Below are 72,089 nucleotides of genomic sequence, written 5' to 3'. Positions count from 1 at the left end.
CCTGAGACCTATTCTATTGTCTTTGTTGACCTGTTGAACTGTTGACCAAAAGGGCCTGTCAAGTTTTATGACTACTGATTAGGAAATCGACCGTTTTTAAATATTGAAGTTCAGTAAATTAAAAAATGATATGGCTTTTGATTACAAATTCAAAGGATTTTGGAGTATAGACACAAACCGGAGTTTTGAAATTCATATTGAGAGACATAGTGAGAAAAGCTTACAGGAACTTGGGTTTTATTACGAGGGTTAGTAAAGAATTTAAAGATCCCTAGTCGCTGGTCGTACTCGATAACTCCTATGTACGCTCCCATCTTGAGTTTCCAGTGTGATGTGGAATCCCCAAGATCATAAGTATGTAAAAAGAATTGAAAGCATTCAAAAAAAGTTTGGACTTTAGATATAACCACAATTAATAGGCGTGTCGCATGAAGCAAACATTGACATCTATCATATGTTGAAATTATCTTTTAGGCGAATAATATACGGTGGCATTTTCTTGCACACTATCGTAAATAACACACTAGACTGTCGAAAACTGTTGGAAAAATTATCCTTTAATGGTGGTAATGACTAGATGGGCTGCTTTATTCTATGCGTCTAAATATAGTACAAATTTAGAAAGCAACTTACCAATATCTCTTTTGCAAAGAAATTATAACAGTTACTTTTTGCACATAGATGATATGCTTTGTAACTTTAGAAATGCTTACTCTTGTGAATTGAAATAAATTGACTTAATTTTAGTGTACCTGTATAAATTGTGAGGTTAGGGTACATTGTTATAAAAGAGGGTTGATATTCGATGATTTTTGGGACAGATGATGCAGTGACAATTGATGGAGGTATCGGTCAATATTCGTAGCTTTTCCGTAAACAGAACGAGAGAATGTTATTAGTGTATTAGGGTATCTAGTGTGCATAAAGTAATATTTTACATCGAAGCTAACCAGAATATCGTTTAGGCCAAATGTGGTTTTTAAATTGTTTAATGAAATGAAAGGAGAGACAAGGAATTTTAGAGTCATGAGGGGTGACAGACTTTTGCGCGAATTCTGATAGAGTAGAAGTCTAAATAACAGATTTAAAATTGAGTTTCATTGATGGCGTAGGATCTCTTTAAGTTGACGATAGGATCCGTCTGAAAGAAAGAATTTTTTCCTGATATTCATGACTGCATTGCCTTTATCTACCTTTATTTATCTTTTATATTTTAGAGATTTTAGAGTAATGCGTTCAGGCTTTGGAATATTAGCTTTAGGAGGTTTGAATTTTTTCACGTTTGTTTAGTTGAAATATTATTAACAATAAACAAAAAATTGATGGCAATTCCATTTCGCACTCACGCTTGTTTCTTGACATCATTATTATGATTTTTGAAAATGCGATATATAAGTAAATAAATTTTAATTTTAAAGTGCGTTAATCCTGCGAAAAATGCGAAAATCGGGTTGGCAATTAAATTAATTATAGCCAAATGAAGTTTTTTAACTATATTTAATACAGCAATGTTTAAAAATGAAAATCTTTAATAACCTTATTGTACACAGATGTCAGGAGTAAAAAAACATTACACTACTATATAGACTATAAATTCTATTGTCCGACTAAGTTTGGTTGATTTCTAGCGATGGCTGAAATTTTCACTAATAATTTTAAATGATTTAATAAATACACAAATACGGTATAATTATTATTATTACTATTTTTAGCAAATCGCTTTTAGCTACGAATAATATGACCCTAAATTTTGCTCTCTATAACAACCATCCTTTTCCTATGCCATAGTTTATCATTTTATCTTCAAAGAACATACATGTATTCCTATAGCTATATTTAAATATTGTCCTTTTTCTATAATATGCCGTAACAAATTAATTCGCTCACCTTGCAATTTAAATAATAATCGACTTATACATACAATGTAGTTCGAAGACAGTCATTATAATAATGCCCTTCGTAAGTACCATTCGAGCAATGAGAACCTAAACGAGTGCAACCCCAATGATAGTTATTAAAGATATCGCCCAAGCATAATCGACTTTAAAAACAGATGCCTTATTCTATAAGGTTGTAAATAAAAGATGCCACGTAGAACTGGACGTCTATCGCTATCTTCCACATATCTGAATCTGACGCCTCTGAAATAAACTTTGATTAAAATTTTTCATATTTTTTGTTTCTTTAACCATGTTTCAAGTATTTCGTAGAAATTGTATTTTTAATGTATGCTAGATTTTTGTGCAATTCTAAATAAGATTAATTTAAAAATTTGTCTTATCTGAAATTTTGTTGCTATCGTTTTATAATAATTGTGTTTTGTACTTACAGTGTACTGTATCATTTGCAGGATTCTTTGAATGTTAATTAATTTTTTAATAATGGTAAATTTATGTATGCATAAAATTGTGTTTTTTATTCACTTGGAAATGTTTAGTCAGTTTTCATATATGGACTGAACATTTTTTATCTGGGCAACCTCTCCTTGATTTTTAGGATACAAAAGAAAGAAGAAAAAACAGATAAAATGATTGACAGAAAGACGTCAATATTAGAAAAATAATGAATGAATGAATATGCTGTCAGATTTCAATCGTGTCAGAATATAACTATGAGAGTTCACTTCTAATATTAGGTATTTACAGTGTGTTTTCAGTTAGATATTGATCAATATATAAGCCAAGAAATGTGATACTGTCGCTAAAAGAATTCATTTCGTTGACCAATTCAATTTTTAATTTATTCACACTCAGTGATCACAGAACCAACTATTAATTTTTTGAACTAATTTACTGCAATCACTATCTAGAACTATATCAGAGTTATTTTAAATTAAAAATTAAAAAATAAATAAATAAATAAGATAAAGAATATCGGACCCGTGATCGAGCTCCGAAGATTTGGAAGAGTAATGTATTGTTGCCTGTATGTCAAGAAAAATTTCGATCAATCAAATGACCCATCATCAAAACCATGTTTTTTTTTAAATAAATAAAAACTTATTATGATCGTCACAGTCGAAGGCTATGTTGAGATCGCAGAAGATTCCCACAAGGCACTCCCCCATATTGAATAAGTTTATCAGCGTTTTATAAAAAACATATACTAACAGCGCTTTTTTACCATTCCCAAATAGATATTGTTTTTTTTTAATTATTTTTTAAATGATGAAATAGTCCATTTAAAAATGCAATTGTCATGTTGTAGTGAAAAATATATTGTTATACCATATCAGGTACAATACGATTTTCATTTTATAGAAAATATTTTAAGCTGTTAGCTGTTTAGGCTGTCAAGTAAATATTTTGCTTCTTATTATCCTTTTGATTTCAATTTTATTCTGTTTAAAAAATAGGTGGCCAATTCTCCCAGACATAGTAACAAAATATGTATTGCAGTAATGTATCTTTCCAATTTCAGGCAAACACATAAAAACAAATCAATTTTTTTTATTATTAAATTTTTTATGCTATTAAAAATTTTTTAATACACAAATTTAATGAAAAGAAAACAATATAATAGCAACTCTGTAAAACTTAATCCAAAAATTGTGTTTGCAACAAACAAATAGGAAAAACACATAGGAGAAACTTTCTGGAAGTTATAAAAAAAAGTAACCATATATAAACTTACTTATAATCACGAAATCCAAACAAATAAATCATATACACTTTAAGAATTTTGTTAAGAAATGTTACTTTAATTGAAAACCAAAATAATTAAATCTAAAATGGAAAATATTTCACAACTTATATTACTTGACCGGTAGATTTTTTAAGAGGCTATTTTTCTAAACGTGGTTTTTCAAATGTTTAAATAATATTTCTGAAAGGACTTGTGAAGGTACATGCCTATTTTTCTGTTATCTTCGATAAGAAAGTTGAACGACACCGACAGGACAAAAACCAGTCTACTACAAATTGATCTAATGAGTTCAATGCTAATGGACATACGGTAAATTATTCACTTACTTTAATGGCTTTACATAAACATTGGCAGTAAAAAAGAAAACAAGCCCCGTCGAACGAGTTGACATGGTTGAAAGAGGCTTTTCTGAAATTTCCATCTATATACGCTAAACAAATAGCATTGAATTTTGCGACAAAACTTTTGTAATTTTAAAAAGTTTCGTTTTTCATTTAACTTAATATCCCTCATCATTTGACCACCGCCTGAGGTCCACTATAGCGAAAAATTGTTTTAAATAAAACTGTATAATGGTTGTGGGTAAACTTATAATAATACACATACACACACACTATATATATATATATATATATATATATATATATATATATATATATATATATATATATATATATATATATATATATATATATATATATATATATGGCCTGGAATCCTGCAGACGTTTCGCCAAGATCCCAGTTGGCATCTTCAATGCTCGCGCTCCGAAAACACTTCGAACACTGTGCATATTTACAGATTGGTGTGAATTACTAATATCATTAAAATTGACCGATTGCACTAAATTTCTTCTAAAATTTTTCCCATTTTGTCCTTTGCTGTAGGGATAACACGAACCCAATGTATCTCTGTATAGAGAAGCGAATCTGGGACACATTGTAAAAATCATTATAATAGTAACAAGATTGCTTTCAAAAATCCTTCGGTGGGCGGGGCAACTTTTTTTTATTTCAAAAAGAAGCCAATTCAGAGTTTTTGCCCTTGAGGCACGCATTGTTTTTCTATCGTGCTAATGCGGACCACTATGGAACTTTCGCAAAATCGATGTAATTTTATTGTGCATACACCCTGTATAAAGTGTCTCTAATGTTTCGCCGAACTTCTAAGTTACAATAAGCTTTGATAAATGTTAAAAGTTGTACAAATAATAGCGATTTCAAATGATATTTTTTTAAATATCTCGCGGACCCTGTATGATAGACGAAACTTGAAACTAACTATCTCGACATAATTTACGATGCTGTTTAAATAGAATTATCCCATGTTTTATAGTTTTTCATTTACGGATAATAATTTACACACGAAAATGGCAATTTTTAGGATCTTTTAGATTTTTTGCCAATAAACGACACACTATTTATAAGTTCAAACTATGTACAAAATAGTGATAGGCCCCCCCCTCCCGCTTATCACGGTATATAAATTTTTCTATTAGAGTAAACGGCTTTCGAGAAAATACTTGTTTTGTGAAGCCATGGAGTATGTCGTAACAGTAAATGATGTCATCGCGTCTAGATTGAGGGCAAGCAATTGTGATTTTCATTTCGATTTTTTCAAATATCTCGAACAGTGTATGTGATAGACGAAAACCGTAAATTCAAAAATTGTAGCTATTGATGCCGCCTATAATACCGTTTAAACCAATTACCCATATATTCTACAAATTTTGATTTACGGCAAATAATTTACTCTTTAGAAGAAAAATCTTAAGGGTCTTTTATATTTTTGTCTATAATTGAAACACCCTGTAAACAATCGAAAAAATGCTTAATATAAAAGTTATAGTAGATAGATAGATAGATTCATTTATTGACTACGTTTCGTAAGGGACGTACAATTGTAGCAAGTCAGAAGTGATATTCAAGTGCAATAAAATCAAATTAATAAATAACATAAAAACACACATCTAATACAAACAAAATTAGACAGTACTATACAGTTTTATAGCGCATCGATACCAGTGACAGTGTGAATGTATGCTCGCAGGGAGTAAAACCAATGACGTTGTAGGAATTCTTTAATAGTATGTTTAAATTTTCTATTGCTCATCTTTTTCACGGTACCTGGCAAAACATTATACAATTTCAGGTTCAATGAGTTGTTCTCAGACTTCCTCAGTCTAAACCTAGGCCGTCTAAGGAGATCCCCCGAACGAGTTGAATAGGCATGGCAATCGGAATTAGCGCTAAAGTTTCCTTTCGTTCTCTGTATCTCTAATAACTGGTAGTAGATATGGATGCAAGGAAGGGGCATCACTTTGAATTTTTTTAAATAAGGTTGACAATGGTCCCTATATCCTATATTAGCAACGACTCGAATGGCCCTTTTCTGCATTCTAAAAATCTCCACAGCAGCTGAGGAATCACCCCACAGTACCGTGCCATAGCATAAGTGTGAATGCAACAAAGAAAAATAGACCATAAGCAGAGTCCTTGTTCCTATCAGGCCTCTCAGTCATCGCCTTACATTCCGTGTCTTTTGGTTCAAGAATTTTGTCGATCGGGTTAATAGTTTTTCAGGAAATAATTTCTTTCGGGAAGTCAAAATAACAACAACAAAAATTCAAAATTTTTTAAAAAATACTTGGTGAAATTTGATTGCACCCAATTTCTACTGTTTAAATGTGGACACGGACCTTTACTTCTCTGCTAAATTTGAGGTAGATATCTGCAAATTGAAGACACAACACATTTCTTATATAGCACGGAATATCGGGAACGTCCTGTACAATAGGTGAAAACCTTAAACGCAAAAGTTTTACCTGTCTATATGGGCTATATCGTAATGTAAAAGAAAGTGACATCTCAATCATAGTCTTTCAGTTATAGCCAATTTTGCGGTCAAGAATAAAATTTTATAGAACGGTATCTTGTGAGTCTTCTGGTTCAAGAATTTTTTCGGTCTCCTGAAAGGTTTTTGGAAAATGATCTTGTTTGCAATTGCAATTGCAACACGCGATTAATAATTTTTTTAAAATACTTCCCAACCCCCCAGCCCCCCATTTTCAATAGGTTCCGTCAAGGGGCAAAGCGGCATATTTGCAAAACATGAAGTTGATTGCTTCAAATTTCGGGCATAGCAATGTCCAAAAAACAGTCGGAAACCGCAAAAAAAATGGATGCCGGCGTTCGAAAGTTATTCAGTAAAAACCAAAAGACAAGAACAAACACACAAAAAACTGGGATCCCCATAGGATCTACCGTTACCGAGATATAAAATTCGCTTTTTCGAAAGTAATATCGATATAATATTAGAAATATCTTGAACAAATTGCTTAGTACTATCAATCAAAATTTATGATAAGATATTTTGCCGATTAGTTTTTCGTCACCCAATGATATTGCCGATGCAAAACAGAGGAAAATTAGGCACTAAACCGAGAATACGAAAAAACGCGATACCATCGAAACAACTTACCGGCGCGGCGTTATTAAAATTTGCTCAGCTGTGCGCACACCAACGAGTAAAATTCGCCACAAACTCATGAATTGGTAATGGCTCGTCAGTTTTCGAAATTCATTTATCTCTCGCGCGTTTTCCCGAAGCTAATAGCCCGGACCACGCCTCATAAAGTTGTTTTAACACCCCGAACGGCAGATTCGCCAAAAGACCTTCGGCAAAATGATAACAATAAGATCCATCGGGCTCATAAAAAGCTAATTTGCGGCCCGCGGCTTTTTAAAAGGACCGAGAAATTATTTCCACACCATCCTTCGGCCACTTCTATACGTGTATATGTTAAACGCTGGGTTGGGCCGTTCTGCGATCACAAAATTTTAATTGGTTACGGTACAAGGGCCCGCTTAGAAGGAATCCCTTGTGAGTGATGGGCTATGTGCCGCGAAATGACCCGTCAGCGGCGTAGATGCCTCAATAATATACTAGCAAGGGCCAAAAATTGTTAAAAATACCTTGCAGAACCAGGCCTACAGAGAAAGTTGAATTTTACTATAATCTGGATTATCTGATTTTGTTGAAAATTGGTGCAAAGGGGTAAATTTGCTTTAAATTAATTAAAATTGTGAAGTCTAGTCGAAGAGATGTACAATCTAATATAGTTACACATCTCAAACGGCGAAGTTTAGCTACTCAATATTAATAAGAGTCTAAAAATTCATTATTGGTAAAATACTAATTTGTTTAGGACAGAGACGTTTGTAATTAAAATAGATGGACCTTCAGTTTTTTCCTAAATCCTTGAACTGAAGATGGATATAGAATATTTATTATAATTATTATAAAGCTGAATGGCACTATAGCTAAAGCAGCGTTCAATTTTACAAGAATTATGCTGGTGCATATTCAGAACGTTTTTCGTCCTTAGAGGAACATTGTGAATGTCATACTAAAACATTAGACAACCTTTCAGCTACCTTGGTAAAGAATATTTCAAGACCATTGCGAGTAAAAATTGAAACAGGTATTTCATTTTGATCAAACTTTGCGCACAGCTGTTTTAATCTGGAATTAACCAGTAACGGTTAAGGATGGATAGTACGATGGAAGACATTATATAACTTTAAAAAGGATAGCGTTTTGAGGGATATACAAGTCTTTTTAGATAAATTAGATTCGTGGCCACTATATCTCAATTGACCATCCATTATCGCTCCTAAGTTTTTTGTTTCATTTGTCAATTGAAGATCTTCATTTTCCATAAGATCACGCAAAAAATTTTAGCTTCCAGGGGGAGCAAATAAGGTAATTTGTATTGCTTTTTAATTTAGCTAAAGATTGTGTTTTTTTTACTATACTGAGAAATACTTTTAAGATCCAAACTAAGATTAGTTTCGAAGTTATCATACTTAACTGAGTTAAATCTGTGTAACAGCTGGGTGTCATAAGCATATGAATGAATGTGAGACAATTTGATTTCCTTAGACATATCAGATGATTACAAGAGATACAACAGAGGTCCAAGAATTGGACCTTGTTTCACTCCCGAAGTAACGTTACCCCAATCTGATATGCCGATATTAGATCTAAGAACTGCAGCCTATTATTTAACTACGTCTGGGAAAAAGATACAGATAGATCCGTGAAACCAAAGTGCTTTAGTTTAGCTCACAATAACTCATGATCCACACAATCGAATGCCTTTAAAAAGTCAAATAAGACCAGTATCGTTAATTTTTTTTATTATTAGGTCGTCCAAAACATAGCTTTCAGCTATTGTGAGCTGACTGGTTTTATGGAATTATGTTATGACTAGTTGTATACGAAAGTAGTTGCTGATGGACAACCTTCTCCGACACCTTGCTTAATACAGGTAATAGGCTGATTGGTATAAGATCATTGACGTCGGATGGAGAAGCAACACTCGGAATCGAGAAAACTACGGCTGCTTTCCATATGGAAAGCAAAACAAATATTTATGATATCAGTAATGTGATTCAGTATGACCGGCAGACACAGTCTCAGAAGCAAAAACAGAATTACTTTCCCGATTTTATTTATAAAATTCAATCAACCCAGTCCGCGCTGGTATTGGAAAAAAGTATTAAATGTTTGTTAATAATTCGTAGATCTTCCAAATTTCGCTTCCAGATCGTAGCAGCATCTTCAGAGGTAACAAATTTTAAATATCCAGCTCTTTCACGTCTGAGCGATGAAAAAGCATAGTTACGTAGTTTTGCTCTTTTTGTATTTTTGTTTCTTATCTGCTTTATTGCATCCGTAAGCAATGGCGCAAAGGATTTGCTCAGTCTAACTGTTTTAACTGGAACATGAATATCAAAAAGGGCTACAATATTGCCGCTTAAAAACTTAATCATTTCCTCAATGTTATTAATATAATACTCTGTCCTAATTAGTACTTTGCAAATCCCTAAGAAATTCGTCCTCTCTAAAGTATTTTATTTAGATTATTTAGATTTACCAGGCTCTTTTATTTATATAGCATCTATTGTCATAAAATACAAAAACAATGTTATAAGACAGGTCCAACACGTCCTACGAAGACAATAAATACACAAGTAACCTTGCGTGTGGAAAAAAGATCGTACATACTGAATACTTTCCCAGGATACTATTAGCTAAACTATAAACTACTTGGACAATTTAAAACTATACCAAATTCTAGCCTTGAAAACATTTAAAATACTGGAAAAAGAAAAGAAAAAACATTAACAATGCTGAATGTTGTCCGTAGTAAATAAATAATAAATTAGATTAGATGTTCTTCAAATCTATTATACTGAAGATTTCATCTCTAGTTAATTCAGTTTTAATAAACGTTATAAATTATTATTTTTGGTGAAACTATTGCAGAGAGATAAAGAAAACATCTCTGTGCTATTGTTTTAGATAACTTAGATTTGTCGGTGGCTTAGTTCATTCTGTTTCTGGTTGAGTAAAGATGTTCATAATTTCTAATAGTACTGCTATTTTTTGAAAATATAGTTGTCTGGAGACTGCACTACGTTTTCAAGAAACAAAAGATGACGCAAACAGAATTTTCATAGCCGTTTTGATTGTTGAAATACCAAATGTCCTTGGAAGCTCGATTATTCTAAAGTTTATTGGAAAAATAAGAATTGCGTTTGTTGCAGTTCACTAACAGTCGGATTTTTTCTATATTCCATTCTTTTCAAGAAATAAACTAAATTAATATTTTTTAAAAATATTTCTTTTTTGTTGGTCATTGACAGGTTATAAAAGACAATTTTAAAAAATCAACTTCGTTTTAACCATTCGAAAAAAACTCTAATTGATGCTTATGGAACTGGATCACAAGTGTTGCTCAAATTGTTCTGCATTAAATCTAAAACATCTCTCATACAGGGTTCTTATTTATCTTATGGCATTTGAAATAATAAATGGCTGTGCTAGTAGCTGTTTCAAGAAAAGACGACAATTTTAAACTGATAACATAATAGATTTTTTTTAATTACAGAAATATTTCAGAGAATTATGTGTTTTAATTTGAACGACAATTTTTCTTATTTTTGTTTATTTTTTTTTATTTTTATACATTTTATTTATTGTTTTAAAGGAACATTTAAAACAATGAACCATATTTTTGCCTGAAAAGAAATTAAATTAGTGTAATCGCAGTTTTGATATTCTTATAACAAATGTTATTAGAGATGTTTAACTTTTTGTTGTTTTATTATTATATAACTTTAAGAATACGTCGCTTAACAATGCAGCAGAGTACTTATGTTTCGTTATTTGCTTGTCTATAGGGTGGTCCAGATTTCTTTGCCAAAGGTTTGGACGAATTCCAAGCTCAAAATACAGTTTCGTTTGTTAAGGTAAACGCTTGTTTTCTGAGACATATAATACCCGGTAGATATCTAAAAAAACAATTATATAACTTTGGATATATTCAAAGAATCAAAGGGCATCTTTAATTAAAATATTTTTGTGTTGGACAAAAAAAATTCTTATCACCTTTCTTGTCTGATGCAATGTTAGTGCTGATTATTAAATTTTACTTAAAATATACATAATTTTTTATTTAAAAAATGTAAATTTGTCAATTTTCTTTATTTTTACGTCGATCATTTGTTTTTATTGACCTATTAAGAAGATAATAAAAAAAACGAATCATACAACATTTATATAAAAAGTACGTCGGTGTAAAAATAAATAAATGAAAACCATATACGCCACTGCCTTTTTTGATATTGCTTAATTGCTTTGAGTTGTTCTCGGATTTTCTCTCCTTTTGAGAGCGAAAGAAGAAAAATCACGAAAATTGATAAAATTCATTTTTATGAACATTTATTTTTTGGACTCTTTGATACACTTTGCGTAGATCACAACTTTCTTCGTTTATTTTGAATGACAAATATCCATCCGAACGTTGGTCCATATTTTTTAAAACATCCTGTATGTATTAAGGTACTTAATAACTTAATACGTCTTAAGAAACCAAGAAGCCAAAAATTTTTCCGATAAAAACCACCGTCTCAAGTAAGATTCACTATTGATGAAAACCGCTTACCAAAATGTTTCTTTATGTCAATAAAGAAAATAGCCTAAACCGTATGACTTTTCCTGGAATAAGCAGGGCAGAAAAATACTTCGTTCCAAAAAAATAAATAATGCAAATACATTTTCCTCATCTTACCACTAATTATTATTAGTTTATATTAAAATCTTCGAATTTAGAATATCTTTGATCGTCGATTGCCTCAAATTGAAAATTGTTTTCCGACCAAAGAAAAAACCCTCGTTAATGCTGCACTATATTAGCCCAAATAAAAATAAACTAAACCAGAATCAATTACCTCTGTAACGCCATGCACAATCCCGCAACTGCAGCGTATAAATCACCAAAGCAATTTCACACGAATCGAGCTGCGTAAAATACACACTAGCATATTAAATATGACAAAGTTGCTACTAATATCGGTTCATCCGTTTGAGCATCGCAAGAAATTGAGAATCTCTGAACTTTTATTATTTAAGGAAAATTAACGATCAAGAAAATTGTTTTGGTTTCCTAAGCACAGAGACCAACTTTTAAAATTTTAATAGAATGTATTTCATTTTGTATATCGATTTATCAAGATAACTTTATGGAAGAAAATAATCTATATCTACTCTTAGAATTAGAATATTACGCATTTTTTGGCTAGAAACTTGTCTAAAAATATAGTATATTTGATAAACGACATTTTAATCACGAGTCACGATGTTCATAAACGTTTTGTATACTTTTACTACAACCATTGCTCCCTTCACTAACTGATTTGTGACGTGACCATTGGAATTAGCAAATCTCAAAATACATTCTAAAATCTATCAAAAACATCCGATTGCTCCCGAACCCGTGGCTAAAGGATACAAGGATGAAAAAGAGTAGGGGGTGGACAAAATAAGTTTAGATATACAGTGTGTCCAATATAAGGATGGGATAGCGGAAACCATAGAAGATGCAGGGACGGTTAAATAAGGATATTTTTAAATAATTTTAGGAGAAACAAACCTGGACAGACAAATTCGACAAAAACATAATGTATTCGATTTTTTATGTTTATCTGGATAGCCATAAATACGCCAAATATGATTTTGGGATTAGTATATTATTAGAACACTTTTTTTAGAGGAATATGACGATTGAACTGAGGTAGCTTTTACTTGATGAAAATCCATTTATCAAAATAAATAAGAACTAAAAGTTCAGATTTTCACGAAATTATATATTATGACATGACAATTGTTTCTACAACATTTTATCAACATTTGATAAAGACACGGTGTTGTCGAAACAATTATCATGTCATAATATATAATTTCGTGAAAATCTGAACTTTTAGTTTTTATTTATTTTGGAATATGACGACATTAAGAGCAAAAAAAAAATATTTTTCTTTAGTTTACAAAAGCAAAAATTATTTCTTTGTAATAGGTCATGATCGTTCTCAACAGACATTCGAAAAAAACAAAAATTTTGACAGTCCAATTATGTCCCTATTGTCGATTGTCTTTATGGACAGTTTCATTTCAGTTAAACTACAGATTAGATACATGGCCTTCTAATTAATTTAGTAATGAAATTTTCCTTTTCACTTTTTTGAATTTGTATCTGATATCACACTGTAAAATTTGTAACCCAAATAAATTCCTAAAATGGCACTATGGCCTTTTCTCCAAAACAAAAGTGGCAGGTTCTTAAAACCCTAATTCGGGATATTATTTTGTACTGACTGCACAACTAAATATTTAAAATATTTGCAAATCAAGCAGCATAAAGTGTAGGTCTATAAATACAAAAATTGCACAAGAGTAAACCCTTATTTAAAAAAATTGAGCAATAATAAATAGTATATAAAATAAAAAGTTAAGTCTTAATATTAAAACAGAGCCTACCAAAAGAAAAGTTTCGAAAAATGTTTATTTTATTTTTCAATAAAATTTTACGTTTCTTACAATATTTACCAACAGTTGAAATTTTTATGAAAATGTTTTTTTTTATCTTAGTGGGCCTCATTTTGACATTAAGGCATTATTTTGAATTTCTAAACAGCTTTTCATAATTAAATTTTGCTCAACTTTTTGAAATAAGGGTATGCCGTGTGCTGTTCATATATTATAAGTATATGCACCAACTTTTGGCAATATTAGTATTTTAGTCGTGCAACCTATTTTCCACACTAAAATTACCACAGTTTATAGGATATCTTTTATAATCTTTTTTTTATGAAGAATCATTATTCAAAATAAAATAATACTAAATTCCACTTAAAAGTTAGACCATAGTAAACCCTATGAACTATAATGTAATACTTTGCTTTATTCTTAATTTGCTTCATCAATCCCGCCACGAAATAATATTAGCAATAAAATTTCGATGACTAACCGGATGAAGGGTACCGGATGGGACTACAAACAAGCGACACAAGTGACTATGGTGTGAAACAAAGTAGTGCAGCGAACAACAAGTAGCGGCATAGATCTTTAAGCTCCTTGTTTTAGCGGATGCACTCTGCCTTATCATAATAATATAACGTTTGACTGTATAAACGCAGGTTCTACGATTTTGGAATTTATACTACGTAATCCGAACGGATGTATTTGTGTATCTTGATATATACGTACTAGCGTTGAACAAGCAAAGTCTCATAATTAAAACCATTTGTAAGGGTAATTAGGCGCTTAAGTATCTCGCTAGTATCTAGTTCATTAAGTGGCTACGGAAGACTTATTATCAATAGCACTATATTTACTTACTTGTTATCCCAAGAAGACCCGAGAAGATCTTTTTTAGACAATATGTGCTGTTGTTCTTCTGCGTTTCATGTTAAAGGTTGCTATTTATATTTTGCAATAACTTTCTTTATTCTACTTTTTATATTCGCTCACGTTTAACGCCCTGTTTCTACATGTGTAAGATATAAGCGGGTAAACTTTTTAGAATAAAAAATATTCTATATCCTACAGAAAAAAATGCCTCGGCCTCGCATATAAAGACCAACCATATACAGCCCGTCCAATATAAGGAAAGAATAACATATCATAATAACATATATCATCTGTTAAATTAGGAAAGATTTTGAAAGACTTTTAGGAGAAACTGAAATTTTCCCGCAAAATGATTCAGCGCATTATTAGAACACAAATATGATGACGTAATGGAAAACATAATTTTTTTTTTTGGAGTTACACAATAGGTGCTTGAATTTTCTTATGGGTGCCCCATTGAATATGTACTTTAATTCATTTGTAAAAAATGCTTTTAAATGATGTGAGATATGAGATACATTTATGGTCAGTCATAGGCAAATAAGCAAACAATAATTCAAATTTATGCAATGTAATTCGATAATTAATACATATTGTTGAATACTTTTTATTATTGATAGTAACATCGTTGAACTCTGGAACCCATTGTTAGGTATATCTGATGTGATGCTCTAAAATGCTTCTAAAACTATTTAAGTAATGCCCTCTTTGAAAATTACGTTGATACACATAGTGAGATGATACACAAGTAGAGATCTGGTAATCGTGTAGGCCAGGAAGCCACTAAATTTATACCTATTCATTTGCCAGGAAGCCTATTTGATAGGTATTCCAAAATTATTCTCGAATTATTATTTTGCTGAAGCCCAATATTGTGGGCCTCCCCTAGCGGTTTTTGAAATGAGCCATATTCAGTAATTTTATTACTATGACACAAAATGTAACTAGAACTTATTCTCAAAAGAAAAAATTATTTTTACTTTTAAATAAATTAAAAGGCGACTTTTCTAAACAAAACTAAAGTTGAAGGCATTTGTCAATTACGACATTTATTTTTACCAAGCCCACTGTGTTTGTAACAACAATTGAACTGCCAATCCTTTTAATTTATTGTCAAAACCTCTGTTTTTCCAAATGTCTGTGGAATACCCACGATAACATGCTTTTTTGACTACCAGCTGACTGTATTAGCTGGGCAAAACTTTCGACCATTCTAATAGGTATGGACTGTCGCACTCATCTTGTAACCGTGATAAAGAACTTCTATGATATAACAACAGTTTGCTAGGGCCATATGTTCTCAAGACAACTTCAACCAGAACGAAGAGTCAGACGCGGCTGTATGTTTTTTTTTAATATTTACGGCGAATTTATCATGAGAAAGTCCCTTTATGGAGGGACTGGAGGTATAACAGTAGCCGGGAAAAAAAGTCTCCAACTTAAAATGTGTCTACCACCTTTATAGGAGGAACAGAAGGAAAAAAATGATAGAGTTTCTGAGACGAGTAGAATACGAGAGCAACAATTTAATTAAAATGAAATTAAAAGAATGATGATGGATAGATAGATAGAATAGCTGGGATATTAACTAGTAAACAGGCATAACTAATACAGTAAATTGGGAGGGAAAAAGTCGAGGGAAGATCGAAGGTAAAATAAGACTCGTATAAACGTCTCTATTTTAATGAAAGTATAGATAAACACAAGACTAATATCAATACAGCGAATTTTACAGTTTTTCGGCCATGTGGTTCGCAGAAGTGAAGATAACCTAATAATCTCCGAAAACGTTACTGAAAACAACGCAAGATGTAGCTCGTCATTCAAGTTCAACAGACAACGGGTCGCTTTTTCTTTAATATCTACATAATAGCATTTTTGAAGGTCTTGACTCTGAGTGTGTGGCAGTAAAGTTTGCAGACGATGGACGATGTCTAGTGTTTAAGAGATAATAAACAATTGTTTGAATGGTTCAACCATAACTCTTTACTTAAATACAACCAAAACCAATTGCATTCGGTTGCATAACCCAAAACAAAGAAACGAACGTTCTCTTAATTTAAGAGTTGCCGAAGGACTGCTAAGAGTGTATAGTAAAAAATTCCTTGGAATTAAAGTAGATGACAATCTAAAATAGTTAGAATAGCATCTATTCTCAGGTGAGAGGTTTGTTTCTCCGCAGCAGAAGGTATCTTCAAAAGCCGAGCAGGTAATTGCTGCCTTTGACCGATATTCTCAATCTCGAACTTAGTGCTAATTTTTGAAACAGGTAGTCACACATTACCGACCATAGCGGTCACCTTAGAGCACCCTTTAGTCTTCTGGAATCTGGACTGTGAATATTTATTTTACTGCCCACTGAAATAAAGAATCAAGAGACACTTAAAAATTTTAAAATCAGTTTCTGAGAAACAGTTGTTTTTCTAATTTTTTTGGTATGTTTGTTTTTTGTAATTTCTCTAAAGTATCAGTAGTGTAAAAGTGCGATCTCTAAGGTATGCCAGACATAGTATCAGTAGATTTAAATTTAGACCCATTTAACTCGACATACTGAGTCCTAGAACTAATGATTAAAGAATTTTGTGAACAATGCCGTTCACACCAAAGGTTCTTATTTTTCGAAAAATCGCTGTACGCGGGATCCATTTGCATTCTATTATCTAACGCCTCAGAACGTGCAGTGAGAGATTAGTGGCGATGGCCTTACCCCTAAAAATCCGTCTTGGATGTCACAAAGAACGAAGCTAAGTTTAAACTCCTCTGTTATAATTCCCTCAATCATTTTGCCCGGAATAGAAAGAAATGTCTGCTTACTGCCAGAACTATGAACAAGTACTACTTTGGCACATTTCCAAATAGTCGGGAACTGCCCTTCTGACTTTCATTAAAGATAGAAACAACGACAGCAGCAGTGATTTCGCAGATTTAAAAATAATCGCATAATGGACAATTTGTCCCAGGGTTTCCATTTATATCCAGTTTGCTTAACTGAATCCTAATTTGCTCTTCAGAAATGGAGTTTAACTGTGCAACATGACAGTTGTGGCAGCTTATAAATACTAGAAGACTTACAGACTGGTAATCGTTTATTAAACACTCTCTCCGCTGCGCTCCGCTAGTGACTCAAATGCTGTTTACTGCACTTGTTGCATAACATACTATAAAACTTTCCTCACATATGGTTTCCGATATCCAAATGTTACTTCGTTGTCCACATAATTAAAATTGAATTGTAAAACTGTCTCTTTCTTGAGTTTTTTTAATTTTCGCTCAATTCTATTTGTTTCTATATTTGTAGATATTCTTATCATAGATATAAAATCGACAATGCAAGTCGTTTCCTTTCGAAAAAGATTTCAATTAGCAATTGGGCGGACAAAGCGCAGGAAAAAAATGCTCGCGTTTCAGAGATTACTATCGCCGATCTTTGCACAATAGATAATTAATATATATTGACGGCGTAATGTTGGGAGTCACCACACCCTTATACTCTGCGCATTCGTTGCTCAACGATATTAGTTTCAGCGAGAAGTCTTACTGCTTTGTTTATAATTATTGCTAACCGTATTGTTTCGACTTCCTCCATTTTGCGGCGTTGCCGTCGTTCTCTCCCATTTCAATAGTTTTATATATTCAAAAGCATAGGTAAATTCGAAATTTAACAAAACATGTTGCTGGTATTTGGTTAGATATTACCCACAAAATAACATATTGTTCTTTTTTTTACAGTTAGCAGTAGGGTGTGGAAAAAAAACTGTTTTGTGTTATCAACTTCGATTTTAATGCGTCTGCTTTTGTGAGAAAAGTCACTTTTCGAAGGTGAAAAGGTGTATTTGGGTATTGTTGTTTGCAGTGAACTTCTAGTTTTGTGTATTTGTGCCTCTATTATTGCTTTGCTTTATAAATTTGCAAAGAACTCTCAAAGGCATCGGATGTGATCCAATTTATTAAATTTATTATTTATAACGTTATATTATATTTAATAATAATAATAATCGGTGGATGTTGCTGGTCAGTCCTAGACTGTAGTTCGCAGGAGAAATAAAATACCGGGCGTAGACAAAAACCAGCGCACCGTGAGTTGTGGTAGCAGCTCAACTCACATGAAAACCTGATCGCTGTTAGAACTAGGCGTTATAGCTATTATATATAGACTAACTCTGTTCGGAGGCGTCCTGATGACCCCCAGTCTGGGCCAAGTCAGGGTGAGCATGGTAGCACACCCTTGCCTATAGCTTCCACCTATAAGCAAGTACACGTACATCACAACCTGACTCCAACCATGAAAAATCCGCATTATCGTACCTACCTGATAATTATACGAGTGGAAACGATTCCCTATGGACACAGGCTGCACCAAGAGATGACAACACGATTCCCGGAGCAGCAGAAAAAATCAATCCAAAACATATTAGATCAGAGAAGGCAACTGTTTATTAAAAACAAGATACCACCTGCCATGATTACAAAAATTCAAAACGAGGTTGCCAGCGAATTGTGCTTGATAACTGAAAGGCCGGGCAATGACCCACCCAACCTGAACAGCGACATAAATGAACCTGCCGGTATTACGATCGAAATATCTGAGGACCCTGAGGCCTATATGAGAACCTTGAACTCTACTCTCGTATGGACCCCGGGACAAGATCTAGTCTACCAAAACTTAGAGGTAATAAATACACAAAGCAGCTTCTGACTTGTATGAACAAAGCGATAGTGGCGCATATGGATGAGTGTGGAAAAATCAGTGAATTTCACTGCCTCAACTACAGCAGCAAAGACCAGAACACTACCTACAAGAAGCCACCTGCCACCAACCTGGGTGGGAAAAGCGATTTAACAATTAAATAATGAAGCTGCGGAATCATCGAGATCTGGAACTGTTACTAGTATGGAAAGGGAAGAAGCCTACAAATATCTAGGCTTTGTTCGGGCTGGGGATATACAGCACACGCAGATAAAATGTCAACTGAGAAAAGTTCCTATAGGAAAGATGACCAGAATATGAAAAGATCACCAAATTTCAACAATCTTGAAATTAAGATTGGTCAATGGTCTAATATTTCCAATATTGACATACGGATGTGAATTTTGGAAGATTGATGTTCTACTATGAAAGAATACTAAAATTTCACGGAGTGATCACAAAACAAATAACTCAATTTTATAAGAGTTAGGAATTAACATGTCGCTAGAAAAGACGTAGACAATATGGGGAGACATGTTATCCAAGGAAACGTGGAAAGCCGAAGACCACGAGGAAGATCCCCGATCACAGATAGAGATATGTGGAGACGAGTAATACACGACGTCACGATTATCACTACGCCTTTTCCGGAGGGTTGAGACTGGAAAGAGAGATCAGTACAGGAAGGTATTTTTGTTTTGGTATTTTGGTCATTATTTGTTAAGTTTATACGGCGGATTTAAACAAATTTCGACGACAGAGAGAGAATAACTATCTAAAGTAAAGTGTCATTTGAATATTATAGGACAATTACTGTTACTGCTTCTATGATTTTAAATTTTAAAAACCTGTTAGCAAAGACATAAGTCAAACGTTACAATAGCATTCCTGTTACTTCAACATAGCAAGTAAAAAATCCTCTACAAAATTATATTTTTTAATGGAAAATGTGTCTGCAGATCATCCTAAAAAGTTAGGCATGGAAGCTGCCATTTGGAGTAGAGTGGAGTTCAAGTGGTATTTCAAGGTCAACCTTGCCTTGATCCCTTGATCACTAGAAAGGAGAGCATGATGTGACAAAGGCATGATGAAATGCATGCGATGTATGAGAGTAATCAGCTTAGTCACTTGAATCATTGCAACTGAAATTAAAAGAAAATGTTGGATTTACTGGGAGTCGAGAAACATTTCTGCACAAAATCGGATTTAGATTTAAGTAGCGCAATATTTTTTAGCTAAAAAAATACCAATCACCAGCAAAAAAGAGGTATTGCAAGAGCTCCTTAGCCAGCATGACTTTTATTTTAAGGATTTTTATACAAGAAAAAAAAAACAAACATTAGTTGAAGTTTTAAGAACCAAATCTCATGATAAAACTTATTTCATAGACGATGTAATAACAAAATCCGATTTGTACCTCTTAGATTACCATCTCATCACTGTGTTTTGAAACCTAAAGGAAAGATCTGTGTAGCAAGAATTAATTTGTCGGAAAGGCTCACTAGCATTTCAAGCACAACGGACTATCATGAGTAAATAAATACTTATGTTTTTGAATACTACTTTCAGCATTTGTAGATACTATACCTCCTAGGTCTGGATATTGCCAGCTACCACTCAAGAAAATGCGAAAACATATCCTCATCTTTTTGAAAAAAAAAACATTAGTTTATTTTAAATAAGAAGCAATTTCAGAAAGATAGTTCGAAAATAGAGCTACTTAGGTATAGCAAAATAACAATCCATTTTTGACAATTAAGGGCCAATTAAATAATGTAAAGTGCCGGTGACCGTCTCTTGAGTGACGTTCATCAAACAGAGCAATTTGCTTTTCCTTTAATGTCGACTCTGATGAATCCATAAAGGCACTGAATCGAGAATGATAAGAAACGAGCTATTTTTTAAAGCAGTATAAAGATGAAACATTTAACGTGAAACTCATATGAAATCAAAGCTGCCGGGCCATATTCTACAGCCACAATTCTATTACGGCTTTAAAGATTCCGACACGGTGGATGCTTATGTTGTTCCCACTGTATATACGATGTTAAACTGGGTGTTTTTTTTCTTCTTCCTAATGCGCGCTCCGCTCCTTTTAACTTATTTGTTTTGCCGCCTTCATTAAAAGTAATCGCCCGAGGCGAGGACCAGCACCATAACATTAGACCCGGTAATGTCTATCGCTCTCGCTTAGAGGTAAAAAATTAATATACGTCGACGCTGGTAGACATTTTGGTACCAACCTGGGACGTCGAGTCTTTGTTAAACGGTAGCGCCGACGAGTAACGAAAAACCGATAGCGTCACGTGTGGGAAATTTATTAACTTAAAGGTCGGTTCTTCAGTCTCAGTTAAACTTAAGATTACCCGTACCCGCAAACTCCAGTTCAGTTATGAAAGGGGTTTTCAGTTGTGAATCACAAGTTAACACGTTTTGTTATTTTATAGTTTATTGGTGGTGTTCAAATAGTGTGTCAAAATAATATATCTCGTAGGTTATTTGAGGTTAAATGAGACTAAACGAAACAATTTAATATTATTTTCAAATATACAGAGTGGTTCATTAATATGTTAGAAAATTAAACTTATATTTATATTGTGGCATCATACTTAATCACCCAATGTAGGGTTGTTGGTCTATGCTGAATGTTTTTAGATTTATGGCCATTTTTTCGTCAAAAATGGCATCCATGTATTTAATACCCTATATTTTTAACGCCGTTTCCAACAGCTGTAATTTTATTATGCCCACAATTTTATAAAGTGGTCATTTATCCCATACTTGTCTATCAGGGTGAGTCAAACTGAAAATTGTCAATTTTCGCGAAAAAATCAAATGGAAGACCTATTATACTTATATCATTAATTACGCCAATGTTCTTTCAATTTTATTAAGCATATGATATATCTAAACTTAGTATTTTTTAAAATATACACATTTCTAAAATACTGAAAATTTTCACACCGTCCGAAAATACACAAATGATTGAGTACAAAATAAATATTATCTGAACGTGAAAAGTCTACAGAGACGAATTAAGTTTAATTCTTTCAGATAATAGCATTCGTTACATGTTAATACAAAATTTCATGCGGAAATAACTTATTAAATCCGAGATTTAAACAAAAATAAAATTATGAACAGCACAACTTTGGAAAAACAATTTAAAGAGCTAATATTTAAAATGCAATATGCAACTGGCTCGAAATGTCCGACCGACTTTGATTGATTTTAAATTGTTTCTTTTAGTCTCATCTATAACTTTCGTATTTAACATTTCTTTTAACAAATAATAAACGAGATATATTAGTCTGACAAGCCATTTGGACACCCTCTATAGTGACCAAATAATATTCAACCTTTACTGGGCACAAATGGGTAAAAGTTGAAAGGTCTCTTTCAGAAGAACCAAGCATTCAGAAAACTGTCAGAAAAGCATGTATCTTTTCTCCTTTATTATTTATCATATATTGAGAATATACGAGGGTCACTTGAAAGTTTCCGACCTAACAATGATACAAGACATTTTTTCCCAATTTTTTATATTTTTCTACATAGGGTCCTTGAAACTTGTTTGCGAGGGTGATTGCCTCCTTATTTTGTCTTGCGAGCACAGTTTTCACACGAGGAAACAAAAAGAAGTCGCTTGGGGCTAGATCTGGTGAGTAAGGCGGATAGTCAAACAGTTCAAACCTTAAACAACCGTTTTTTCTCAATTTCTGTCCTCAGCTTGCGAAGTAATGATGCTTAGTACGCTCTTGTAATAATGTTTTTTTAAGGTAATTTGGTCCATTCTGACGGAAACACCAGTAGCAACCAGCGCCGTCATCTTCAGGGTGAGGTCGCAAACTTTTCAAGTGACCCTCGTATATTGCAAGATGTATTCGTAAACGGAACTACCTATGTATGCTGACGCTAGCGTTTTGATCGCAGGAAATCTAGATGGCCTACCGACTGGTTGACAAGGTGACAAGAACTAGTGAAGAATTGAAACTACAAATATAAAGTACAAATTTTAACAAAACAAAAAAATCTAGTTGCATTCATGAATGAAAATATAACAGAGGCCGGCTATCTAGAAACAACAGAAACACTTTAAGTATATAAATCATAGGTATGAAATTCTAGACAGAAGTGAAGAAGCTAGGAAAAGTATCTATTAAAATTAAAAAAAATATTAACAGCCAGAGTTACTGGGAATTAGAATGGTCCTGGTTTCAATGTTTCTCTACGGTCTGGACAGTTTGCCAGTAAATAAGCGCATGTATACAGGTGCTTATTGAAAATTGCCAGGGTGTAAAGAGTCACAAATCAAACCGTAGTGGAGAGAATCAACTGGAAGTTCAGTTGTTCTGTTGTCAATTAAAAAAGGAAATTTCTTGGACATATCTTGGATTGTTACATGTTATTATGTACACAGTGTCACAGTGTACATAATAACATGTAACAATCCAAGATATGTCCAAGAAATTTCCTTGTTTAACACTATGTACACCAGTTTCAAAAGATAGAATGCCCATGCTGATCAGCAACCTCCCCAGGAGAAGCTCATTGCAAGAAGAAGTGTCTCCTTTCGAATTTTTCATGATTGCAATTTAATCAGATTTGTAGTAAGCTCCAAGTAGATCTTTTCAGCGTTATATTTAAACAATTAGAGCTATGAAATTGGGTGTAACTGTGTAATGCAATCTAATGTTTTTGACTTGCTCTTCAGCTATAAGTATTTCGTAAACCATAGAAAGACCTCGAAGCTAAATCTGGAAACCTTTTCTAAACTCTTTATAAAGAATAGTATATTATGCAACGTGTGTGGTAAACGGCATTTGAGTCACGAGTTTATTTGGCACGAACGAAGCGAGTGTTTAATAAACGAGTAACTGTAAGGATTTTTACAAAGTTTTCCTTAATTTGAAATTAAAAATATGTCGATCGCCATAAAAATTTTCAGGAGTTGCTTAAACCTAAGATTACTATTACTATCGATTACTATTCCCAAGTTTTTGGTTTTATCAACTAATTGCTTATATAGAGATTTTAACATTGCTAGTATTTGCAAATCCTCTTTGATAAACGTAATAGCCTAAAAAAAATCTTCAATATTAAAAGAAAAGTAAATTTCAGTATCATCAGCGAATGCTTGTATTTTACAGTATCGAAGTGACTTAAGAATATCCGACGTATTAACGCGAAGAGGTAAGGGTCCTTAAATAGATCTTGTGGAACATCATATATTTCATAATATTTTGTTGTCTAGCACCTCCAGTTTAGACAATTGAAATATCACCATCACCATCTGATGTTTCTATTCGCAATGTCCTTTACAAGAGGGATATCAGATATTATGACTTGTTTTGACCTTCCAACCTTCCGAAGTTTCGCCAATCATGTGGGCTTCTTCAGAGCTTAACTGAAACTGCCACCCACACTTTTCTGTACTTGTTTGAAGTGGAGGGAGTTAAAGGACGTTCATAAACTTTGTCTCGGATGAAGCGGTTATTATTGTTTGATTTCTAATAGATTTCCAGGATTCTTGGATTTGATAAAGAAGGGCAACAGTAGCAACTGTGGGGTTGCTTTCTGGTTCATTAATTTTTGTGGTGAAGTGTATTTTGTGATGGAATGCTTAATTCCTCTAATGTGGAAATTATTAGAGACGGAAGCAGATGTAAGGTGTTTTCATTTTAGGTTCCTTGTTCCGTGATGTAGTTTTACGGCACTGTAAATAAGAGAGTTGATCACCGATGATAGTCTGTGTGTAAACAGAATGACTCAATGTTAGGTCTGATTTTCTATTAATAAGAATATCTAAAAATGGGAGGTTGAGGTCAAATAAAGTAGTATCACTAAGGTACCGTTTCCATAATTTTGGTTTTAGGTGAAAACTTTTAGAGATATATATCCATGATAACTGGTGCTAATGGAGAACCCATAGCTTTGCCCGATATAAATTTGATCGTTATAAGAAAAATTTATTCCAAACAAGCGTTTTTAAATTACGATTTAGATCCTGATTCTCGGATCTTAATATACCTGAAATATTGTTGACCGTTTTAAGAATAGGGACCTTAGTAAAAAGGGATCTTATCGCAATTAAAAAGAATATCGTTTGGATATTAATTGTTTAATGAAAATAAAAGGAATTAAATACGAAAATATCAGTTTTCCATGCAAAAGACTTTAATATAGAAGCCATATATTTCGATTGAAACACATAGCTATAAGGTAATACGGTAAAAAGTCATACGCTGCAGGAGGTTATAATACTTTCGTACAGAAGGTGTTGGACTTTGGAGGATGCGTCACTCCCCAACTGACTGAGGTGCTACATTGCAGTAATTTTTCTGGAAAATTGATCCATTTTTTAAGAACGCAACATCAATCCTTGAAATCCGAACATAATTGGCAACGCCGAGCTAAGTAATTACTATTGCCACAGCACAGTCTATGCGCTGTGCCATTATTGTTTTCATGTATTGTGTCAATATCTCCATAATACCTTTCTCGTGTTTTTGTGATAAAAAGGTCCACCCACTCTAAAACTTGTGTTTATGCTCAAAACTGTAACGAAAACAATGTGGTCTATATACTAATAAGTGTTGCCTTAAGGAAAAGTTAATTTAAAAGATTTAGATAGGACTCCCACTCACAAACTTGCGTAATTTGTTGCAGCAAATATGGCAAATGTGAGGACCCAATCGGATCTTACAGAAACAGTGATTCCTATATATTATTCATTTAATAAACTGGAAAATATACTTACAGAAATTTACATGTGAATTTACTAAACAGAATTCTCAACATTTTTAGGTACACTTAAATAGCAACGAAGGATGTTTGGGTAATATGATTTGGTGGACAAGAATTACAGGAAATATAAGAAAACAATTAAGCTACAAACTTAATTTTTACTACAACAGGCATTGTCAACCACAAATCCTTGTAAAAATTAATCTGGAAAAGTTTTCGTTTCTCATCACGCTTAGCAAAAACGAAATTGCCTTTCTGTTGGTCAAAAAATTACAAAAATTATTACCGCAAAAAACTGGGAATTCTAGTCAGCTATTCAAAACTTGGGATATTTCATTGATAGGTCGGGTAGGTAAGTGAAGACTGCAGCAGTACGTAAACACACACATTTAACACTGATTAAATAGAAGCTATCAAAAATACTGGTTTTGCTAGTTGGATTCGGGACAACTTGAGTAGAATAGAATATGCGCAATTTGGGAAGAAGTAATCTTGTCTTATTTTTTTGGAGACTTGCATATATGTCTGTTTCCTATTTTTGATGTAATAATCACTTATTCAGGTAGTGTCATTCAATTTAGATTTTATTTTTAAATTTACCGATAGATGAATAAAATTCCTTGTCGAAAATCGAGCTGCCAAGCAGGCTGATAACTTTAGAAAAGCATTTATTCTTTTAAGCCATAGAAGAGGTGGTAAACGATTGATAAAATAGGCAGCGCAGTATCTCTTAGGTAGATATTGTTGTCAGTTGTGCATAAGGCTACTTGTTTTCTAGCCATTCCAGTTGTCGATAGTACTTGACAGTTCATATTTAGAGTCGCAAATGGTAGCTATTTTTTTTTTTATTTATTAAACTGGTTCATTTCTGGTGTACATCTAACGCGACTGATCAAATAATTCCACATTCCTCAAAAATATTATTTTGTTGGCAATATGTTATCAACTGCTTTTGGGTCTACAATATTGATAATTTTCTTGCAAAGTTTGGATCGTTCTGAAAGTTCTACACGTAATCTGTGAATGCGAAAATTTTCACGGATATCTTTACATCTCGAACATAAAAGAAATTTTTGTTGATAAGAGCGCGTTTTTGGGCTTTCTTTCCAACAATAATTTATTTCCTAGGTAACACTAGAGCAGACACCAGCAGATCTTTAATCTTCAGTAGTCAACACAACAAGACAAGTTACAGAGAAGCCTGGCACAAAATCACTACCGGTCATCAGTGTTTAAAAAGAATTTAGGGCACAGTAACATATTGTCATCAAGCAAAGTGCAGCTGATTTAAATTTTACTTCAAATTTACAGGTAATGAAATATTTGCTTTTGTTGTTCTACTAATAATAGTTTAATGTATTATAAGTGAACATTTTTTCATTGCTTTCATCTCCTTTTTCGCAATTTTTAAAAGTTTTAATCCTCTCAAATCAAGTAATATAAATGTTCTTTTAAAATGATATGGTAAAATAAATATTATTATGCTATTAATAAATGCAACATTTTTTTCTTAATTTCAATAAAAGCCTTAATTAATAATTCATTCATCTATTGATTCATTTATATTTTGTACACTTATTAATTTATATTTTTAGATTGTGGTCATTCCTTTAATATGGCAATGTATCTTCTTCAAATTGAGTTAGTAAATAAAATATAATATAAAATGCTATTATAATTAAAGGTATAAGTAAATCTTAATTGTGGCATAAACCACATTCATGTCTACAAAACCAGTCTTGAGTGTGCATCATTCCGAGCATTTCTGGAAGGTAAGTTATTTCAGTCATGTACATTTGAATCGAGATTAAAATAATGTATAGCAAAATTATTCTTTTCCATTTAGATATTTCTTGTGTGATATCTAGCATCCCAAAGTGATATTAAGATTTTTCAAAGCCATCTTTCGTGATTTCGACTTTATTTACAATTTCAATTAAGGTTAAACCTATAAGTTTATGAAAACTAACGCTTTGCGCCGATTTGCAAGCAAAATATTCGGAAAAAATAGCTTACATGAAAAAATACTATCTACTACTATCTACAGGGCTTAAAGAACAGCCAAATTCCTTACAGAATTACATTAACGTAGACGCGGGAGCTGCAATTCTGCGTTCTATAAACCCTGCACTTCTTTTCCACACCTTAACTCCGTTTTTGCTTGCAAAGTTTATAGGATTTCGACATATATACTGACGTAAAAATGCCTCATCCAATTGACGATCTGTCAGCTGCCATGTTGTTTGTTGAAAGTTGCAAGGTCTTAAGGCGCCCACATACAGTCGCACATGTATTAAGACATGAACGCGCGTCAATGTACATGTGGTGATGTTCGCCAGTTCAGACTTGTACGCGCGTACATGCATGCCTGTGTGTATCATATCCCTGTTTGGGAAAATAAAATTCAAGAAATATATAGATAGAAACGAGAAAAATAAAGCCTACAATGGTGAGACTTCAAGAGGTAGAGAAAAATGCGTCTAAAAAAATAGTTAAAAACAAAATTAACAATCGAGAAGATCAAGTGCTGGAGCAGAAGAAATATATGTACCACATTTATGGTATTATGATCTAATTATATTTGTAAAAGATCAAGAAACCCCTAGACAGTCTGTTAGTAACATCAAAGATAATGAAAACAACAGTGAAAATGAGGGTCACAGGCCAATAAGAGACACTGCGGATTAACTAGAATTGGAGGTAAGTATCTTTTATGTTTTAACCACATTTATTGTTCATACACATAAAAGAAAGAAGATAGAAATTAGGAAATAATTAACGAATCATTCTTTCCTGCCAATTTACGGCTTCTTCATTATTCAAATAGTTTACAAATATCTGTCTAACTTGTTGTGCGTCGTTCGCTTTTGTAACATTATTCTTTAACGTTGTACTTAAGAAAATAAAATATATTATGGGAGCTTGTACTTATTTTACTGTTGAATTATGTTACACGATGGCTGTGGAGATGGTAGAAAAATTCAAATCCTCGCAATTTCTTCCAGTCGCTAAAGACCGCAATGTGGTTGATAGTCTTTTATGTACCGATATAGCAGACCTCATCTGTGTGTCCTGCTTTTTAATGATCGGTGTAACCAACTCTAAGAATTCATTCATACGGAGATAGTTGCGCCAATCGTCAGGTTCTAATCGTAGCTCTTCAAGTAAATTACTATGAGAATATTGGGTTTTACTTGATGAAAATCCATTTAACAAAATAAATAAGAACTAAAAGTTCAGATTTTCACGAAATTATATATATTCACATGCATTTCAGTCTTTTATATATACACTTCTTAATATGTCACTCTCGACAGAAAATTACAACAAAGAACCTAATCTCATTGAACAAATTGCACTGATAAAATTATAAATTTAAAACAAATCCAGACAACAGTAAACTCTATTTATCCGAAACCTAATACAGAACACGAACAATTTAAAGCAATTACATACATAGGAGAACTCATTGAAAAAGTTTCAAAACACTTTTTACAAAACTTCTGGATTCCTCCTACATCGGTTTTTACTGAGTTGAACTTGCTGATGTTTCGCCAATCATCCTATTGGCTTCTTCAGAGTTTGACTGAAACTGGGTCGTATTTTACTCTGTACCTGCTTATATTTTGTTTGGAGAGACCGTATGAAAAATATCAACTAGACTCAAATAACACGAAAGAGCCTTACTACTAAGACAAATAAACTCATCAGCTGTTGCCGAACATATGAAACCGAACATAAAATTTTATTCGATAAAACTAAAATGTAATGTAATGTAATCAGATTTTCTACCAACGAAAAACCCCAGAGTCTATCGAATTTTATAAACGATTTTAACCGCGACTCAGGTCTATACCTGTCACCAATATAGGAATCAGTCATCCAATACGGTGTTTATGCCTCTCATTTAGTTCCGCCCCCTCAAAGAATATATAAGCAGGTACAGAGTAAAATATCAGCCAGTTTCAGTTAAGCTCTGAAGAAGCATGATTGGCGAAACGTCAGCAAGTTCAACTCAGCAAAAACCGACGCAGGAGGAATCCAGAAGTTTTGTAAAAAGTATTACAGTAGCCTGTGGAAGTTTCTTTAAAAAAGTTTCAAAACATTTGTCAAAATGTGGTTCAGAAATAAGTAGAACTAACAACGCAATAGCAAAATTTTTAAAAAACAATAAAACTAAATGTCCAAAATCTCAAAAATCAGGTGTGTACAGGTTGAAATGCGGATTTTGTCCTAAAATTTATATCGAACAAACAGGTAGATCCTTTAGGAAACGCATTAGCGAACCTAAAAGAGAGTGCAAAAACAACAGTCTTTTGATATTTTAAATACAGCCAGAAAAAGTAGAAAATTAAATTTACTGGAAGCCATGGAGATTAACAAAATGAAACATTCAAATGTATTGCTTAACGATCAATTAGATTTAAATACCTCTTCATTATTAAATTTAAATTATCACAACAACATTAATTGTGGTTTTATTATCATTTTCGGTATATATAGTACCAGGTAGTTTGTAAATATTACATTTGATAAAGACACGGTGTTGTCGAAACAATTGTCATGTCATAATATATAATTTCGTGAAAATCTGAACTTATAGTTCTGATTTATTTTATGAGAATATTGATTTTGTTTCAATAGCCAATATTTAGCCCATTTCCTTCGTAGACAGCGATTGTGCTTCAGTTTTCCTTTCTTTTTACATTTCATCATCTTCGCTCGAAGTCTGTACGTGTGGAGATAAAGATAGTCAACCTACATCAATGTAAGGAACATGGACGCGAATTCATGTCTTAATACATGTGCCACTGTCTGTAGGCGCCTGCCATTGTTTAAAAACGAAATTTTAAATCTTGCGCATGCGCATGTTGAATGGGCTTTATTTTATTTGTGAGGGGCCTGTCAGCGCTTTCGTATGTTTCAACTAGATAAATAAATATTCTGTTGTTTTCGAAATTATACCCGAATCGGAACATGTATGTGTTCGTATATTCTGTCCGCGAAAAAGTATTCGCCTTCGTTTAAATCAGCTCGCGCACATACATACCCGTAGCAGCTTTCATCTAGAACCAAAGGCGTATTACCATAAATCCCAAATAAATAAATTAAGTGCGGCTCGCAATGTTTTTCTCCAATTGTCCGGTCGACTCGTAAATATTTGTTTATGGCCCGGAACAAATCGTATTTTAAGGACCGCGGTCATCGTCATCGTGGACCGAGAGAAAAAAAATAAACAACGCTTTTCCTATCTCGGGATTTACATAATTATTGACGCGAAAGGTGAAGCGCGCTCGTAAAATCCAGACATAACAAACGTTGGTCGCACAAAGGTTTTTTATTAACGGCCCGAAAGGTGACCGAAATCATCTCGAAAAAATCCGGATCGTTAAAATAGGATAAAGGAGCTAAACCGCCAAGAATTCCGTCTTGTAACAATATATCTACAGAGTATCAAAGTGAAAACCATTCTGGGCACTTCTATTTCAGAGTTATTATCCTCCTCTGAACCGCATTGCCTCCTGGTATTTTGACATATTATAACTTAACCGAATAAACCAAATAAAATCATTTATCTTGACAGTATAACAACCATTTACAAAGGTATTTTGAAAAAGTGCTAGACGAAAAATCATTTTTCCCGATGAAAAAAGATAACATTTCACTCTTCAAAAAAGACTCTAAAAAATGTGTTCAAATAACAAAAATTATTTGAAATAGAGGATTTTTTACATGATGCTTGAGGAAATCAGGAAACCATAAAAGAATATATATAATACAGTCGCTCTAAAAATAACTAATAAATAAATGGTCAATCCAAGGGTTGTAAAGATTGTTAGGATGCACAATTTAAAATTATTTAAAAATATGCTGGGTGGCTCAAAAAAGCGGGACGAAGATGCACAATTTAAAATTATTTAAAAATATGCTGGGTGGCTCAAAAAAGTGCGACGAGTAAAACATACATTTTTTTTAAACAGTACTCTCTATTTTTACATTTTGTGTTGAATTCCTATTTGAAATTCTTCAAGTTTCTTCTTCATAGTTTCTCAAATATTTGAATTTTTCTAAAAAAATTCAAATTTTCACACCTGCAAAAAATTACGATAGCGTCATTATTTTATTATATTTCACATTAGCCTTACCAGTAGAGGACGTACAAGATATATGCAACGGAATTTGAATTAAATGCTACAGCGTATTCGAAATGAACGAATATATTTGGATCAATTTAAATTGGAAAAATCTCTCTGAAAGATCTTAGCAAAAAATATTTGCTCTTCTTTTTGTTTAAGACTATTGCTATAACGTTAGTTGGTCATAATAATTCATAAAATTTATTGGGGTGTCAAAAAAAAACTAAGTATAGATTTTCCTAAAGCTGAATTAATTGATATGATTTATATATTGGATGAGGTGGAAGAAAAAACTTTGCTGGCAGTAAAACTTTACAAAACGAAGTACCCTAATAGACGTATACCTTCTAGACAATCTTTTCAGTGTTTAATGTGATTAATGCTAGTCGTAGTATTGAAAATTCAAAACAGAAAGTGGTAAATCCCAGTAATGACGCACTGAATCGTCATAACATGCATTATTATTAATTCATTCTGGGTATGGGAAATGCAAAACCGAAACGAACAAAACACAAAAAAGTAATTGGACCATATTTTTTTCGCGAACCCCATAACGGGCCTAGATATTTAATATTTTTTGTAGAATAATTTACCTTAACTTCTTCGAGAAGTTGATAACATTGAGATTCAACAAATGTAGTGTCAGCAACATGGAATTATTAACCAATAATTACCCACAAAAATGGATTCATTGGATGGCCCCCTCGGTCATGTAACTTAATACCACTAATTTTTTTTTTGTGGGGATATGTTAAAGATCGTGTTTATATGAATCTATCTACAATACCAGAAGATATGGAAGATAGTAAAATAAAAAAAAAACTAAACATGTGTATCCCAGTAGAAAGGCATATTTTTGAAAATTAATTGCATCATAATAATAACTAAAAATAAGTCAAGTTAATTTGTAGTAATGGTATTTAGTATCATTCACTTTTTCTGTGAATTTAAAATTTCGCCATTAGTTTCACCAAAATTCCTAGTATCTGTCTCTTGCTTTATCTACGGCTTCAACAAAGTTCTTTCTCCAGTTCATATTTTAATCTTAACAGTTTTGTCATGGCCAACTAACATTCTAGCAAATATTGTAGCAAAAGTCTTAGACAAAAAGAAGAGTTGTAGTTTTTTGTAATATCTTATTTCATTTTACATTTCATTCCATTTATTAGCATGTTACAAAAATGGAAAATGTATACAATCAATCATAGCAATAAAATGTAACACGGGATAATAATTTCACAAAATAATATTAAAAACATACAATACACATAAAATATAAAGCATAATATATAAAACATAAATCGCTCTACGGCCATCTGGACATACATTAAAGCTTTATCTGACTAGATATAGTTATTGATAACTTAAAAAAAGATAAACTCATCCAAGCTGTAAAAAGATTGCTTTATTAAAAAATGTTTGACTAAGTTTTTGAACTTGTTTATTGGGAGTTGTTTTATCTCGAACTTAAGTTTATTAAAAAAATGGATGCAATAGGAATTTGAACCTAGCCTATTCGCATTAAGGCTGAAGAAATCAGGTCTGAGGTCGTTCATATTTCGTGTTTTGTAGGGATGAACTTCATTTACATGTAAAAAATCTGTTTGATTTTCTTAAGCGTAAATTAGACACTCCGAAAATTTCTATCTAACATTCTCTCCGTATTTGTGGTTTGTGATTATTTTAATTGCCCTACGCTGTAGGCCAAAGACTCTGCTGCATCGGGAGCCTGGTCCTCAGTTTATCAGACCATAAAGCAAGTGGGGGCCATTAGAGAATGATATGCTGTCAGTAATATGTTACAATCTATTTTAGACTACGTATTAGAAAGATGTTTTTTAAGATTTTTTTTAGCCACTTGGTCTGTCCATTATTTACTTCGTTAATGCGCCCCTGAGAGAAGATTGTTGTGCCTTCGTTAAGGGTTAAGCTATTTTTTGTAAACCCATCCCTAGCTCTTGTTAATTCAGAGTTAGCTTCAGCAAGTGCTTCAGTAAAATATTTTTTATTTATTAAGAAAGTAGTGACAAACATCGCCAGTCAACCATTCAAAAAGGCTTCAGGAAGGTGGTTGATATATATGAGAAAGAGGGTAGGTCCCATTACTAAGCCCTGCACAACCCCAATATGCTTGAGGTTTTATTGTTATAAACCACGTATTGTTCCCTTTCAGCTAGAAATGAACCAAATAGGATGCAAAATTGTAATATTTTATTTTTTTTAATAGCGTCGACTGGTCCCTTTAGTAATATCAGAGAATGTTGCACTCGTCAAGTTGCCTTCTTCTTGTCTGTAGCTTTAACCCGATTGGTGATACCAGAGTCGGTTGTCGGTTATATATGTGTAATTTAAAAAATCGACATTTTTCAATATAAAATTATCTAAATGTATTCGTTATTTTTGAACACTAATATCAAGTATGAGTGATTTAACTTCAAACGTAGTGGCGCTATCGTAATTTATTTTGCGTGTATGAAAACTAGTATTATTTTAGAAAAATTCAAATGTTGGAAAAAACTATTAGGTTTGGGAATGTATTAATAAAAAGTTGAAGAATTTCAGAACGATTTCATAACAAAATTTGAAAATAGTGAGTTTCGTTTCCACGGATCCGAGCCCCTTCGGACATTTCCGTGATATAACCGCACGGGTTTTGGGGCCATCGGTTGTTTTCGGAGATTTTACCGCACGGCTTGAATTTTGACGGTCATGTCAGTGACTGTATTCCTGTTGTTATGCAAAAAAGTGCAGAAAAACTAAAAAGGGTAGTATGAAACATTTTTGGCAAACGTTTTTACTCACTCGTTTATTAAACACTCTCTGCGTTGGGATCCGCTCGTGAGTCAAATGTCGTTTGCCGCGCTGACTCACACTGTACTGGGGTGGCTCGAGGAGATCCCTACAATGTGAATGCAAAAGTGTTCCATATGATTTGATGACATGTTCCAAATAGTGCCGTCGAGTATTGCGAAATTGTGTCAGTCAGCAGCCAGAGCTGCCTCAAGGTAGACCAAGAAGAAGGGAGATTGTCATTTTCGTCTCGTTATATCAATATATTAATATTTCAATCGCCGCGTTATTTGTAGCTTCAATTTCATAAAAATTTACAGTCCATTTACTGTGCGATTTTAGTTTTATATATTTGAAAAAATTCTCGCCTTCGTATTTTTTTAAAATCATTTTGTAATTCATTCCACATTTTTTTTAGCTATAAATGTAAAAGATTTTCTATACCTTTACGAAGATTATAGACAGCGTTCTTTGTAAAATAACAATTTTTTACTTTTTAAAAAGGTACTCTGACTTTACACTCTTTAACAATTTTTGAACATTTTTAAGATTCAAAATTTTGTGATGATGATCAATGTGGAAACGGTATTCTAAATTCCTTTTGCAGCGTTTGGATCTACTGTTTCGTTTTGCTACTGCAGCGAGCTGTGAAAAACTATACCACGGTAATCAAATGGATAAATTTTAACTCTCACATAGAAGAAATTTTCTTTTAGGAGGTAAATAGTTTTTTTATCTTATTCGTATTTTTTCAATCGCACAGACATCACTATCAATTTTTTTTGAAGTGGTGATGAGCTTGTTTGTTCCACGATTGGGATAATTTTGTTACTCACTTGAATTTTTAGATTACACTCTAAAGTTTTAGTTTTTGTGGATTAACTTTAGTTATGACTTCTCGGGGTTAAGTTTTAAATTATGATCTTGTGCAAATATGTTTAGTCTTTCATATCTGCGACGTACTTTGAAAAAACAATGTGGATAGAATCGAGTCCTGTGGCACACCTTTTTTGACAATTTTAAAATCAGATGTTTCTGTCCTATTTTGTTGACTCACGAAAACGCAGCTGTGTCTGTTACAAAGGATGTCTTTAAGTAACTGTACAGAATATAGGGAAAACCCGTAATAATTGAGTTTCGCTAAAAGCATGTCTTGGCTCATGGTATCAACAGTCTTGCTGAATTCCAGGAAAGTTATTCGTGTGCTATTTTAGTAGAGCTGCGCTGGTACTACAGTTCCTTCGAGATCCTGACTGATAATGTGTCTGTCAAGAAATGTAACAAATTTATGGTATAAAAACATTTTCGATAGCACCGTCAATATGCTAATTCTTTCAGCTTTGTTGTTTTGGCTAAGAGTTGAATTTTAGCTTTGTTCCAAATATCTGGTAGTAAAACACACGAGTTTATTATATGTATAATATGTAAGAAATCTAATTTAAAATCTGTCTATTGAAAACACTTCTAAAAGTAGTACATCAAAGGATTTATAATAGGATGGAAGCTTAACTAGCCAGTACCAAATTCGGAGACCGTGACTCAAAAGGTACACGGGAGGCGTTATTCCAACTCTATCGTGATGTGGGCTATAAAGTATACGTTGCCCAATTTACTACAATACAGCTTTCTCAAAAGAACTGAAGAAGTCATCATACAACAAGCATACTGTTTCCCTACTGTTCAAACTCTACTCGCCAGCTTACAGTAAACCAACAACAAATAGCAGATATACCTGAGCACAAACATAACCAACCCATGAGCCATTCTGTGAAAATAAAAATTCGCATCAAGAACGTCAGAGCATCTTAGATCAAAATTAATGTCATCTATGAAACGCAGTCTTGAATCTGTTATTAAAGCTTCTTCTTTATTAGAATTCGTCACCCCTCATAACTCTAAAATTCTTCAGTTCTACAAGCTTCCTAAGATTTACGAAACAGGATTGCCGCTTCGACCTATTGATATCACCATACCAACCTATTCTCTTGCACAACATATAGCTTCTATAGCTAATGCATTAAAACTTAATTCCTTTCATTTTAATGAACAATTAAAAATCATTAAGACAGATCCAAATGAGATATTGGTTGGTTTCAACGTAGAATCCCTCTTTACTAAAGTCAGTATTTCTGAAAATCTCATACATATTAAAATCCGAGAAAGAATGAAAGTCTGGAACAGCTATCACCACTGATAGCGAATATATTTATGAAAGAAGCCCTTGACACCTTCCATTTAAAACCAAAATGATGAAATCGCTACGTTGATGATATTTTTGTTATTTGGCCTCAAGGCGAAAAACCACTCCGAGTCATTTAAATTCTATACACCGTAATATACAACATAATGTTTCGTTCTAGGACATTTTTATTAATAGAAAATCACACCTAATATTCTCGCCATTCTGTTTACAGAAAACGCACCCAAACCGGCTCCGTAATGCATTGTCAGATCTGCATTCGGCAGAACATATTAGAGTTCTGAAAATTCAAAGAAAATAGGAGATCCTTAAATAGAAAAAGTTTCAGATTTTCGCTTAGTGTTTGGAGTTGATTGCCATTTAATTAGCAATTTTGTCTATTGTAGATAGAAATACATTGAAAAATCAAAATAATCCATTATTGTAATTAATTTATTAGTGAAATTATTCAACATTTGCCAAATTTCGACTTTCTACAGGCTATAGAAATAAAATCGGAGGAAGGAAAGAAATTAACGTTGTTCCACAAAATCAAAATATCTGACTACACAATCGACTTCTAAGTAAAAAGTTGCTCTAATAAATTTTCAATTGGTTTTTAGATTGAATTTAAATTTTTTGAAATATTTTAAAAAGAAAAAAATATGGAATGACTTTGGTCTAAAAACTGCAAAGTAAATTCTTTCATATCACCAGATTTGAAGGCTTCTATCAACTGAATATCTCATATTAAGTAACCACGTTTAACACATCAATTTGCATTTTTTCCTTTTCTGGATATTCTTAACAAGCTAGTGCTTTATAATATCAATGATATTGTTTTCAGTTGCCTCTCTTTCTTACAATTTGATTGATTGGTTTAAGTCAAAAAAAATCATTTTTAGTATTATGATTTCCACCCAGTGAGATAATAGGTATGGTCTGTTCATGGACATAAGCAAGTGACCAATTGCTTTTGAATGGGATTATCCAAGGGTGGTCATTAACATACAATGCAAAAAGATTATTACCTAAATTTTCGGAATTTAAATTCAGGTAAAATTGTGGTCCGTAATAGAAAATAATTTTATACCTACCTGTGTTTAATATTCGTTGGTTTGGTATACTACTTAGTTTAAGTTTATTAGTAATCATTCTTATTTCGTGTGTAATACAGCGTGTGTTGAATCGTGTTCGAATTATGCAAAATATGTGCGAATCTAGTGTATCTCAGGAGATGCTCCCGCCCGAATGTAGAAAACATTATTCTATTGAGACTAAGGAAGTTATAAACAATGTTTATTTGACTCTCATTGGACGTGGTGCCAGCAGAAGAAACGGCCACATTGACGAAAATTTCAACATCAACTGTATGGAAAATTGTGAATAATCCCATTTCAGCGAGGAGAAAAAGAAGCGATGCTGACATTTTCTCGAGTGCAGATGAAAGTAATCAAGATAGAATACGGCGTAAAATTTACCAGTTATACGATGAACAAAGCGTGCCTACATTAGATATCTTAATTAGGAGGCTTGAAAAAGCTGAAACCGGTGTTAAATGTGGCAGAACTACCTTATGGAAGTGTATTCAATACATGGGTTTTAGATTTAAAAAAATTGGCACAAGGCAACTTTTAATGGAATCTTTTAGAATTCGGAAAAAGCAATTTATTGAATTTCTACAAAACTTGAACCTACAAAAGGAATACGTCTGTGGTAATTGTGCAAAAAATCTAGGCTTCCACCTTACCACTGTATATTTAATACCATTGAACATGTTTGGCACCAACTGAAATCTGCCATTCGTCGTAACAATGTTTTTCCCCGTGTTAACTCCACTGTCCTCAAACTTACAGAAACCAAAGCTTTTAACATCCCTCCACAAAGTTGGGCAAATTCTGTTGAACATATGGAAAGAGCAGAAAAATCTTATATCCATATTGCATATTGCAAATAATATAGAACAAATAATAATTAGAACAGGCGATGATAGCGATAGTGATACTTATATATTAAGTGAATAATTTTAAGTAATTTACGTAGGTGATAAAAATAATTTGTAAATTTATTTTAGATTTAAACATAATTACATAAATAAATAAATAAATATTGTTTAGTATCTTTCCTAACAAAACCCCAAATAATTAAATTCTAAGCAAAGTACGGACCTGTTCGGCCATATTTCATTATTACAGCTTGCCCGGGTCTTTCCTTAATTCGTATCAGTTAGTCACTTTCTTATATCTATGAACAGACCATATCTTTACTACTCCTGCTCTAGTATATACAATTTGAACGATGACAATAATACGCCATTTAGGTAAACAATTTACCAACAGATGGCGTATGTGCGTCTACAACAAAAAAATATTTTAGTTTCTTCTTTAATTTCTTGAAATAGCAAAATTTTCATGAAATTTATTTTTTCTACAGTAAAGATCTAAAAGAGGTGGGTCGTTTCGAACAAACCCCCTGTCGGTACATAATTTGGTTGGAATACCTTTTTCACATGTTCTGAAACCCTTCTTCTGCTTCTAGGCCTTATCGTCTGTTGAAGATGGCGATTATGAGATTCTGCGCCTACCAGGACATCTGTGTTATGTTTTATTTGTCATAATGTGCCCGAAGTATGCCAGTTTTCGGTCCTTGATCATATTTAAGAGTTCTTTATCTTTATTCATTCTTTGCCACATGGTGTCTTGGTTACATTGTGTGTCCATGATACATGCATTATTGTAAGATAGCACTACATCTGAAATGCCCCCACTCGCTTTTCCGCAGTTGCTGTAAGAGTCCTCCACACCATAGAGCATTACAGAGAACACGTAACATTTGAGGAATCGCAGCCGTATTTGGATATTAAGATTTAGATTACAGAGAATGTTTCTAAGCGGTTAAATGCTGATTGTGCTATTTCTATTCGAGTAATTATTTCCCTAGAATGATCCCATCTTCCCGTTAAATCTACAACCAAGGTACGAAAATGTTTCTACTTTTTCGAGTTTGGTGTTTTTCACTTGCAGATTAGATTTGGGTTTGGATTTTGCTAATAATCATGCCATGTTCTTCGCATATATTTACGATTCTGTTTATTAATCTAATATTATTTATTACTAACCAGTATTCCATCTTTACATTCAAGCAAAGAGATGCTCCGAGTAGACATTAGGGGTGATAAAACACGTCCTTGACGGACACCTTTTTGTATATTTATTTTGGTAGATGTTGACTTTGCTACTCGGATTATGGCTTTTTGTTGACTAGTATTTCGAGGAGCTTTTCATGTCGGACTTCGTCCAACGCCTTTTCAAAATCAGTGAACCAAAGAAACCTCAATTCCAAATAATGCTTTTCTGATACCTAGGCTATTTCTGAATCCCATTTGTGTTTCCCCGATATGTTCATCTAGTTGAGGGTGTATTCTTTTGTGGATTATATAAAAAAAAACTTGAGAACATAATTCATCAATCTAATCGTGCGATGTTTTTCTTATTTTTGGGCATTGCTGAACTTACGAATTCGGATGAAGGTTGACAGAAGGTTGGCATGTTGCCTGTTTGATATATTTAATTGAACAACTTTGTTAGGATGTCTACCTGGTCTTCTTCCAGTTCGCTCTGATTGCATCCGGTCCTGGCGCTTCATTGGTTTTTTAGTCATTTCATTGCACTGATTGTTTCTTCCTTAGTAATATTAATTAATTGTGTTATCTATGAACATACTTTATTTTGAAGAACTCGGTACTCTAGGTAATATCTGATGTGGGTCAATGCATAAATTTATAATTACTACTCAAATGCTACAAATTAATTTCATTGTTTAAGTCGAGAAGATTTTTTTGTTATAAACAATGCACTAAAACCTTCGTTACCATAAAATTGAAGTTAAAACAATAGACAAACTCTTATTATTTTATGCTTAGATTCGGTTAGTTAAAGAGATCGGTAAGTTGCTATGAATTGACGATACGAGCGATGTTGTTATTCATATAGTCTAGTTCGTTCTTGACCAATTCATATAATTTTGTAAGAAAATTAAATTATTTAGTTTGAAAGAGGAAAGAACTTTAACCTGTTGTTTAGTCGTAGCTGCCCACCATGTTTTGAAAGTTAATTAATCAAATTTGAATCATTGTATTCTCGAAAGACTCGGCAGTACCTATTTATATACAAAATATATTTATAAATCAATAACATAAAATTATGACATACTACAAATGTGGAAAATATTCAGAATACATCCATGCTCTCGGTTGATAATCAAACGGTCCACAGAATGACGTAAATTGTAATCTGATTATTAGCGTCAGAACAATGAAATATCTCCGCAGCCGGTTGTCTCGTACCTTTCCCATTTAAGACCAGTCTTTTATCTTTTAATATTGTATTTGTTTTAAACATCTCTGTAGGTGCCGAGTTCACAGTCTCAAGACAGCGTCTCGTGGTACACACCTGGTCGTTCGGAAACCCACATTTACCTGCTCCCATAGCGCTAAACAATGGTCGAAGATGTAATAAATCATGGACGAGCTGAGATATAGAACAGAAAGAATTTTGTGTAAAAGGCCGACCGCATGGTCGGACCTCTGATTCTTTCGCTGCGGGGACAAGCTAAGCAAATTGAAATTTAAATGACAATATTGCTCAGTCGGTGTCAATGATTGTTAATCCGCCCAAAAATTAAATCGAGAAAAACGATTGAGGCGTAAAATAAGAGAAAAAAATCGACGTGGAAAAATATGTATGTGGGAGATATCAAAGTATCATGTTGTAAATAAAATGTTTACCACAACGTTATGCTATTATCACGACATCAAATAACGTTATTGAAAAGGTCCCTTTTTCCCTAAAAAAGCGGACCCAACAAATTTTAAAATATTTATATATTATTATTATTATTATATATTATAATTCTGTGCATTCTCGGGTTTCCTTGGGAACGCGTTTTGGTGTCAAAGCCCCCGTATGACACGCACCTGCGTCCGCCACTGGGTTCGGCAGCTGATTAAAAGAAGCGGCGTTCGGACAAACATAAAGAAGTGTGTAAATTTAAATTGCTCATGAAATTATTATCAGGTCCAGAGGTGTTTTCGAATTTGTTATAAGGTGTTGTTCGCATGGGGAGATCTCTAATCTCGGGGGCCCTGTGCTTTTTGAAAATACCTGCCCGCCGAAAACGCTGTTAGAACGATAATTAGGGTCGACATCGATGGAATTATCGATGCCTTTCGCAGGATAGATAATAGCCAGGGCTTGAGGGTGAGTACGGATCCATTATGGTTTGTTTGTTATAATAAGCCTAAAAAGTATCAAATAATGAAATATATACAGGGTGTCCCAGAATTAATAGTACATGGAAAACTAGGAGATTCTTCAAGTAAAAATATTACCATTTAACAAAGCTGACGTTAGTCCAAAAATAATAAAGGATGTCAACTTTGCAATTTCATTTTTGATTTTTTTAAATAATTTCTGAATTAATCGAGTTTTTTGCACAAAATTGGACAAATCGGGGTTTTTTGTCATGAGGGAATTGTAGAGGGCGCTACGTTTGATAGTTTTCGAGTATTTGATACTTCCTTTTCGAAATATTTGGGATTGAAATTTTCAGTTCATTATTACGTAATATTTACAATTTCATTTTTTGTGCCATCAACTGCAAAATAACTTAGATAACGCATGTAATTGTGCTAATATACAGTAATATACAAACCTTAACAACGTTTTTAGTATTATGTATTTTGAGATTTTTATAGAAATCAATAGGATTAAAATCTGGACTCCCAGGCGTCCAAACTGTTGTCTGGAAAAGTGCGCCAAAGCGCTATCTTGCATGAAAATTAAAGTTCTTCTTAACTCTAAGGATAGATCATCCAGACAATCGGCAAGCTAAATTTGCAAAATGGTGAGGTACAACTCGCCGTTTAAATTATGCTTATTTCTAAAGTTATGGACTCCTCTGCGTGTAAATGTTGCTTGAATGCTAAAGTAGTCCATTGACTAAGTATCTTTTTTTGTGACATTTTGTGCTTTGCTTTTATTGGACTGTATGTAGGAAAGAATTGTTTATAAATAAATAAATAAACAAATAAATCTGTAAACATTATTTTATTTAAAAACGAGCTTGTTTTGGTGAAAACCTCTCCAAACCGTAAATTAGCTCATTCCGGTTCCCACTGCCATTCGTGCTTATTTCGGCGCAACGAACTGGTTTCGCCGAGAGTATTATAAATATTCTTAAAAATTTTAAAATCTGGGCACTTTCGGTTTGGAAATATCTCCAAATAAAGTCTATGAGATCAACGACCATTATAATTCTCTTGAGCGTATAAACATATCATGTCGCACATCTCTCCGTTGGAAAACAAGTCATGTTTTAGGATTATCGGAAAACTAACCAAAACTTTTTAAAAACACCTCAGATACTGACAAACAGCAAAGAAATTTACCTGAAAAATTTGGCAGCTATTTTGTCGTGTCTATTTTCGTCTAAGCCTACTTCGCACTATCTTACTGTCTTTTGAACTATTGTGAACTATTTTGCATGTTTACTGTTCAATTAGGTGCCAAGAAAATTTAAAATTCGAATTTTTAGAAAATGGCAACGCGGGGTGAATTTTAAAATGTACACATTTTTGTGTAACAAACGTAAAAGAAGTAATATCTTTATTCAAAAACAACATACACTAAGGTGCCAAAAAGCCTGATTTGGCAAATTTTGTAAAAATAGCTCGATTATTTCAGGAATTATTATTGTATGGGACACAAACGAATAGGCCATATATTTGGTATATTATTTATCAAAATGTCATAAATTCAAAACTTACGAAGACACAGCACAAACATTCGAAAATGAGAACTTGGATGGTGAGTCAGTTGAGAAATAACTTGTAGATGGCGCAACCGGCAACCGGCAACCGGCATATTTTCAAATTTAATTTCTGCTAGGGTCATTTTCTGGTATTGTCTAAGTAAAAACGGTCTTATTGCTCAATATCTGTATTTTAAGGCGTTTTTAGGATATTTGCATTTTTAACTCGCTGTGTAACTCTATGCTGATCAAATGGTAGCCGATCAGTAATTAAATACCAAAAATATTACTTTAAAATGAACTACTAATAGCGACACACACTAGCGACTGATTAGAGATAAAAAAGGTTGTTAAGAACAAAAAAAAATTAAACGTATTGTGTTTTCCTTTAGTAATGAAAACCAAAATAAGGAAAATTTGGTAACATGTAATTGTAATCAAAGCAAAGAAATTTTATGAAGACTTACAAGCAGTAGTAGATGAAATGAGAGCACAAGATAAAATCGTCATTATTGGCGACCTAAATGCAAGGATAGGAAACGAACCACTAAACGGCGTAATGCAAAGATTCAACGAAGAGACTACGAACGAAATAGACTGTATTGTCGGCAATAGAGAAACTATCGATCGATCAATCCTAAACTATCCTAGACGTAAAAACCTTAAGCCCCCAAAACTTAAACCGTTCATAATAAGCAAATTCAACGTCGAATCGATAGAGGACAAGAGTGTACAAAACCTTTATGAAAACAGATTAAACCAAATAATAATACACAAACCAATCAATGTTCAAGATTGTATAGACCAACAATGGACAACTATAAAAACAACATATGAAAGAAAGAAGCAGTGGGAAAAAGAAGGGTAAATACACCCTGTTTACTCCTGAAGTGAAGGAACTAGCACAACAAATGAAAAAAGTGTACATTAAATATATTAGAAACAAAACACCATAAAATTGGAACCACTATCGAAAAAAACGACGCAAACAAACGCAAGAATAAAAGAAGAAAACCACTGGGAAAAATTCACAAAAAAAAATGGAGAGCGACATGTATGGAGGCCAAAAAAAATATGGGCGATGTTAAGAAGAAACAAGCTTGAAGTCAAAGATACCGTCCAAACTAGTATAACTAGTACAACTGTATAAGACGAAGATATGGAACAAACACAAAATAAATACGAGGAGAACAATAACAACAACAACAACAACAACAGCTAACCCATGACGTTCTAGAAAATACACTGAAGTCTCTAGAGAATAGGAAAAGCCTTGGACCAGACGAGATCACCAATGAAATGGTTAAGGGAGAAAACTGCAGAATGAACTAACCTTATATAAAAACGTCATAGAAGAAAAAGAAATACCGAACCATTGGAAGAACAGCACGACAATACCCATCTTCAAAAAAGGACAAAAATCGAATTCGGAAAACTATCGAGGAATAACACTGCTTAGTAGCACCTTCAAAGCATGTGCAAAAATTATACTGGGAGAAGTCACCAAAGCCATAAGTATACGAGAAGAACAATAAAGTTTTCGAAGAAACAAATCCCCCATGGACGCAATATTTATTTTCAAACAAATATGTGAAAAATCGTTAGAATTCGATAAACATGCGTATATGTGTTTTGTCGATATGACCAAGGCTTTGGATAGAGTGGGTTTGAATCATGTCCTAGAAATCATGAGAACGGGAGGTTTAAACAATAAATTGATTAACGTAATACTAGATATAAACACCCATTGTAAAACCAAAATCAGAGTTGAACATATGACAACTGAAGATATAAATATAAACACAGGAATTAGACAAGGCGATTCACTTACCCCATATATATTCTCAATTTATTGATGGATAAAATAATAGAAAACCTTCCTAGAACAGCTGGATTTAGAATGGGATGGGCTACGATGCTGTGCTTATTGCAGATTCTGTAGATAATCTCCAAAGACTACTACACACTTTTAACACTAAAGCAAAAGAATTAAACGTGCTCAACACCGAGAAGAATAAATGCATAGTTATATCCAAAGAACCTATAAGATGTAAGCTGGAAATCGATTCAAAAATAATAGAACAAGTAAATCACTTTAAATATCTGGGTGCAGAAATAACGAGTAAGAAACGAAATAAGAAAGAGGCTCGAATAGCGGCATGTCTGAAAGAAATTGAATGGAAGAACAAATACTTTAATACGGAGAGTACAATCAAGATATATAAAACGGCTATAAGACCCATTATAACATACGCAGCAGAAACAAGATTGCTTTCGAAAAATCGTCGGTGAGCGGGGCAAGTTTGTCGCAAATATCGCGAATCAGCTTTTTATTTTAAAAAGAAGGCGCTTCGCGGATTCTTGTCCTAGAGGGACGCATTGTTTTTCTATCGTGCTCCTGCGGACCACTATGGAACTTTCGCAAAATCGATGTAATTTAATTGTGCATGTACCCTGTATAAAATGTCCTACACATCTCGTCGAACTTCAAAGTTACAGCAAACATCGTTAAATATCAAAATTTGCACAAATAATAGCGTTGTCGAATGATATTTTTGCAAATATCTCGCGCCCCGTATAATTGACGAAATATGAAACTCTCTCACCACATGGTTTACGATACTGTTCAAATTAAATTATCCCATTTTTAACGGTTTTTCATTTATCGCCAATAAATTACCCACAAAAGCGGACATTACTCCTCCTTAGTTTCCTGGTATCCGAATTTTTCCAATGGAGTAAATGGTTTTCAAAAAACTGCTTGCTTTCTGTTGTGGACGGATATTTATGTCATACATATCCGTTCTATATGTTAGTTTTTCATGAAGAGATGGTGGACATAATTATTATTGTAGAAGAGGCATACTGAATTCAGATGACGCACGTGAACCGTAGAAAGCAAAGACAAGGCCAAATTTCTGATTATTTATTTATGAATTTTACTTAAAATTGTAAATAGTTTGTAAATAAACATGGGAACCACCAGACCACATTGTGCCTGGTTGTAAAAAGTTGTAAAATCGATGGTGGTTCTTATTAATTGTTTTAAGGGGTGGTATTGTTTAGAGTGATTTTGAGCAGTTTTTAAGTACACTTAGATGTACTCATAAAAATGGTTATCAAATGTGTGGTTTATAAAATGACTAAGACTAAGACCAAATCTGCCACTACTACTATATAATCCTTCTGTCTACCGACATAGTTTCATAAGCGTCTCGCCAGTTTTGTTTACAATTTTAACATTTTAACATCAAAATCTTTATAAAGCAATTATTTATTAAACAAATCAGATGAATGATATGCCCTCCATTAAGGGCATATATTTTTTTTTGTCTAAAAACAAATACTTTTTCTGGAAGTCAAAGTAAAGTGGTTTTATAGTTTGATATTGTTGCTTTATAAATTTTAGATTTCCAAATGTTAATAACAGGCTTTGACCCGTTGGTGTTAGTGATGTCCCAAAATCTTCACTAATTTGTTCAGAGCTTTTTGATGTCAATGACTTAATCAGAATGTAAAAAACATCTTAAAATGGATGCCTAAAACCTAAGGTGCCATTTGTTTCTGATAAGGATAAAATAAATAAAAAATTAACTCACTCATTTTTTATCTGTTCTGTATAATAAACCCAAAAATTTGACCTATTTTTTTTTAATAACTTCCATTCATTTATGCAATGGCTAAAGTCTTAAAGAAAGTTCATTGCACACAGAAGCGAAACTCTCATATATTTGTACAAAACAGGCGAGTCTTTAATTAAAGCAGTTTATGTTATCGGTACATGTTTGTCTTGAGGGCAATTATAAAAAAGTGTCAATTTGCCTTAGTTTTGGACTTTTAGAATAACAGCTGATGCAATTGGGGAATCATCTTCAGTGACTGGAACAGCTGCCGTCCTAGAACATGTTGAAGTAATACCAAAAAAAATACAACAAAATTTTCAAGAAAGTTAAAAAAGAGATATTATATATACTTATAATATAATATAATAATTATTTAGTAAGGGATGTGTGCAAAAGGCTGAAACTGAATTTAGGATTGTTCACAAAACCCACAGTATATTTGGCCTCATGGTGAAGAATCCCTCTGAGATTTTCTTACCAATTTAAATTCTCTACACCCTAACATACGTTTTACTATTCAAGTAGAAACTAATAATAATCCCTCATTCTGAGATATTCTTATCAATAGAAAATCAGACCCAACATTGGATCATTATGTTTTCAGAGAACCTACGCACATATACTGATACCTTAATGTATTATTATTATATTAGTAAAATCATCAGTTTTCCTATGTTTGCAGCGACGTAAAACTATGAAACCTGAGTCACTGATCCCAGAATTAAAACAGCTTACATCTGCGTTATCTCTAATAATTTCCACATTAAATATACTCTAATAATTTCCACATTAAATATACTCCACTACAACCTTCCACAAACAATGAGACCGAAAGCAACCGAACACTTGCTACTGTTTTCCTTCCTTACATTAAAAACATCACTTATCAAAAGTTTTTAAGAAATTTAACGTCAAAACCAGAATTATTACTGGTTTAAAAAATTCTCAACATCTTAAATCCATGCCATATGTGGCAAAGAATAAATTGGAGACACCGGACGAAAAATAACAACTAGGATCAAAGAACATGAAAGAGCCTTAAGACTACGATAAATAAATAAACACATTAGCAATTGTCGAACACATGTATGAAAGCGGACATCAAATCTTATTCGATAAAACTAATATTCTTGCATGTAATTGAACGAAAAATCCAAGAATCTGTAAAATCAATAAGCAACCAAGCAATCTTAACTGCGACTTTTCCAAGACAATGTTCATGCCCCTCCTTTAGCTCCGCCCCTCAAACGATATATAAGCAGGTATAGGGTAGAATGCGAGCCAGTTTGAGAAGAAGAAGCCAACAAGATGATTGGCGAAACATCAGCAAGATTGGTTTAAACACAATCAACTCAAGAGGAGATTGATAAATAGTATTGCAGTAGCATATGGAAGTTTCTCTGAAAAATTAAAAAAAATATATTGCACCTCAGTAACATTTTGATAATGAAAACGATGACATGACATTTTGTCATTTTGGTGGTCATGCTTATGACCATAATAAACTGTAAAATCATGATACCACTTTAATCAGGCTAATTTTAAAACATTATTTTAGAATTAGATTAGAATAAAACAAAACAGAATAAAGAATCATCAACCCAACACTTAGTTAGGGATGAATAAAAGAATAAAGATGTACGAACTATTTTTTTATTGAACTGTAGTTTTTTTTGTACAATATCCCAAGAACACTTTTTTTAACCATTTATTCGGCAGGTACTATTCTTGATGTAAAAAAAAATTGTGATTGGAAAAAATCTAATTTTTATCACTGAAAATATGAGTGGCGTATGTATTTTAGAAATATAATGCCACATTACATCGGAGACTATACAGTGTTGCCGAGTTTCCAATTTTAACTTTTCCTGAAAGTGTAAATGTAATTGTAATTAAGTGATTCATTCACCCACAAGTGGGTTTCTGAATCACTTGTTGGGTCTCCTCTTTGGTTAAATGCCTTTGGTAGAAACTCATATCAATTCTCCAAGCCTTTGGAGAACTCTTTATCACCGCTGAATCCCAGATATTAGCCATACAAAACAATTTTGAACTTTCTGTGTCCTTTTAATATCAATAAAAAAATCCAAAAATGACCCATAAATTGTGTCAGCAAAATTACAATGTGATAAAATCACATTTCACATAAAGCATGCTTAGTTTTTTGAGACAATGAATGTCGATGAGGGTGTAATAATTTTAACACTGAAAATGCTTTCTTTCGACGTAAAGTAATGTGTTCTTTAAATTATACATCCATAAAATTAAAACTCTTTATAACGGAACAGAGAATACAACCACTTTAAATTGAGCTATGTTTGACGAACAGTTATCGTAAACCACCCTCTGACACGGTCAAAAATGGCGATAATAGTGAGAGAGCAGGCTCTCCAAAGCCATATTTTTTTGGATTAATATTAAGGTACCGTATTGAGTCATATCGAATGCTCAATCTAAATCCTGCTCATAGCGGATAATCTGATTGCGAAAATTTTGTGACTGCATTACTTTCTTAAGAATGGACTAAACTCAATTTTATCATAAATTTTGGGCAAGCCTCTGCAAAGAGTCCACAATTTTTGCTTACCCTTAAGTTTAGTTCATCAGTTAAATAATCCATGGTGTTCATTCAAACAGTTATCTAGAAAATTTGGTTGGGATACATATGCTTATTTATATGCAAAATTTCGACTTAATGCGCACTTAAATATTCCTTCCGCTAAATAAACACCGTAAAGTGACTTTTCCCAGCGTGATACCGACGGGTAAAATATTCCTCACAAACGAAGACCGCTCAGGTTCCATTCTGTCTACGTCTGCGACTACAGCGTTGCCAAATCTGCCCGCCGGTCTTCACCTTCTGCAATTTTTTGTTGGAAAATTGAAAAACTCGTGGCAGTAGAGGCGGTAAATGGGAAACTGATGCAATAAAAGCGAACACAAAGGCAATGAAATCTCAAGGTTCAAGTTTTCAATCTTTTCCTCGACGGGAATAACTGTCGCATTGGCAACGTCGCCGCCATCTTTCATCTTATACTCCATCTTCGGTTTCATTACTGCCCGAACCCGAACATAAGAATAAGAAGAAGACAAAAGGCCGAAAGTGCATTGTCATAACGAAGATTGAAAACAGCGGCACGATCCAAAAGAAAGCAGGTGTGAAGTGTGTAAATTCTAAATTGCATGTAAATTTATTAACTAATTTAAATCGTATTGGAATTTGAAAAATGATAATGGCTTCGAGCCGAGTGGAGAATTGCTTTGGGAAAATGGAAAAGGGTGCGATTAATTCAGCTTAAAGGAAAAAAACCGGCCTCTGTGGTAGGTAGAACGCGATATGACCATGGCAGATGGTAAGTACGAAGGCGGGTATTATTGCTTAAAATAATTAGAAAGAGCGATGAGTTGGATACTTATTGGGGTAAATGATTGATTTAAAATTAGAACTATTCATATGTAAGGAATAAAAGTAATCAGGGATTTAATCCTCCGATCAATAATGTCAATTGTAACACATCAATTATTTTGTTTTTTAAGCCGCTACTAAATGTCAGTTATTAAAAAGTATGCTGCCATCCATGAGGCGCCCCTTTGATGACTTGGGTCATTGGGCCATATCTTCAATTGACGTTGACAATCATTAAATGTACTGCTGTTCTAAATAAAGCGGTTTATGTCTCTTCTTTACGCAATACGAGTTCGTTTGTTACATGCAAGATCCAAAGTGTCGTAAGCATGCGCGCTGTTAGATAATGTCCGTGCCTCTAGTACAAGACGTAGCAGTGGAGGATGCGTATTCTAGTGTTTATAACCAGGGTAGCATAGTATATTTCTTATATTGTTAAATGCCCTGTAAGTAATTGTTAACCCTGGCTTGTCTTGAATAGTCTCATAGGTCAATGAGTGAACAACCTAAATAAGCAATTGTATTGACACATCCTAATTGTTTTTTGTGCACATGAAAGTGGTCATCTATGTTGGTCCTTTTGTTTATTATCATTATTTTCCTCAGGTCCACAGTAATCTGGTGTCATGGTGTAACGTAGGTTATTGCCTTTCATCGCTTTTATGAATACTCCGCAGTTTACTTCGTCAATTCGTCAATATATGTTAAAGAGCAATGGCGACAACTCATTTCTGAAAATGTATTTTTGTTCGAATATTTATTTCCTATTTTATCCTTCGCTTCTTGCTGCCTGTGTTAATTATTAATAAAATGTCTCTCTGCAGCGTCTATACCTATCTTTTCTAGAATCCCTTCCTAAACCCAACCTAACTGCTAAAGGATTCTTCAGGTTTTGTATATAGCTTTTGCTGTATGATTTTAAGGACTAATTTTAACATTAAGGAGATTGAATTGGGATGAATGTTTATATTAGACAATATTTTGGTAGTTCACCAGTGCCACATATTCATTAAATAGGTCCAGTATGCGCCCACTCTTCTAGTAGTTTGACCAGCTTAACGTGAACCTCCCTCATGCGGTACTGATATGGGGTCCACAACTCCAATTTGTTCATTTCTCTATAATTTTTTTTGTTTCAGTTTTTAAATTGTCTTCTCTCTTGCATCAGTTCTAATATTTTTGTGATAAGCAATGTCTTTTTTTGTCTTATCCGCGGTTCTCGGTTGTTTCTTGTAATTAATACATTTGTGTTTTTTATGCTTTTCTCCCTACTCGACTCATTTTTGTCAATCTAGAGAAAGCCTACGACACATACCTTTTAAAGAGATTGTATGAAAGATTGCCGAGGTTTGACCTGAGGAAAACTTCCATGAACACTATATGGAATATAGACTCAAAGAGTTTGGTGAGATTGAGAAATGTCTATTTATTTATTTAGCGTAAGGCATAAATATACACAGTACATAATTAAGTCACAATTTAATATCTAAATTATAGATGTATTCAATCGATGCTGGAGTCGCGTACAGGAAGTCCTCTGGATCACCGTTGTATCTTCTTATAGGACATTCGGTTGTAATGTGCTGGATTGTTTGCCTCTCTGTACCACAGTCACATTCGGGACTTTGGGTTTGGTCCCATTTATACCGGAAGTCTGCACAGTTTCCATGCCCAGTTCTCATTCTGTTTAGAGTGGACCAGACCTTCCGTGGTAGGCCAAATCCCGGAGGGGTAGTATTTATACCGGGCATGTCTCTGATAGCTGGGATGGCTTCATTCTGTATGTTGCTCCACTGATTGTTTAACTGGAAGTCGTTTGCCCTCAGTTCTTCGGCTGTTCTCGTTGGCGGGTTCCTCGAACGCAAGCGATTGCGGTTGGCATCAGCAATTTCATTCTGGATTGGCAGGTTAGAGTTGTTCTGTATCTTCTTAAAGGTTTTCAGTAAGGCATTTTGCCGTCGTAGTTCTGGAGGTGTTATAAAACTTAGTAGCGGAAGCCATTGGGTCGGAGTGGATTTTATTGTACCAGATATTAACCGCATTGTTGTGTTTAATTGTGTGTCAACAAGTCTTGTGTGAGCACTATTCAGCCACACTGGCGCACAATATTCAGCAGTTGAGTAGACAAGCCGCAGGGCCGAGCATCGCAGTGTGGAAGCATTTGAACCCCATGTTGTTCCGCATAATTTGTGGATTATGTTGTTCCTAGTTCTTAATTTGGCTGCTGTATTTTGGAGGTGTTGTTTAAAAGACAGTGTTCTGTCTAGAGTCACTCCCAGATATTTTGGGGTGGTGTTGTGTGTTAGCAGGTGGTTGTCAGCATAGACTTGGAGCTGCCTGTGAGCCATTTTGGTGTTTAGGTGGAAACAGCATACCTCTGTCTTGTTCGGATTCGGCTTAAGTCGCCACGACCTAAAGAATTCCCCTAGTGTCGCAAGGTCCTCTGTGAGTACGCGCTCGGTAGTTGTCATTGACTTGTCCCTGGTTGCAATTGTCCAATCATCCGCATACCCGAATTTTTGACTTTGGGTAGGTGGCATATCTGATATGTACAGGTTAAATAAAGTTGGGGCGAGTACAGATCCTTGTGGAAGTCCGTTGTTTAGGGTCCTATTAGAGCTTTTTGCACTTCCCATGGAGACCGCGAAGCATCTACTACTAAGCATGTTGTTCATTAGTCGATATATTGTTTTGTATGGGATTACTTTTAGCAATTTGAAGAGCAGACCATCCTTCCAGACCGTGTCGTATGCTGCCGTCAAGTCTATAAATGCCACTGAGGTCTTCAGTTTTCTTTGGTAGCCACCTTCTATGTAAGTTGTAAGAGCTAAAACTTGGTCTGTTGTGCTGCGCCCTGATCGAAATCCTGCCTGCTCTATTGGGATGTGGCAGGACAGTACTGGGTTAATTCTATTAAGAACAAGTCGTTCAAGAAATTTATATATTGCATTCAGCAGTGCAATGGGGCGGTAGATTTCTGGCTTGTCGGCAGCTTTTCCAGGCTTTAGGATTGCAATTATGTTGGTTTGTTTCAGCTTTTTTGGGATTTGTCCTGATTGTAATATACTGGTGTAAAAATTCGACAACCATGTTCTTGCTGACTTTCCACAGTGTATCAAAAACTCTGGGTGGACGCCATCCAGTCCAGGTGCTTTGCCGCTCTTTGTGTCTTTGATTGCTGTGTTCACTTCCTCTATAGTAAAGGGGCAGGAGAATGTTGATTCTTCCGGGCTGGTCAGTTTTAGGTGCTTCAGCTGCTTCTTAATGTTAGTCGTGAATTGCTTGATGCTTTTCCCCCTTGAAGTATTGACTATGTGGGAGGCGACTTTATTTGGGTGTTAGGGCGGGCAGTTGGGCCGTCATCTCCTAGTTTTCTTAAAAGAGACCACGCTTTGCGGCTCGATTTTTTGAAGTCCAGTGACTCGATTGTGCTTGTCCATTTATCCCTTCTAGGTTTGTCCAGGCTGTGGAGGAGTTCATCTGCTATCTCATCGTCGCCGCTGTCAATAAAATTGTTGGTAGAGACGGTCGCTATTTTCGTTCCAACCAGGAACGTACTCTTTGCGATAGCCCCTTGGAGCATGTTTCTTAGCAGAAGAGATGACGGCACCAATGAACCTATCGTAATTTTTGTGCGTCGGCGCAATCCAGCGGAGGCACTTGTCAAGCTCAATGGGAGGTCCACTTAGCTCTGCCAAAATTCCAGCATGGTCGAGGGACAGATGTGATTAGTGGAACTTGGATACCTATTTCGTAAATAATGGGTCTGTGCTGGCTATGAGGGAAGTTGTCGAGCACTTTTCTTCTAGTTGGTACAGGTTTATGGTACTGCTCTCTTGTCACAAAGCACAAATCAGGGTTGTATTCCTGCTTCCACGCAGCGGACCTGTAGGTACCCTTGGCTTTAGCATCAAAAACGTGAAAAAGTTGGCTTCTCTCTGCCCAACCCAAAAGAGTATCTCCATTTTCGTCGTTTTTGCTATATTTCCATTCCTGGTGGTGGCTATTAAAGTCTCCTAGGTAGGCAGCTGAGTGTGGGCGCAAGTCTGTAACCTGTGGTGGCCAAAGCATTTTTGGAGGCTTGTAAATGTTTGTTATATGTATATCTCCAATCTTTGTTACAACGGAGTGAATGTTGTTCTGTGTGCTACAGGATATGAGATGGGCATTTTCAATGCTGCGTCGAGCGTATGTGGGATTGCCATAAGCGTGATGGTAAGTGGCTCCCAGAAGGTCGTAACCGGGGATTTTTCCTCTGGTTTTTAGTTGTTGTTCATCTGCAGCATGAGTTTCCTGAATGACTACCAGGTCGACATCGTTCGAGGTTAACAATTTAGATAGAATTTCACTCTTTGATCGGCTAATGCCCTCTATGTTTATTTGGCAAATTCGGACAATAGGCCCGAGAGTTCTAGTCATTGGGCCCTTAAAAGAGCCTGTGGTTTGCTGATGTGCGCCTCTCATTGGGGACAGAGGTTTCTGTGTATAGGCCAGGAGATCTTGAGCGATAGTTTGGTCGCCTGTTCGCTCTAGCTCATTTAGCGTTACCCAGGGTGCACGTGTGGTATTCTACCACGGACGCGAGCTAGCTTGCACCCCAAGAGAAATGTCCAATCAGATTTGTTCTCTGTCACCGAGGGGTCAGACGGAAGTATCACGTAGTTTGTTTAAAAAATGTATCCAAAAAGCCATCGATCACTGTAGAAAGAAAATAAGAGGAATGTGAATAGAAATAGAAAATTAATCAATCTCTTGTTCACGAAGGACCAAGTGATGATAGCAAGCAGACTTTATGTTTAAAAAATTGAAAGGCGACTCGAGTCATGGGAGGTTAAACATCAAGAATACAGAGTATCTAAGGGTTGTAGATACACAAATACTACAAGATACTACAAGATACTACAAACAAATAAACTAAAAAAACTTAGTGAATTCAAATATGTGGGAAGCAATGACGGAACGGAACAGAAAAAGTAGAATCTTGACAGCTACTGTGGCACCACGTGATGAGAATGGAAGAGACGCGGTAGCCAAAAACAGCCCTTATGTATAGACCACAAAACAGAAGCAGAAGCGGAAAACCAGAAAAGCAAGCAAGCAATGGAAAGAAGGAATAAGGAAAGTTAGGAAGAATCCAGCTATTGAAGACGATGACTGTCGTCTTTCTTGCAGTCACGAATCCAAATGCCTCCCATTTTTGTTATAGTCTTGGTTTGGAAATTAATAATTTTGTTTTTGATGAGTGGTTCGATTGCTAAAATCACTACTAAATATTAGATACAGGGCCGCATCTTTACAACATCAGAAAGAGTAGAATCTAGACCGCTACTATGGTATGGCCAAGTAATAAGAGACGAGGAGACAAGGTAGGCAAAAAGAACACTCATGTATACACTACAAAACAAAAGAAGAGGAAGACTCAGAATTGTTCTCTACTACCAAGGGGTTCAGACCTAGGTGCAGCTTATCACCTACTTTATTTAAAAAATATATCCAAGAAGCCATCGATCGCTTGAGAAAGAAAACAACAGGAAAGTGAATAGACGTACTTAATACTTAATAGAAACAATTAATACTTATTGATGAATCGAACGTGCTGACGTTTCGCCAATCATTCTGTTGACTTCTTCGGAGCTTAACTGAAACTGAGGCAGAGAGATTCATAAACAACCGAAGCGTGAGAAATCTAGAAGATTTGTGAATAGTATTACAGTATTTACAGTAGCCTGTGCAAGTTTCTTTGAGAAAAGATCATGCCTAATTTCGAAAAAAGTGAATGACGAATAGGAAAAATGGGGTTTAGGTCTAAATATCAACAAAACAGAGTATCTAGGGGTTAAAGATACACAAGAAGATGTAGATCAACAAATAAATAAACTCAAATAATATACTGAATTTAAACATTGTTTCCGCGGACAGAGCGATTAAAAAGGATATTAAAAATAGACCCTAATAAGGTCAAAAAAGATGATCGACAATTTTCACAACGATTTCTTAGGAAGATCATGAAGAAATGGAGACACGAAAAGAAAAACAGCAGAAAGAGTAGAATCTAAACAGCTAAGTGATGTGACCAGAAGTCCCGTTTTGAACGGGTCTGTTCACAGAAGCAATTACGAGTCCCGATGTGCCCGAAATGGACTGTATGACGCAAAATCAGTATGGACCGCCAATTAATGTTAACATTGAAAGATAGTGGTCTTACATCGATGAAGAATTTGTGAAAAATACGGCCACAAAATTTTATAAAACAAGCCGTCCACTGTTATATAGTGGACTTAATTTCTTACCAAAGATATGAAGATATTTTATTGGGTAAATTTAAAAAGGTTCCCACATGGGAAGACATCCAAAAATATATATTGACTGTAATAAAGATTTTTCGAAGAAACTTCCATAGGCTAATGTAATACTTTTTGTTGTTGTTGACTCAAACTAGCTAACGTTTCGCCCATTCTCCCGTTGGCTTCTTCAGAGCTTGACTGAAACTGGCTTGCATTTTACTCTATACCTGCTTTTATATTGTTTGAGAGGGGCGAAGGTAAATGAAGGACATAAACACCGTCACTGTTAGGTCGCTTATAGATTTCTATAGACTCTCTGATTTTTCGTTGGTAGAAGAATTGATTACACGCAAGAATCTTAGTTTTATCGAATAAAATTTTATTTCCGGTTTCGTGATTGTGTTCGAGTCAACAAAAGCCGATGCAGGAGGAATCCAGAAGTTTTATAAAAAGTATACGGACGTTTTTGACCAACTTTCATTAGTATCTAATTGCATTCCATCGCAAAAACTAACGCAAGGAAATAATTTAAATTTTTCCACGGAAACCTGTTGGGTTGAAGCATTCAAACGCTTTCGCGCCAACAATCTCCAGCATGGAAACTTTTTTTATTGTTATTGAATATATTTTATGTTTGCTTACTATAAATGCTCCAGTATTTTCTATTATGAACAAAGTGTGGGCATCTGAGAAAACCTAGTTACAAATTTCAGTCCTAAAGACGAAGTTGATAATTAAGGTGAATATAAAAAAAACGAGAGAGCTTCATTCTTACTTGAAATCGAAATACTGAAACAAATTTGTTTTTGTGATAAATATTAATATAACTAAACATTTTGGCTATCTATAATTTGTGATTCGTAACTTTTAAGCCAACTAACTTTTTCGGAATAAAAAAAAGTGTTGTTTTTCCATTGACCTATGATTTGACCTAAATAAACCAATATTCCGGATGTTGCTATATAAACCACCGACGCAGGAGGAATCCAGATTATTTGCAAATAGTAGATATATAGTCCTATACAAAAGTAAATTTTCAGTCAAAAAAAATAGGTTTTAATATGTGGAAGTGAAGAATGTATGAAATTTATGGGCATGTATGGAAAATGTTGTAGCCGCCGAAGGTGCATGAATTTCATGGTATTCGCGGCCCCGATATTATCTAATATTTATTTTATTATGCTTTAATATTCTCTTCTATTTTCTGCGATATTGTCAAGCGGGGACAATCTGCTGAACGTGGTAGGGCAGGTTGATTTTTTTAAAATATCTCCGAGGCGGTGGGAGTACTAACTACTAACATTCTTCTGACGACACACCAAAACAAATATTCACAAAAAAAACACACAAAAGAACATCATATAAAATCGAAACTGAATAATCTACAAAAGATTGCTTATTTTTAACAAAAAAAAAATTTAAATGATTCCGTTGTTTGAATCCATTTTAATAGCTTTCCCTTTTATATTAGCCACTTTCAGCAAATTTTATAATATGCAAAAAGGAGTACGCGGTGTCGAAAATTTCAAAAAAATAAACCCAACAAATAGCTAGAAAATAATAAAAAACTTAAAAAACCCCTACAGCAGTGGGTTGCCAGTCAGCCAGCTCCGCTTTATTTTTTGGCCAGTTTTTTTCTCGACTCATTGTGTTTTATTTTTATTTTATTTATCAATTTTCATCGGTTTGCACCACCTTGCACAATTAAAGGGATAGAGAAATGTGAATTGAAAGTTTTTATGTGTTAAGGAAAAAAGGTAGAAAAAGACAACGTTGCACAAATTTTAACTCTTTTTTTGCATACCCACAAGCCAAAGTTTCCACCTCTAAACGACAAGCAAAACACATTTTTATATTTGGAGTTGGAGACAAAATTTCCATAAATCTAGAAATACAATCTAAGCTCCTGTAAGAGCATTTGTATGATTTGAAAAAGAGATTTTGTTGTCAATTAATGCTTCAACATCAACTTCACTTACTAGGAGTGGACCTGATTTTATATCCAAACAAACCTTTTTATAACACTGCGGTAAACCAGAAAAACATCAATATCGGCTGATTTTAAATTATTAAGAGAATATCGGATCCATTTTGCAATATGGTCACCAAAACCAAGGTTGGCGATTAGTAACTTATGCTCACTACATTGAACGGAATTGAATTTTCATTGTCAGTAAAATTCGATTTCGATCAGGTTTTGCACAAAACTAAAATTACTGAGATTAATATTGCACTGGAGTTGGCTAATTTTTATGAGAATTCATCCGGCATTTTGACAATATAAGCTTAATGACATTCAGATTTAGTAATCTGAGGAATACCCTAGAAATATCGGATCACCAAGTCAATAAAAGGTTGTTGTTTACGAAGGTCGAGTTGTTCATGTAACTTTTCATGTCAGCCATGTCAGCACTTATTCTTATTTCCTACTTCCATTGAATTTGTTTATTCCTTTGTTTTTGAGTTAATTGTGAAGTCGAGAGAATTATTTTCAAAGGTTGAAGGTCGCTGCCAGCTCTACCCAAATAGAAAGTTTTAAGACTGCACTGTACTTTACTGCTGTATAGGACTTATTTTCAGGAACATTGTGCCTAACAATGTAGCTCTAATTGACCTTTATCGTTTATGTTATCTGAACACGTGTGTCGTCTTATATACGAGCCCATCAAACTTAAGTTTTACGAACGACCGCATTTTATCAAATTTTTAACATTCTTTAAACGCGAGCATTTTCCAACAATTTCCGTTCCGCTCGATTCGATAATATATGGTATGGCCAAGTAATTAGAATAGAGGAGACACGGTAGCGAAAAAGAGCACTTACACCACGAAACAAAAGAAAGAACGCAATAAAAAGAAGGAAAAGGAAGCGCGCCCCAAATGCTTGCAATTTGTATTATTAAAAATTTTCATGAATCTAAAGCAACGGAAAAAAGGAATAAGGAAAGTTATGAGCGATCGAGCTATTGAGAACGATGACTGCAAAGATCTTATTTTGTTTCCATTCGTGTCCCAAATGCTTCCAATTTTTAATATAGTTTTGCTGTTAATTAAAAATTTTCATAAATGTTTCACTCATGTATGCACCCCAAAATAGAAGAATGGAAAGATCAGTGACGCAATCTAAAGAAGGAGTGCCCCAAATATCTTCAACTTTTCTTATAGTCTTGCCGTTATAATTAATAATTTCCAGAATATTTTAAAAGTTCTAATTGGTTATAAAAAGCGTAGTTTTACCCACCGTGAGACCTGCGGAACGCACAAAAATCACTTTGATCATGTGTTCAAGTCGTGACATGTGCAGGCAGCTAACGCTATCCCAACAGAGGCCCCGGGCGCGTCGGTCCGCTTGACACGCATTGAACAATGAAAAAATAAATAAATAAATAAAATTTCGCCGGCCGCAAAGGAAAAAAAAACGCCAAACAAAAGGTAAACCCGTCAATTTTCAAAAATACACACACGTCATTATTTAGATTTATTCCCGACAAAAACCAACAAATAATGGTTTTCAACATAATGGTTCTGTTCAAACACCCGAAATGGTGTAATTATAATAATGTGTTGCCGCGCATCTTTTGAAGATTTCGGGTATCCCGTGGCTCAGTAATTATTGTAGGTAGGTATAACTTGTAAAAAGAACGGACATGGGTCGCTCCATTGTGAGATAGAACACATCCGAAGGGATATACAAAAGCCTTCGATTTGATGTTGCGTTTTACGAATGAACGACTTTATTTCCGTTTCAAATTTCGAAGCACCGCGTATATACGATTATCTATACCGTGGGGGGAGGGGGCTTATTTAAATAACATGATTGAAAGAAAATATGTCGCCTTAGAGAATGTTTCTTTTGCTTTATTTTTTTTACTATTTTTAATATCATGTCGTTCTTCTGCAAGCATTTTTTGAACGGCCGATACAACTGACAGGTCTTTTTTGCCACCAATTGAAAAATTCAGTACGTCTTGTGATTTCGGATAATACTGTCGTTTGGCACACACAAATCATGGTGGGCCCATGTAACATATATTTTATTAACAGAGTGCCCTATTTTATTTTATAAGGAGAGTTAAAAAAAAAACTCAGCATTTTATGAAAAAGTTTCAACAAATGTCCGAAAATACATGGTTGTCAAGATACAGGGATTAAAGTCTTTTTTCAAATTAATTGAAATATCTTCTCTCGGATTTGTTTGGAATTTGGCAGTATTTTTTCTAGTAATAAGGGTGTGATTTGACTCTAATTAAATATAAATGAAACCGTGGCGTTTAAGGCACAGTGGGAGGACACATTTTTATAAAAATTATTGATTAAAATGTACGCCACGGACTTTAATTTAATTTCGATAGTTCCCTTAAATAAAACAATTAAAACCACTACTTTTTCGATTTTTTTTCATATCTTGCTTCAATTATAAGATAATAAATAAGAACTATTTTCAATAATTCTGTTTCTTACTTTATCTACATTTTCCACGGGAGTAACGTAAATCAAGGAACTTGGATGGCTACACAGAAAAAATCCGGAGGGTTTAAATCCAGGAATCGTGCAGGTCATAAGCTAGGTCCACTTCTGATAATCCAGCGATTTTCGTATCTCACGAGCAATGTTACTAAAATGCACGAACCACGTTGTATTTCTTATTGAAAACTAACCAAACGAAATTGTTGGTTAGTTAGATTTTTGAAAAAATAACCGAAAATAGTGATACTTTATTAAAAAGAAAAGTTTGGTGTATTATATTTAAAATGTATTTTATTTAAAATGTGTGTTATTTAAAGTTTATAATTTTGAGGAAAAAAGACAAATTAAAACATCTCAAACCCTGTTAAGTTTTGTATAATGCATATTAGCGTTAAATTTACTTTTTTCCTTCTCCCCTATCACACCTTCAAAGGAACGTATCGAATTACTTATTACCCTGGTATAATATTATTTGATTGAGATAAGTTTATTTCAATAAAAACTCAGCTTAAACATTTTTTTAGAACGGCTTTATAGCGGTTGTACATAGATACAAGGAGGAATCCGTGTTGATATTTAATTTATCAAATTACAAAAAACTATATGCAGGGTGATCAAGGGTTAAACCGTCAAATGTCTAAGATCGATTTTGCAGCTAAAAATAAGAATTTTTTCCCATAAACATACCCATTTCTTTGTGAGTTAGTTGTTTTTATAAAAAAATCGATTTTTAATAATTATTCAATAACCTGGCGTATCAATTTGCGATAATGCATTAATATGTTTTAATTCAATTAAAATAAAAGTGTTAATCCTAGTGGCGTAACTAACACTTCTTAAATGACTAGTCAAAAAATGTTTTAAATAACATCTTGGAATTTTAGAGTGTTGTCTATCATTATTTAACATGTATTTTATAATAAAATATTATGCGGGATATCCAACTTACCTATAACTCTCTTCAAGGAATATCCAAATACTATACTTGGCGATTGGGAGAATCCCAATAATAATCGAATAATCGACTCTATTTGATTTCCAGAACGACGCAACGACTACATAACGCACATAAAAAATATAAATCAATAAATATACATTTCTTGGTATTTTAAAAATTATTTCACTCAATGGACTTGTCAGAGTGTAATCTAAATGATATTTTTAGAAAAATTTATTGTACGCTACTGTTTGTTTGTATATTTACTATTTTTTAGATTAAGCTATTTAAAATACACTAGTATTTTTATAATGTCTTGATTTGAAAAAAATATTGTGGTGCAGTCATCGTCGAACTGATAAAGTGTAATGTGCAGGACATCTCTCTAACTAGAACAATCTATTTGCTCTATTAATAAGAGGCATCTCATCTACGACTGCTTCAAAATCATTTTCTAAAAAATGATTTAATACTGGACCATTTTCCTGTGCCCAAATGTAGCATTATACTGATTACAATCCTGTTCATGGTGCTCCGCTCATATCTCAGCTACAAAGAACATCTCCGAGTTCTATTGGAAGGCATTTCGTATAAGATATGTTGGACTCTTCTTTCATTTTTGAAGGCGTGCAAAAATTCCTTCTGTTCGAACTTTTAATGCGGTTGATATACTGTTTCTCTTAGACGATGAAAAGTAGAGGTAAACACTTGCAGGAAGCCTTCTTAAAATAAATCTACGGGCATTCTTACCTATACACGCATTACCATCACAGTACCCGTAAACAAACGCAATATCTTTTTTCAAAGAAGCTTCCACAAGCTGCTGTAATACTATTTACAAATCATCTCGATTTCTTCTGCGTTGGTTGTTGATAAATCAAACTCCCCGATGATTCGCCAATCATCCTGTTGACTAACATACGTTTTTCCATTGAATTAGAAGCTAATAATAATCTCCCATTCTTAGACATTCTTATTAATATCAAAATCAGACCTATAGTTGGATCATTCTGTTTACAGAAAACCTACGTACACAAAAATCATCGGTTATCAACTCTCTTGTTTACAGAGCCGTGAATCTATCTCAGCTCGAGTCACTGAACCCAGAAATACACCTTACATCTGCTCTTCTCTCTAATAATTTCAAGATTGGGGATATTAAGTATTCCATGATAAAATACACTACCAAAAGTTTCTTAATATCTGCATTCCGTCACAGACAAAATTCCGTTTGAGATACCAGGAGTTTACAGGATCCATACACATGCGGCAAAGAATACATTGGAGAGACTGGACGAAAAATATCAACTAGATCCTAAGAACACGAAGGGCCTCAAGACTAAGACAAATAAACTCATCAGCAACTGCCGAATACAATCATGAAACCCGACATCAAATAGAAAAAGAAAAATCCTTTAATCCATAGAAATCTATAATATTTGTAAATGGTAAACTTAATGTCCCCGTATTCAGCTGCGTTGATTTCAGGATGATTTCAAAAACTGCGCATAGGCGCATTTAAAATGGATTTACAAGAATTATTGTTTTCGAGATTGTGCCCGATATTTTTGACCAGATTTTTATTAATATGAGTTTGTTCCTCTTTGAAAAACAGGGCACTCAACTTTTCATCTGTTTTATAATGGCTGTACATTTTAATAAACATTAAGGAGATCTTTTCTATTTTTATTTTTCAAGCCGGCAGGTTATTTGATGAAACAAAAAAATGTATTTTTAATTTCCTAATCTAAAAAAACATTATACATTAGTGGCGTGCAATTATTTTCCCTGGCTATCAAATAGATTACCCGCTGTGACTTTCTGGAATTAGTACTTTTTTCTAATTAGATACTTATTACCGTAAATAAAAATGTCAAATTTGATCAAAATCAGAGAAAAGGTTTTTAAATACCACTTTGATCAAATAGTTCCCTTAAATTATTCAGAAAATGAAAAATATAAGTTTATTCATCTGGTACTGCAACACACTTATGCCAAAGTTGATAACATTCTCGAAACATTTTTTTTATTCGGTTTTCGAAATGTCCATCCCTCCTGCGATTTTTGCATTACTTTCTCTTGACTGCTGAAACGCATTCCCTGTAGTTGCTTCATGACTCGATTGAACAGAAAGAAGTCACAGGGAGCCAAATCCGGTGAATTCGTTGCATTTTTTGTCAAAACATTCCGAATAATGATTCCATTGTGCGACTTTGCGTTATCATGGTGCAGCAAAATCTACTACTTTTCTCCCACAATTCTGGTCCCTTTCGGCGAATTGTTTCACCAAACGTCTCATTACGCCCAAATACTATCTGGTCTTCTCGCAAAAATTCGTGATGCACTACAAAGTTGTAATGCTTACAAACCCCGATCGCTGCATTTTTTTTACTCAAATCGTCGAACATTGGTTCCAATAAGGGACCTAGGTTCAATCTTTACAGGAATGCGTTTGTATCAAGTCAAGTGAACGTGTGTGGCATCGGTGAATATCAAATAATATTAATTGAAATTGAATTGAGTTTCGTTTAAAATGCGTTAATGAAGGAGTAAGTGCTCTACCAAGTTTGCAATTTATATGTTGCGGGAATATCACGACTCAAAGTTGTAGACTTATCACCATTCGCTAAAGTGTTTATATTGCCAATCAAACATAACTGAAAAATGGATCCTAAGGCCCAAGGTATGTAGGATTTTTTCCGATAGTTTCTTACTTAGTTTTTTAGCCAGTAGTTCTGTGGAAACCAAGCAAACATTCTGTATATTAATAAGTTTGATATGAGTTATAACATTTGGAATATAACGGCAAGACCTGTTCTGACTTGCAGGTAATGTCTGTTCATAGATATAAGAAAGTGACCAATTGCTTTTGAATGGGATTATCCAAGGGTGGTCATTAACATACAAAGCAACAAGTTTATTACCTAAAGTTTCGGAATTTAAATTAAATTTAAATTTTATACCTACCTATATTTAATATTCTTTGGTTTGGTATTCTACTTAGTTTAAGTTTATTAGTAATCATTCTTATTTCGTGTGTAGTACAGCGTGTGTTGAATCGTGTTCGAATTATGCAAAATATGTGCGAATCTAGTGTATCTCAGGAGATGCTCTCTCCCAAAATGTAGAAAACACTATTCTATTGAGACTAAGGAAGCTATAAACAATGTTTATTTGACTCTCTTTGAACGTGGTGCCAGCAAGCAAGCATCTTTAGAAGAAACGGCCACATTGACGAAAATTCCAACATCAACTGTATGGAAAATTGTGAATAATCCCATTTCAGCGATGAAAAAAAAGAAGCGATGCTGACATTTTCTCGAGTGTAGATGCAAGTGATCAAGATATAATACGGCGTAAAATTTACCAGTTATAAGAGGAACAAAGCGTGCCTACATTATTAATTAGGAGGCTTGAAAAAGATGAAACCGGTGTTAAATGTGGCAGAACTACCTTATGGAAGTGTATTCAACACATGGGTTTTAGTTTAAAAAAAAATGACAAAAGGCAAGTTTTAATGGAATCTTTTAGAATTCGGAAATGGTGACTGGAATATCTAGAAAAAATTAGGATTTACAGAGAACAACAAAAGCAAATTATTTACTTGGATGAAACCTGGTTCGACACTTATGATACCCCGGAAAAGGGTTGAGTTGACTCAACTGATAAGTATAAAACAAGCGCTCCATCAAAAAGAGGTAAAAGAATAACTATTCACACAGTTTACCACTGTATATTTAACTGAAGTCTGCCATTCGTCGTAACAATGTTTTTCCCCGTGTTAAGTTTTCAACATCCTTCTACAAAGTTGGGCAAATGCTCTTAAACATATAGAAAAAGCAGAACAATCGTATATATGCAAATAATATAGAACAAATAATAGATACTGATATATTATGCGAATAATTTTAAGTAATTTAAGTAGGTAATCAAAATAATTTGTAATTTTATTTTAAATTTAAACATAAATACATAAATAAATAAATATTGTTTAGTATATTTCCTAACAAAACCCCAAATAATTAAATTCTAAGCAAAATACGGACCTGTTCGGCCATATTTCATTCTTACAGCTTGCCCGAGTCTTTCCTTAATTCGTATTAGTTAGCCACTTTCTTATATCTATGAACAGACCATATCTTTACTACTCCTGCTCTAGTATATACAATTTGAATGATGACAATAATACGCCATTTAAGTAAACAATTTACCAACAGATGGCGTATGTGCGTCTACAACAAAAAATATTTTAGTTTCTTCTTTAGTTTCTTGAAATAGCAAAATTTTCATGAAATTTATTTTTTGTACAGTAAAGATCTAAAAGAGATGGCTCGTTTCGAACAAACACCCTGTCGGTACATAATTTGGTTGGAATACCTTTTTCACATGTTCTGAAACCCTTCTTCTGCTTCTAGGCCTTATCATCTGTTGAAGTTGGCGATTATGAAATTCTGCGCCTACCAGGACTTCTGTGTTATGTTTTAGTTGTCATAATGTGCCCGAAGTATGCCAGTTTTCGGTTCTTGATCGTATTTAAGAGTTCTTTATCTTTATTCGTTCTTTGCCACATGGTGTCTTAGTTACATTGTGTGTCTATGGTATCATGCATTATTGTAAGATAGCACTACATCTCAAATGCCCCTACTCGCTTTTCCGCAGTTGCTGTAAGAGTCCTCCACACCATAGAGCATTATATAGAACACGTAACATTTGAGGAATCGCAGCCGAATTTGGATATTAAGATTTAGATTACAGAGAATGTTTCTAAGCGGTTAAATGCTGATTGTGCTATTTCTATTCGAGTAATTATTTCCCTAGAATGATCCCATCTTCCCGTTCAATCTTCAACCAAGGTACGGAAATGTTTCTACTTTTTCGAGTTTAGTGTTTTTCACTTGCAGATTAGCTTTGGGGTTTGGATTTTGCTAATAATCATGCCATGTTCTTCGCATATATTTACGATTCTGTTTATTAATCTAATATTATTTATTATTAACCAGTATTCCATCTTTACATTCTCCGAGTAGACATTAGGGGTGATAAAACACGTCCTTGACGGACACCTTTTTGTATATTTATTTTGGTAGATGCTACTGGGATTATGGCTTTTTGTTGACTAGTATTTCGAGGAGCTTTTCATGTCGGACTTCGTCACAATCAGTGAACCAAAGAAACACGTAGCAGTTAATGTCACGAGCTCTTTGGATCAATACTTCAATTCCAAATAATGCTTTTCTGATACCTAGGCCATTTCTGAATCTCATTTGTGTTTCCACGATATGTTCATCTAGTTGAGGGTGTATTCTTTTGTGGATTATATAAAAAAAAAACTTGAGAACATGATTCATCAAGCTAATCGTGCAATGTTCTTCGCATTTTTGGGCGTTGCTGAACTTACGAATTGGGATGAAGGTTGACAGAAGGTTGGCATGTTGCCTGTTTGATATATTTTATTGAACAACTTTGTTAGGATGTCTACCTGGTCTTCTTCCAATTCGCTCTGATTGCATCCGGTCCTGGCGCTTCATTGGTTTTTTAGTCATTTGATTGCACTGATTGTTTCTTCCTTAGTAATATTAATATTCTCTTTTACTTCTATGTGTTCTAGATCCTCAATTTTCTTCATGAACCAGTTCAAATTTGCTGCTACATAACGAAAACCCAAATTATTAACCAAAATGTTTTGTACGGATCCATAGTCAATGTTCAAGTCCTCCTGTGTCTCTGATGGTTAATTTGACAAACATTTTTGTTACTTTATCAATGTTTGTGTCGGATTTCGATGTCAATGAGATGCCTTTGCTTTCATCATCTTCAATTGACTCACAACCACTTTTGAATCTGTCATGCCACTGGTACACTTTTCCAATATTTTCAGCGTTCACGCACCATTAAATCCGTTTTGCAAATTTAAATCCATTTTTAAAATAGCCAAAAATCGCCAACGCACATAAAGTTAAATGCCTACGTAACTTTTGCAAATGTTACTATAATGATACTAAGATTTGGTAGGAATGCCAAGAACAGATATACCAACTTAACACAAAAAAAGAACTCAAATCAGAACAATGGGTGCCCCACATGGTGGTTATTCCGGGAACGTTTTGATGAAGGGGTTAATTAATAAAAAATACCCTGTACCTCGAAAACAAATCAAATTTATGGGAAAAAAGTCTTGTTACTTGAAATCATGTTTTTCGAAAGTATCTACGTTCGTATAAAAATTTTATATCTCGGTGACGGAAGGTCCTAGGGGACCGTCGTTGGTACAAAAAATGGTCAGCGTCGAAAAAAAAATTTTGTTTGTCCGTTCTCCTTTCTCCATTCACCGTTCTCGTCTTTTGGTTTTTCCTGAATTACTTTGGAACCGTTGCCTCCTTTTTAACCCTCCACGAGATACATAAGCTTTGATTCAACGCCGGCATCCATCTTTTTTTCGCGATTTTCAACTGTTTTTTGGACAATTTGAAACAATCGACTTCATATTTGCAGCATACATGCAGATTTGCCCCGTGACGAAACCTATTGAAAATGGGGCGGGCTGGGGGGTCAGGAAGTATTTCAAAAAAATTAAAAATCGCGTTTGCATTTTTCAAAAATCGTTTACAAGATCAAAAAAATTCTTGAACCAGAAGAAGCAGAAGATACGACTCCATAAACTTTACTACTTGACAATTTTTCTAAAATATACAGGGTGCGGCGCAAATTCAAAAAAACTGAAAAATGAGTCCCCCTATTATTGAAAATTAGTTATAACTGAAAGACTATGATTCAGATGTCACTTTCTTTTACATTGCGATATAGCCGGCATTGTATTTAAGGTTTCACCTATTTTACTGGGTGTTCCCGATATTCCGTTCTAAATAAGAAATGTGTTAAGTGTCCTGAATTTGCAGATATCAGCTTCAAATTTAGCAGAGAAGTAAAGATCCGTGTCCACATTTAAACAGTACAAATTGGGTGCGATCAATTTTACCAAGTATTTTTTAAAAAAAATTGAAATTTTTTTGTGTGGTTTTTTGACTTCCAGAGAAATATGTTTTTCTTCATAATCGTTCACCCGATCGGCAAAATTCTGTAACCAGCAGACGTGGAAGATCCAGTGCAATAATATTCATTTCAGGCATTGTTTCGATTATATACAGGATTTTCAAATTATAGGCAAAAATCTCAAAGATCTAGAAAATTGTTCTTTGACAGAGGAAATTATTAACCGCAAATCAAAAAAAAAAAAAGTGGCTAATCGGTTTAAACAGCGTTACAGGCCGCATCAAGAACTACAACTTTTGTATTTGAGGTTTTCGTCTATCACGTACGCTGCTCGGGATATTTGAAAAAATCCATATTGAAATCGCTATTTCGGGGGCTCAGTCAAGACGCGTTGACGTCATTGATTATTACGGCGCACTACATGGTTTCACAAAAAAACTTGTTTTCTCGAAAACCATTTAGTATTTTGGAAAAATTCTCAGACCAGGAAACGTGGAAGATCCGGGGCTATAACCTCCATTTGCGGATTTTTTTCAATTATGTACAGGGTATGTCAATTATGGCTAAAAAAATCTAAAATACCCTGAAAATTTCTGTTTTCGTGGATAAATTATTAGCCGTAAATGAGAAACTGTAAAACATGGGATAATTTGGTTTAAATAGTCTCGAATATTGTGTGAGAGAAAGAGAGTCTCAGGTATGGTCTATCATACAGGGTGCGCGAGATACTTGGAATAATATAATTGGAAATCTTTATCGCTGGTACAATTTTTTATATTTATCAAAGTTTGTCGTGACTCTGAAATTCGGCGATAAGTAAATTACGCTTTATGCAAGGTGTGTACATAATATAATTAAAACGATTTTGCGAAAGTTCCATAGTGGTCCTCAGGACAATGCGTCCCTCTAGAACAAACAAACGCGAAGCGACTTCTTTTTGAAATGCAAAGCTGCGTCGCCCTACGCACAACGAACTTGCCCCGCCCAGCGACGATTTTTCGAAAGCAATCTTGTTTCTACACGTTTGAGTGTTTTTAACTCTGGGTCACCCTGTATACATAGGTCGTTAAAATATCGCAAACGTTAATCGGCGACAGAGATACGATTATCATTCTCGATTCAATTAAAAACGCAATACATCTCGCGCGGTTTAATAACAATATTCCGTTTTACAATCTAAATAATAAAATCGAAACCGGGATGTTTATTATACCAAAAGAAACGCATCGCGTTGAAAGGAATCAAGAGGCGTATACCACGCTAATAATTACTTGCGAACCAATAATGATTGATGAACAACTAGCTTGTAACTAACGACCTGTGGTATGGCCAGTTAATGTGTAATGTTTATTTCTTCCTTTCTTCGGCTATGGCTACCGGTTCGTCGGGTAATTTCTTTGTTCGCGTATTGTTTTCTGCCTTTCATTGATTGGAATGCTGCGAATATAATTACAGGCCGTGCGAGTTTGCCGGTAAAATTATTGGTGCTTTATGACGGCGCGAGGGGGTCGGAGGTAGGGGGTTCTGGATGCGTAATTCATTTTTGAAATGGAATTTTCAAATATTCGTATTAATGGGTCGGCGGAGGTGATTTGTTGCCGCCGTGGGGAATTGTTGTTATGCGGGCGGTAATGGCGGGTATTACGCACGGACATGCAGCAAAGAAAGTTATCAGTATACGCTGATAGAACTACTTCTGCAATTTTCAAATAAATAAATAAATAAAAACGCTTTTATTTTTCAATAAGGCAAATTTTACAATTATAAATAACAAATTAACAAATATAAATAAATTACCCAACAATAACAATAGATTAACAATAACAATAAACGTAGGAAAAAGGTAATACTGTTGAAATAAGCATAAACAAAAATTAAAATTTATAGAACAATGTTCTCGAAATGGAGGTCTGACATTCATGACGGTTTATATAGTTTTAACTGTGTTTATGGATCTTCAAAGAACCTTGGAGACCATTGATAGAGGACGTCTGGTGGATAAACTGTTTGCACATGGGATCAAAGGGAATGTGCTTGTATGGCTTGTTTATCTAAGTGACAAATTCCATGTGATGGCATTTTGCTATCAATTTCTGGGAAAAATTACTAAGAAGTGGTAGACAATATGAACCCGGAATTAAGGTTACTTAGTGACTAGTTGTGCGTAAATAAACCCACGTTAAATTTCAATAAAACAGCATGTATGATATTTGGGAGTAAATAAAATTGTAATGTATTTTTCTATAATAATTTTAAGATTTATACTGATAGTAGGTTTATAGGAAATGTTTAACAAATTATATTTCTGACAACATGTAGATTATATTTGTAAAAAAATTGGAAAAAAGATAGCCAGCTTAGACACTGGAACTGGCGTCTTGTTTTTAATTCTATTATCAGCCCTCATTTTTGGTATTATAATCCGCTTTTGGTTTGTTGTAGAAACAGTGATGTCCCTAGAATACAAGTGCTACAAAATAAGATCATGCGGGCTATTCTGGGTTGTACACGTTACACTCCCATTCGTGTAATGTTGGGTTTTTAGGGTGTTTGTCCGTATCTCAGAGTACTGAGTTCTCTAATATTTCGCTGATATATACAATAAAAAATAAATTACTTCCATCCTACT

Source organism: Cylas formicarius, unplaced genomic scaffold (assembly GCF_029955315.1).
Source record: "Cylas formicarius isolate icCylForm1 unplaced genomic scaffold, icCylForm1.1 PGA_scaffold_1__22_contigs__length_36826433, whole genome shotgun sequence".
NCBI lineage: Eukaryota > Metazoa > Arthropoda > Insecta > Coleoptera > Brentidae > Cylas > Cylas formicarius.
Note: the sequence above shows the minus strand (reverse complement) of the source record.